This window comes from Mytilus trossulus, chromosome 11 (assembly GCF_036588685.1).
Source record: "Mytilus trossulus isolate FHL-02 chromosome 11, PNRI_Mtr1.1.1.hap1, whole genome shotgun sequence".
Classification (NCBI taxonomy): domain Eukaryota; kingdom Metazoa; phylum Mollusca; class Bivalvia; order Mytilida; family Mytilidae; genus Mytilus; species Mytilus trossulus.
The window spans coordinates 62,039,660-62,111,748 of record NC_086383.1 but is presented as its reverse complement, the minus strand read 5'-3'; the positions used below and the strand labels follow the sequence as shown (position 1 = coordinate 62,111,748).

At 32.2% G+C, this 72,089-nt stretch overlaps 1 protein-coding gene across 1 annotated transcript; it reads left to right on the top strand.

Annotated features, from left to right (window-relative positions):
- Positions 1-36,667: 36,667 nt before the first annotated feature.
- On the top strand, positions 36,668-69,589 carry LOC134690222 (C-type lectin domain family 12 member B-like). Its single transcript, XM_063550197.1, has 7 exons — positions 36,668-36,952; positions 37,732-37,805; positions 55,884-56,229; positions 58,967-59,040; positions 59,859-59,943; positions 60,542-60,751; positions 69,573-69,589. Exons 1-7 carry the CDS (start codon positions 36,676-36,678, stop codon positions 69,587-69,589), a joined length of 1,083 nt encoding a protein of 360 aa, XP_063406267.1. The 5' UTR covers positions 36,668-36,675.
- Positions 69,590-72,089: the final 2,500 nt, after the last annotated feature.

Genomic DNA, 72,089 nt, shown 5'->3' with positions numbered 1-72,089 from the left:
CGAGCTCGGAAAATCTTGTTGTTAGTGAGGTAGATCTAGGATAAGGGAAATAACTCTTAAAATCATCAGTATGTTTGTGTCAACCATTTTCATCAATATATTCTAAACTTCTAACTTACATAGATTATTTTCAATCTGTTTCAGGAAAGGGCTTAAGTAAAATGCATTGACGAAACTTGACTTTCATAAACGCATTAATGGTTTAAAAAGTTATCTCCCTGAACCAAGGTCTACTTACTAGTCCCGATTCTGATCAAATGATGACATATTATAATAAATTTAAATCCAGCGTATACATGCAGATGTAAGATTAATACAAATTTCTTTTCACAATCAAAAGTCAAAACCATATTGAATATATTGCCTTTAAATTGGTGTATTTGAAATGAGGTCATATTTATATAGGCGATAATGAAGTAAACAAATTATTATATATTCGGTTGTAAATAATAAACTATAATTTGTCTCTTGATTGATTGAAATGTACAAATTAATTCAATACAGAGTCGTATAATTTTTGAATTAAGCCTATTTTAGTTCGTAATTTACAATTTGCTTTCGACTATTTTATTGACTTTGGTAATATGATACATTACCGTTTAAGGGAGCTACCATTTGATTATTATGGGGGGGGGGGGGGCTAGGATGAAATTTGAAAAATATAGGCAGGACAGGAGTTTTGAGTAAAAAAAAAAGGCAGGATGAGACACTTGCAAAAAAAAAAGTCAGGATGACAATTATTATAAAAAAAAGTCAGGATAAACTAAAAAAAAAAAAAAGCAGGACCGGATAGAGTGAAAAATAAAAAGGCAGGACAGAGATTACAACTAAAAAAAATGCAGGACAAAATTTGTCATCCTAGCCCCCCCATAAAAATCAAATGGTAGCTCCCTAAGTCAAGCTTTAGGAATGATGTAAACGTTTGTTATTCACTTAGCTTAACCCCGCATTGCCCGATGACTTCTCGAATGTGGAACGTCAAAAGACTTCAAATGCTATGCACTTAATAATCACAATTATTTTGCACTTTTTCTATGATATGATTTAATTTTCAATATTTCGATAATTATTAAAACAACGTGCAAAAAAAAATTAAAAATAAATAAAATCAAAAAAAAAATCAAAAAAAAAAATCCAAGAGGTGTGTTATATATGGCAATGTCATCGTGACCCAAGGAAAAGTAACCAAGTGACCATTAGAGGGCATCATAGAGTTTTCAATAAATCTGCTAAAATAGCAGTTTCTAGTTGTCTTCGTATTCTTATAAAGAAAAATGAAAAAAAGGTGAAAAAGGTCTACAACAATAAAAGAAAATAGAACAGATTGTAGACACAACGTTATATTTAGGGAACGTCGATTTAACTTCAAGAAAGGGGGGGGACCGAGGGGTATCAGGGTTTATGTTGGTTTTTTTCAACAAATATTCTGATCCCTAATTTGATGGAAACAAATATTCTGTTCAAGCAAAGACAAAAAAAACCAAACATTCTGAATCCATAGTTTCCTTTCCTTATAGTGGTTAATATTGAAAAAATAATTTGAAAGATAGCGTTGAAAAATTAAATAAGAATGTCCGCAATATTTTTTGATTCAGACATAAAAAAGTTCCCCTCCCCTTGAAGTAAAACGGTTGCTCCCGTAAAATTTTAGCACTGTTTATTCTGTTTGAACATAGAATAAAGATCTATAGTCAAAGCCAAGAAAGAACTATAATGTTCTCTTTAATTTAATACAATTATTTTATGACGTCATAAAGAATTGAACTAGTTTTAATTTAAAATGGCTGCAGGTATTTTCTTTCAAGACTAATGAAAGACAGAAATCCAAAAGAAGTACCTATAACAAAATCTTAGATTTTATTTGAAAATGATAATTTTGTTTAACTTCAAAAGGTAAACTTTAACCTTTTGAAATTATAATGTATTTCTGAAACTGACTTTATCCTTCAATGCGTTATTTTTAATCATGCTTTGTAATTAAAAGCTTTATTTAATTATTCTAAGCAATTTTCATTTCATCAGGCACATTACACTCATTCTATTTACATTTGTTTACTTGTGCACTTGTCTTTATGAGTTATACTTATTGTTGGTTTAATTACTTTTCTTTTTTCGGTGTGTCTCGGTCATTTCCTACTAGCCGAGTGACCTTATTGTTTTAGCCTCTTCTTGACGTTCCATCGTACTACAATAAAAAAGGTGTTTTTTGTACTACTTTTCACATTCTGTACGTCTCGGTCATGTTCTGGTTCGATACTCTTCTTGACGTTTATTCTGACTGTACGCTAGGAAAAATTACTTTTTCTAAAACAAATGCAGTAATGACGTCCTTTAAATAAGATACACGGCGACCCGTCAAAATGTTTTTCCGAAGTTGTTTTCTAATAGCGAGCGGCGTTCTTTACACACGAGGTGGTGTAACTTACGACCTTTTTCAAGGAAGAGAAGACTGCATAAGTTAGATAAACTTGTGTCTCATCCCTTAATGTTGCCTATTTCGAACAGACGTTACCGTGTATTTATACATACTACATCGACAAACGAACGTGTACTCAGCATAAATGTATTTATACATTCTGCATCGACAAACGAACGTTTACTCAGCATAAATGTATTTATACATTCTGCATCGACAAACGAACGTTTACTCAGCATAAATGTATTTATACATTCTGCATCGACAAACGAACGTTTACTCAGCATAAATGTATTTATACATTCTGCATCGACAAACGAACGTTTACTCAGCATAAATGTATTAATACATACTCAATCGACAAACGAACGTTTACTCAGCAGAGATGTATTAATACATACTCAATCGACAAACGAACGTTTACTCAGCAGAGATGTATTTATACATCATACATCGACAAACGAACGTTTACTCAGCATAAATGTATTAATACATACTCAATCGACAAACGAACGTTTACTCAGCAGAGATGTATTTATACATCATACATCGACAAACGAACGTTTACTCAGCATAAATGTATTAATACATACTCAATCGACAAACGAACGTTTACTCAGCATAAATGTATTTATACATCCTACATCGACAAACGAACGTTTACTCAGCATAAATGTATTTATACATCCTACATCGACAAACGAACGTTTACTCAGCATAAATGTATTTATACATACTCAATCGACAAACGAACGTTTACTCAGCAGAGATGTATTTATACATTCTACATCGACAAACGAACGTTTACTCAGCATAAATGTATTAATACATTCTACATCGACAAACGAACGTGTACTCAGCATAAATGTATTTATACATCCTACATCGACAAACGAACGTTTACTCAGCATAAATGTATTTATACATCCTACATCGACAAACGAACGTTTACTCAGCATAAATGTATTAATACATCCTACATCAACAAACGAACGTTTACTCAGCATAAATGTATTTATACATCCTACATCGACAAACGAACGTGTACTCAGCATAAATGTATTTATACATCCTACATCGACAAACGAACGTTTACTCAGCATAAATGTATTTATACATCCTACATCGACAAACGAACGTTTACTCAGCATAAATGTATTTATACATCCTACATCGACAAACGAACGTGTACTCAGCATAAATGTATTTATACATCCTACATCGACAAACGAACGTGCACTCAGCATAAATGTATTTATACATCCTACATCAACAAACGAACGTTTACTCAGCATAAATGTATTTATACATCCTACATCGACAAACGAACGTTTACTCAGCATAAATGTATTTATACATCCTACATCGACAAACGAACGTGTACTCAGCATAAATGTATTTATACATCCTACATCGACAAACGAACGTTTACTCAGCATAAATGTATTTATACATCCTACATCGACAAACGAACGTGCACTCAGCATAAATGTATTTATACATCCTACATCAACAAACGAACGTTTACTCAGCATAAATGTATTTATACATCCTACATCGACAAACGAACGTTTACTCAGCATAAATGTATTTATACATCCTACATCAACAAACGAACGTTTACTCAGCATAAATGTATTTGTACATCCTAAATCGACAAACGAACGTGTACTCAGCATAAATGTATTTGTACATCCTAAATCGACAAACGAACGTTTACTCAGCATAAATGTATTTATACATTCTACATCGACAAACGAACGTTTACTCAGCATAAATGTATTTATACATCCTACATCGACAAACAAACGTTAACTTTACTCAGCATAAATGTATTTATACATTCTACATCGACAAACGAAGGTTTACTCAGCATAAATGTATTTATACATCCTACATCGACAAACGAACGATTACTCAGCATAAATGTATTTATACATCCTACATCGACAAACGAACGTTTACTCAGCATAAAGGTATTTATACATACTCAATCGACAAGCGAACGTTTACTCAGCATAAATGTATTTATACAATCTACATCGACAAACGAACGTTTACTCAGCATAAATGTATTTATACATACTCAATCGACAAGCGAACGTTTACTCAGCATAAATGTATTTATACATACTCAATCGACAAACGAACGTTTACTCAGCATAAAATGTATTTATACATCCTACATCGACAAACGAACGTTTACTCAGCATAAATGTATTTATACATCCTACATCGACAAACGAACGTTTACTCAGCATAAATGTATTTGTACATACTCAATCGACAAGCGAACGTTTACTCAGCATAAATGTATTTATACATCCTACATCGACAAACGAACGTTTACTCAGCATAAATGTATTTATACATCCTACATCAACAAACGAACGTTTACTCAGCATAAATGTATTTATACATTCTACATCGACAAACGAACGTTTACTCAGCATAAATGTATTTATACATCCTACATCGACAAACGAACGTTTACTCAGCATAAATGTATTTATACATCCTACATCAACAAACGAACGTTTACTCAGCATAAATGTATTTATACATCCTACATCGACAAACGAACGTTTACTCAGCATAAATGTATTTATACATCCTACATCGACAAACGAACGTGTACTCAGCATAAATGTATTCATACATCCTACATCGACAGGCGAACGTTAACTCAGCATAAATGTATTTATACATCCTACATCGACAAACGAACGTTTACTCAGCATAAATGTATTTATACATCCTACATCGACAAACGAACGTTTACTCAGCATAAATGTATTTATACATCCTACATCGACAAACGAACGTGTACTCAGCATAAATGTATTCATACATCCTACATCGACAGGCGAACGTTAACTCAGCATAAATGTATTTATACATCCTACATCGACAAACGAACGTTTACTCAGCATAAATGTATTTATACATCCTACATCGACAAACGAACGTTTACTCAGCATAAATGTATTTATACATCCTACATCGACAAACGAACGTTTACTCAGCATAAATGTATTTATACATACTCAATCGACAAGCGAACGTTTACTCAGCATAAATGTATTTATACATCCTACATCGACAAACGAACGTTTACTCAGCATAAATGTATTTATACATCCTACATCAACAAACGAACGTTTACTCAGCATAAATGTATTTATACATCCTACATCGACAAACGAACGTGCACTCAGCATAAATGTATTTATACATCCTACATCGACAAATGAACGTTTACTCAGCATAAATGTATTTATACATACTCAATCGACAAGCGAACGTTTACTCAGCATAAATGTATTTATACATCCTACATCGACAAACGAACGTTTACTCAGCATAAATGTATTTATACATCCTACATCGACAAACGAACGTGCACTCAGCATTAATGTATTTATACATCCTACATCGACAAACGAACGTTTACTCAGTATAAATGTATTTATACATCCTACATCGACAAACGAACGTTTACTCAGCATAAATGTATTTATACATCCTACATCGACAAACGAACGTGTACTCAGCATAAATGTATTTATACATCCTACATCGACAAACGAACGTGTACTCAGCATAAATGTATTTATACATCCTACATCGACAAACGAACGTTTACTCAGCATAAATGCATTTATACATCCTACATTGACAAACGAACGTTTACTCAGCATAAATGTATTTATACATCCTAAATCGACAAACGAACGTTTACTCAGCATAAATGTATTTATACATTCTACATCGACAAACGAACGTGTACTCAGCATAAATGTATTTATACATCCTACATCGACAAACGCACGTTTACTCAGCATAAATGCATTTATACATCCTACATCGACAAACGAACGTGTACTCAGCATAAATGTATTTATACATCCTACATCGACAAACGAACGTTTACTCAGCATAAATGTATTTATACATCCTACATCGACAAACGAACGTGCACTCAGCATAAATGTATTTATACATCCTACATCGACAAACGAACGTTTACTCAGTATAAATGTATTTATACATCCTACATCGACAAACGAACGTTTACTCAGCATAAATGTATTTATACATCCTACATCGACAAACGAACGTGTACTCAGCATAAATGTATTTATACATCCTACATCGACAAACGAACGTTTACTCAGCATAAATGTATTTATACATCCTACATCGACAAACGAACGTGTACTCAGCATAAATGTATTCATACATCCTACATCGACAGGCGAACGTTAACTCAGCATAAATGTATTTATACATCCTACATCGACAAACGAACGTTTACTCAGCATAAATGTATTTATACATCCTACATCGACAAACGAACGTTTACTCAGCATAAATGTATTTATACATCCTACATCGACAAACGAACGTGTACTCAGCATAAATGTATTCATACATCCTACATCGACAGGCGAACGTTAACTCAGCATAAATGTATTTATACATCCTACATCGACAAACGAACGTTTACTCAGCATAAATGTATTTATACATCCTACATCGACAAACGAACGTTTACTCAGCATAAATGTATTTATACATCCTACATCGACAAACGAACGTTTACTCAGCATAAATGTATTTATACATACTCAATCGACAAGCGAACGTTTACTCAGCATAAATGTATTTATACATCCTACATCGACAAACGAACGTTTACTCAGCATAAATGTATTTATACATCCTACATCAACAAACGAACGTTTACTCAGCATAAATGTATTTATACATCCTACATCGACAAACGAACGTGCACTCAGCATAAATGTATTTATACATCCTACATCGACAAATGAACGTTTACTCAGCATAAATGTATTTATACATACTCAATCGACAAGCGAACGTTTACTCAGCATAAATGTATTTATACATCCTACATCGACAAACGAACGTTTACTCAGCATAAATGTATTTATACATCCTACATCGACAAACGAACGTGCACTCAGCATTAATGTATTTATACATCCTACATCGACAAACGAACGTTTACTCAGTATAAATGTATTTATACATCCTACATCGACAAACGAACGTTTACTCAGCATAAATGTATTTATACATCCTACATCGACAAACGAACGTGTACTCAGCATAAATGTATTTATACATCCTACATCGACAAACGAACGTTTACTCAGCATAAATGTATTTATACATCCTACATCGACAAACGAACGTGTACTCAGCATAAATGTATTTATACATCCTACATCGACAAACGAACGTTTACTCAGCATAAATGCATTTATACATCCTACATTGACAAACGAACGTTTACTCAGCATAAATGTATTTATACATCCTAAATCGACAAACGAACGTTTACTCAGCATAAATGTATTTATACATTCTACATCGACAAACGAACGTGTACTCAGCATAAATGTATTTATACATCCTACATCGACAAACGCACGTTTACTCAGCATAAATGCATTTATACATCCTACATCGACAAACGAACGTGTACTCAGCATAAATGTATTTATACATCCTACATCGACAAACGAACGTTTACTCAGCATAAATGTATTTATACATCCTACATCGACAAACGAACGTGCACTCAGCATAAATGTATTTATACATCCTACATCGACAAACGAACGTTTACTCAGTATAAATGTATTTATACATCCTACATCGACAAACGAACGTTTACTCAGCATAAATGTATTTATACATCCTACATCGACAAACGAACGTGTACTCAGCATAAATGTATTTATACATCCTACATCGACAAACGAACGTTTACTCAGCATAAATGCATTTATACATCCTACATTGACAAACGAACGTTTACTCAGCATAAATGTATTTATACATCCTAAATCGACAAACGAACGTTTACTCAGCATAAATGTATTTATACATTCTACATCGACAAACGCACGTGTACTCAGCATAAATGTATTTATACATCCTACATCGACAAACGCACGTTTACTCAGCATAAATGCATTTATACATCCTACATCGACAAACGAACGTGTACTCAGCATACATGTATTTATACATCCTACATCGACAAACGAACGTTTACTCAGCATACATGTATTTATACATCCTACATCGACAGGCGAACGTTAACTCAGCATAAATGTATTTATACATCCTACATCGACAAACGAACGTTTACTCAGCTTAAATGTATTTATACATCCTACATCGACAAACGAACGTGTACTCAGCATAAATGCATTTATACATCCTACATTGACAAACGAACGTTTACTCAGCATACATGTATTTATACATCCTACATCGACAGGCGAACGTTAACTCAGCATAAATGTATTTATACATCCTACATCGACAAACGAACGTTTACTCAGCATAAATGTATTTATACATTCTACATCGACAAACGAACGTTAACTCAGCATAAATGTATTTATACATCCTACATCGACAAACGAACGTTTACTCAGCATAAATGTATTTATACATTCTACATCGACAAACGAACGTTTACTCAGCATAAATGTATTTATACATCCTACATCGACAAACGAACGTTTACTCAGCTTAAATGTATTTATACATCCTACATCGACAAACGAACGTGTACTCAGCATAAATGCATTTATACATCCTACATTGACAAACGAACGTTTACTCAGCATACATGTATTTATACATCCTACATCGACAGGCGAACGTTAACTCAGCATAATTGTATTTATACATCCTACATCGACAAACGAACGTTTACTCAGCATAAATGTATTTATACATCCTACATCGACAAACGAACGTTTACTCAGCATAAATGTATTCATACATCCTACATCGACAAACGAACGTTTACTCAGCATAAATGTATTCATACATCCTACATCGACAAACGTACGTTAACTCAGCATAAATGTATTTATACATCCTACATCGACAAACGAACGTTTACTCAGCATAAATGTATTTATACCTCCTACATCGACAAACGAACGTTTACTCAGCATAAATGTATTCATACATCCTACATCGACAAACGAACGTTTACTCAGCATAAATGTATTTATACATCCTACATCGACAAACGAACGTTTACTCAGCATAAATGTATTCATACATCCTACATCGACAAACGAACGTTTACTCAGCATAAATGTATTTATACATCCTACATCGACAAACGAACGTTTACTCAGCATAAATGTATTTATACATCCTACATCGACAAACGAACGTTTACTCAGCATAAATGTATTTATACATCCTACATCGACAAACGAACGTTTACTCAGCATAAATGTATTTATACATCCTACATCGACAAACGAACATTTGCTCAGCATAAATGTATTCATACATCCTACATCGACAAACGAACGTTTACTCAGCATAAATGTATTTATACATTCTACATCGAGAAACGAACGTTTACTCAACATAAATGTATTTATACATCCTACATCGACAAACGAACGTTTACTCAGCATAAATGTATTTATACATCCTACATCGACAAACGAACGTTTACTCAGCATAAATGTATTTACACATCCTTCATCGACAAACGAACGTTTACTCAGCATAAATGTATTTATACATCCTACATCGACAAACGTACGTTTACTCAGCATAAATGTATTCATACATCCTACATCGACAAACGAACGTTTACTCAGCATAATTGTATTTATACATTCTACATCGACAAACGAACGTTTACTCAGCATAAATGTATTTATACATCCTACATCGACAAACGAACGTTTACTCAGCATAAATGTATTTATACATCCTACATCAACAAACGAACGTTTACTCAGCATAATTGTATTTATACATCCTACATCGACAAACGAACGTTTACTCAGCATAATTGTATTTATACATCCTACATCGACAAACGAACGTTTACTCAGCATAATTGTATTTATACATCCTACATCGACAAACGAACATTTACTCAGCATAAATGTATTCATACATCCTACATCGACAAACGTACGTTTACTCAGCATAAATGTATTTACACATCCTTCATCGACAAACGAACGTTTACTCAGCATAAATGTATTCATACATCCTACATCGACAAGCGAACGTTTACTCAGCATAAATGTATTCATACATCCTACATCGACAAACGAACGTTTACTCAGCATAAATGTATTTATACATCCTACATCAACAAACGAACGTTTACTCTGCATAAATGTATTTATACATCCTACATCGACAAGCGAACGTTTACTCAGCATAAATGTATTTACACATCCTACATCGACAAACGAACGTTTACTTGAAGCATAAATGTATTTATACAACAACAAATGGACGTATTTAACGACCTTGACTGGCTATATAGCCATAAATGAAAAATCACTGAACGAATTAAATTAGCATTGTTTAACAACTTATTAAGATTAGTTTTTATTATAAACAATAGACAATACCATCAGCCAGCGGCCTAACAGTAAACTGGTCCGCCATTCGATCTTTATCTCCGCACTGTTAGTGGTTAAAAGTGAACAGGGTGCAGTTTAAAGCCAACAGCCAACACTATATAAACGCTACAAATACCCGAACAGCAATTTCTATGTAAATAAAATTTGCATTAAAATTATTATCGCTTTCAAAATTGCAAAAAATCAATTTTAGGTAAGTATTCAAGTTTTAATTGTTTTTCTGTAATGTAAACAGATTTTTAAGAATCTGCAATGTTTTCACATGGTTAACACACACAATGAAAGCTGTTCGTCATGTTAACTAAAAAAGACCCGATTAATCTTGGAACCCACACAATAGGTAATAGGCATCAATAGTCCGTCATTTAGAGGACTTGTTTGGATTTGGGGATTTTGTAATAGGTATCTTGAGAAGAGTTTAAAAGGAACCGCAAATCAAATTATTAAAAAAGGACACAGTTAGTCTAAGAAAGGCAGTCAAAGAACGAAGAAACAAACAACGTATGCAAACACAACTCATACAGGTATAAATGTTGTGCTCTTCGAACAACCCCAAAACGGGAAACACATACAGGTATAAATGTTGTGCTCTTCGAACAACCCCAAAACGGGGAGCACATACAGGTATAAATGATGTGCTCTTCGAACAACCCCAAAACGGGGAGCACATACAGGTATAAATGTTGTGCTCTTCGAACAACCCCAAAACGGGGAGCACATACAGGTATAAATGTTGTGCTCTTCGAACAACTCCAAAACGGGGAGCACATACAGGTATAAATGTTGTGCTCTTCGAACAACCCCAAAACGGGGAGCACATACAGGTATAAATGTTGTGCTCTTCGAACAACCCCAAAACGGGGAGCACCTACAGGTATAAATGTTGTGCTCTTCGAACAACCTCAAAACGAGAGCACATACAGGTATAAATGTTGTGCTCTTCGAAAAACCTCAAAACGGGGAGCACCTACAGGTATAAATGTTGTGCTCTTCGAACAACCCCAAAACGGGGAGCACATACAGGTATAAATGTTGTGCTCTTCGAACAACCTCAAAACGAGAGCACATACAGGTATAAATGTTGTGCTCTTCGAACAACCCCAAAACGGGGAGCACATACAGGTATAAATGTTGTGCTCTTCGAACAACCTCAAAACGGGGAGCACATACAGGTATAAATGTTGTGCTCTTCGAACAACCTCAAAACGGGGAGCACATACAGGTATAAATGTTGTGCTCTTCGAACAACCCCAAAACGGGGAGCAGATACAGGTATAAATGTTGTGCTCTTCGAACAACCTCAAAACGGGGAGCACATACAGGTATAAATGTTGTGCTCTTCGAACAACCCCAAAACGGGGAGCAGATACAGGTATAAATGTTGTGCTCTTCGAACAACCCCAAAACGAAGAGCATATACAGGTATAAATGTTGTGCTCTTCGAACAACCCCAAAACGGGGAGCACATACAGGTATAATTGTTGTGCTCTTCGAACAACCTCAAAACGGGGAGCACATACAGGTATAAATGTTGTGCTCTTCGAACAACCTCAAAACGGGGAGCATGCACATACCGGTATAAATGTTTTGCTCTTCGAACAACCTCAAAACGGGGAGCACATAAAGGTATAAATGTTGTGCTCTTCGAACAACCCCAAAACGGGAAGCACATACAGGTATAAATGTTGTGCTCTTCGGACAACCTCAAAACGGGGAGCACATACAGGTATAAATGATGTGCTCTTCGAACAAGCTCAAAACGGGGAACACCTACAGGTATAAATGTTATGCTCTTCGAACAACCCCAAAACGGGGAGCACATACATGTATAAATGTTGTGCTCTTCGAACAATCCCAAAACGGGGAGCAGATACAGGTATAAATGTTGTGCTCTTCGAACAACCCCAAAACGGGGAGCACACACAGTTTCTGTTTGCACCATTTTTGTTATTTGTGTCGTGAACAAACTCAATGATAATACGCAATCAGTGATGTCATAAATGAGAAAAAGAGGACTAGAAAGTGGATACAACAAGAAAAAATATCTAGGGGGCGTCTTGTACTTTCAGTGAGATGAGAGGTTTTTTTGCTCCATGTTGAGGTCTCATTGTGACTTTGAGATTAGGAACAGCAATACAAGCGTTGTTCCTTTGCATTGTGTATGGTTTTTTTATTGTGCATTAACTGATTTTGTGTTATCGATGGATACACCATATCCATATAATGATTTCATCCGTAAACGTACTATAATATGACTTTGTTTATTGTGATAAACAGACAAACAGACTAACAATAGTACACATGACACAACATAGAAAACTAAAGAATAAGCAACACGAACCCCACCAATAACTAGGGGTGATCGCAGGTGCTCCGGAAGGGTAAACAGATCCTGCTCCACATGTGGCACCCGTCGTGTTGCTCATGTTATAACAAATAGGTAGTCTAATCATGAAATGGAAGGGAATTGAAGTAACGACGTAAGGATTTTGTAGCTTTGTAGGTTTGTATGGTTTAATTCTTACTACTGAAAAAGCTTGAAGATTTGGTAACAATTTTGCAATCAAACCCCATATATAAACTGCACAATGGCTGAAATGAAAAATGATTTAATAACCAGTACCTTGCTATAAAACGTTGCTCAGATCAATACGAACCACCTCAAACACTAGGAGTGAGGTTAGTTGTACTCAAATAACAGTAGCTTAATTCAAAGATACCTTTTCATTAATTCCATACCACTTTTTATAATAAAAAAAAAAGTATCCTAATGTGCAAACTACGGCAAAAAGAACGCACTTTGAATGTTTAATTTATCTACAATCTATTTTTATATCTATTAATTTATTTGATTAAATAAATCTTAAACGAAAGAATTTTGGCCAACTGTAGAGATATTTAAGAAGGTTTTGTATAATAAATACCATTTGCTGTTTTTTTAGTCTTTGTTGATTAATTTTTCACGCCATTTGTAAATCCAAAATTTATATTTCTTCTCAAGTTCCGCATTACCTTAATGTTATTGTATTTTAAATAATTATTCCCCAGCTAAACTCGTCAAAAACTTTCTTTCATCAGTAAAATGTAAAAAAATATTAATTATCTTCTTTAATTAAAGACTTCTGTTAGTTTAAATACCTATAATATTTAACGCGCTTGTGGGAAGTAAAGTTCATTTCTTCTTTAGAAAATTTATTTTCTTTGTGGAATACACAGAATTCCAACTTTGTTGAAGATTATGAAAAATAATATTTTGATTGCTAGTGGATTTTAGTCTAGTTACATTGTTTACTGTGAATCTTTGCCGTTTTTAATTAAATTTTCGGTTATAATTGGGCTTACGATGCTTGGTTGTTTATTTTGTATATGACTGCTTTAATTGAAACACTTTTCCAATCTGCTACTTCAGAGTTCGTGTTATATATAAACTTATTACTAATTATATCATGCGCACAAAAGAAAACAAATAGTTTACGGTGCAATCACATCACGTCAAAGAACGAGATTTTCAAACCTTTTTTTTCTGAATTTTCTCATCTATTTAGTAAGTTTTGCTATCATCCAAGTTTAAATGCTTAGTGACTTTCAATTAATAAAATAATTATATTTACAAATATAAATCGTTTAAAGGTTCGTTTCGTGAGGCTCGGTATTGTACTTGAAAACCTAGCACTTTATCTGAGTGTTGGCGTATTAATTTGGCGTACTAATTTGGCGGATAACTTCGATATTCTTCTCCATGCGTAAATGTAGACAAGATAGTCTGTCAATCACTATTCCATAAAGGTACAGCGATGATGCCATGGAATTTAACACCAGCAGTTAATATATTTTACTCCTTCACAATGTACTTTACTTTATCATAGATATGTCAAGTTGTTGGCGTTTTTTTTTGTGTGTGTATAAATACTTTGTTTATATAAAAAGGAATAACGAATACTACATTAAATTTAATCATATGCATCGTTTCAGTCTAGGAAGCCGAGTGGTGTAGAGCGATGGACACAGTGCAGGCGCAAACTCCGAAACAGCGGTTACGTCCTCTTTACTACGCTACGTTTAACGAAGCAACGTCACCGCTGTTTCGGAGTTTGAGTGCAGGCGGTGTTGTCTCGATGTCCCAATAGTATGAGTTCGAATCCCGCCACAGAAGAACAAACGTTTGCAAAAATTTGCGGAAGCAAAATTGCAGATTTAACATTGTCATGCTGATAGTATAAAAAATCTAACTCGTTTGAAATTGTATCAGCATACATTAATTAGGTCATTTGTTTTCTCATTTGGTTTGTTTCATTTAATCTAATAGATCAGATTGCCGTTTGTTTTTAGTCGAGTAGCATATATTTCGTGCTTGTTTAGAGCAAACGGCAATCTTATCTATTGGACTATTCAAAGTGTAAAAAAAAAAAAATGAGTAGCGCTTCAAGAAGTTAGACTAAAAATATGAAAGGCACGGGTATGTCAGTTTCGAAACTAATCAAAAGAGAAAACAAATGGTTTGATTTAAAGCTGAATCCAATTAAAACGAGTTCAGTTTGTAAAAAGTTTAAAATTATCAGCCTTGTTCTACTTACACTGGTGAACCGATGGTACGCATAGCTTCCTATAAAGGAAATAACCAGAGACTATTAATAATAGAATGTATTTTTAAGCAACTTTCTTTTGTTGTTGATGAGTTTTTGTTTCTCTTCAAGCTTTCTCATTTTTCAACACTGGTAAAACCGATGGTACGCATAGCTTTCTATAAAGATTAGAAATAACCAGAGACTATAAGGACGAAAATGTTTATATTCATGTAAGCAACTGTCTTTTGTTTTTGACGAGTTTTTGGTTTTCTTCAAGCTTTCTCATTTTTCATGACCCATTTACCAGAGTTATAAAAAGTAAAGAAATGAGATACAAGTACATCGAAAGAAGCATAGATAATACACTATTTCTGAAATAAGCATTTGGCTTATAATATCTCCCAACGTACAAAAAATCCGAAATAAAAAATAATTATTACATATAGAAATCAATTTCAAGCGAAAATTTAAAAGAGCTTCTTTAAAACAAATATAAAAACAAAATGTGGTATGATTGCCAATGAAACAACTATCCACAAGGGACAAGATGACACATAAATTAACAACTATAGGTCACCGGACGACCTTCAACACTAAGCAAAACACATACGGCATAGTCAGCTATAAAAGGACTCGAAACTGACAAAATTTTTAATGTTTAACTATTCAAACGAGAAAACCAACGGCTTAACATATTTACAAACTATACCTGACTTGCACCACATCTATATGACCAACAATTATTGAAAGATTTCAAGGTCTATATAAAACAGAAGCAACTAATCGTCGGTTGCAGTCTTTTGGGGCAAATTGATATTTTATTGAATAAGATAATTGCTGAAACATAATTATTGTAACGTTACGTGTCATATAAGCGTCCGTTCCGCAATTGGACCATAAACAATTAGTGTCAATGTTAAACAAATGCTTCAACTGCAAGATCACTTTCTTAGATTTCAGTGTTATCTCAAAGCCATTTTCCCTGATAGGGTTCGGATGAAATATTTTGTCGTTTTCAATTATACTAGGGGTCTCGAAGTAGTTCATATCCTGTCAACACTGAGATTTTAAGTTTGAACCACTCCAGGCACGATATAAAAGGCGCGTTCGACTTCAATTTTAATATATTCAGTTGGCAGTTTTCACGTCGAAGGTCGGTTGTTCTCTCATGGTACTCAAAGCTTATTTCTCTCCGGGTACTCAAAGCTTATTTCTCTCCAGGTACTCCAAGCTTATTTCTCTCCTGGTACTTAAAGCTTATTTCTCTCCGGATACTCAAAGCTTATTTCTCTCCAGGTACTCAAAGCTTATTTCTCTCCGGGTACTCAAAGCTTATTTCTCTCCGGGTACTCAAAAGCTTATTTCACATGAACTAAAACTGGCTTGAAAAAATCTAATCAATCAATCATAAATTATATCACATCTACTTATTTTTATGTAACAGGAAGAGAGATGAAAGCGTTTCAACCCATTACCATTGGCCTCTTTGATTTCTTGACAAAGGAGGCAAGCAACTACGGATTACTTTCTATTGACTTTAGGGAGCTACCATTTGATTTTTATGGGAGGGCTAGGATGAAAAATTGTGTCTTGCCTTTTTTTTTATTTGTAATCTCTGTCCTGCCTTTTTATTTTTCAGTCTATTCGGTCTTGCCTTTTTTTTTTCTTAGCTTATCCTGACTTTTTTACAACAATTGTCATCCTGCCTTTTTTTTTGCCAAGTTACTCATCCTGCCTTTTTTTAACTCAAAATTCTGCCCCCCCCCCCCCCCCCCCCCCCCCTTAAAAATCAAATGGTAGCTCCCTTATACACATACAGGAAAAAGTGTCAAGTCTGCAGCTTAAGACGAAAAAAGAACTGATTGCATTAGCCAATAAAAAGCTTCAAATACAAAATAAGTATTTTCAATTCTTGCCATTCTTCGTTTTATTACATTACTTAAACAAGCATTAACACTTTAACTTAATGAACACGCTCTGAATGAAAAAGTAAGGTTAAAGATAAGTAAAGGCGTTCATAGACCTCCATGCAACCTTATAATTCACATTTATACAATGAAACTCAATGATAACCAGATTTCTTATGATAAAGTCAATACCCAAGTCAGCTGTTTGTCATTTTCCCAATAAATATAATTACTGATGAAATCTAAATGATAGAAAAAATGAAAAATAACAATATATCAATTAGTTCAACAACAGAAAAATGTCTGTTTGGGAATTCTTTAATTTTCCTGAAACTAATTTTGTTGCCATTCATTGTTGCTGTTTGAATCGTAAAACAACACTTTTACCTCATCAAAATGCTGATTTGTGATTTTTAGTTTTAAGGTGAAAATTCATAATTAAAGAAGTAATTGTTGTGTCTAACAAATCTTACATATTTATTATAATGTCAGACAAACCACCAGGACCAAAGTACGCTTGAAATAGGCGTTGATTTTTTAGCGACAAAAGGGAGGCTACTCTATTCAAGTATTCTGTCACCAGATTCCGAACCCGTTCGATAACCGACATATGACAGGGTAGGAGTCTAGTAATATATGACCTCAGGGCCATTATTCACTTAGTTTATTTAGTATTTCTGATTTTCCTTTTACTATCTATGTGCATTCAACAAAAATAATAGTGCAAAATATTAGTATAAAAACGTTGAAAATTGAATAAGACTGCGAAGTCATGTTATGGGACTAAATGGGAGTCATTCGTTTCTTTGGACAACCTTTCTCCCTTGTATATCTTCTTTGTCAATTTTCTCTATTTTTTTAGCACCTCAAAATTATCTTTTCTTATCCCTCTCGCTTTATTCTGCACTTTTTGTCCATTAACTCTATTCTGCTCATCCAGACCCTCATATAAAATTTATAACGATCTATAAGATCAGATTTTGAAATAAAAAAAATACACTTCAGTAGCATATTCCAGCATATATCAAATAAAAAAAGACCGTCTTACACCTCTACGTATGCCGGAGAGTTCCGATTTTACTATTTATATTCTTTTTTTGAAAATACGTCAATTTTCAAAGGGCGTGAGAAGATTGATGAACAACGTTGTAGGTTTATTGTTTTTTAAATAATTTTGAGCTTTTTATTATGGTTTTGTCTTTTATTCTACTCGTAGATAAACTCGGCCGATTCCGTTCCTCTTCCTCTAAATAGACAGAGAGTAACAGATATACTCGAGGATTGTCGAACGCTTTTATTTATGAGAGAATTTTAATAACTTTCATGCATTCAATTAGTCTATAACCTTCATATGCTAATTGATACCCACGTATAACATGTATAAAGATCGTACAAAGTTCAAAATATTGTACTTTTACTAAAAATTAAATGAAAAGATCTAAAATACTCAAAACTGTCAGAATGTAACAATTTACGTAGGTTCATATCACAACGAGAATTGAATCAATTTCAAAAGTATGTTATAATTTTCCTTTGTAATTTAAAATATTATATATCATTCATTCGTTCTAATATCTTTGAGTATTATCAATAATATTGGCGTCTGTGTTAGACATTCTTTTCATGCATTATTTGAACACGTGTCAGATGTAACAATAAGTTACAGAACTCTTCTGAAAAAGAAAGTAACAATTAAATGAAAATATTTTGTATAATTGAGATTAAAAAACGTGTAAAATTGCTCTCATACTAAATTTAATTGATTTTAATTTAGTAATACGGCCTTCGTTGGTGAAATATACATGCAAAATTATTACTTATGACACGACATGAGTACATATTTATAGACATTGCTTCAGAATTATATAGATTTGAGGAATGGTTTGACAATTTGATAACAATATGTAGACAAAAAAGGGAATATATATTAAAAAACTAGACTGGATCTCTCTTTTACAAAATATGAATGGTTGTCTCCTTTGCAACTTAGGGGTATATGAGTCACCTACACCAAAAAATAAAAGACAGGGAATCACCCTCTCAAAGAGCTAGCCCGGTTCTCAACTTTCCAACATAGGGGTATATGAGTCACCCAGGCCAAAACAGAAAAGACAGGGAATCACTCTCTCAAAGAGCTAGCCCGGTTCTCTACTTTCCAAAAATAGGGGTATATGAGTCACCTAGACCAAACAAAAAGAAAGGCAGGGAATCAGTCTACCAAAGAGCTTGGCTGGTTCTCTCCTTTGCAACATAGGGGTATACGAGTCACCTAGACCAAACAAAAAGAAAGACAGGGAATCAGTCTACCAAAGAGCTTGGCTGGTTCTCTCCTTTGCATCATAGGGGTATATGAGTCACCTAGACCAAAACATAAAGGACAAGGAATCAGTCTATCATTTTTTTCTCTCGCAACATACGGGTATCTGAGTTTTTCTTGTATCTGCCAGACTCATACAAATAAGGGACAGGGAATCAGCCTACCAACTTAACAATGAGAGCAAAATAAAACTATGCATATGTCATAGAATTTTTTTCGCGCAAATCCATCTGGAAGATAAGTGGTGGGTTACTTACATTAAAACTTTAAGGGATACATTGGTAGCTTGTTGTAAGGGAGAATTTCTACAATTTTAGTTGTAGACTATATATTTTCCGACCCCGAATTTTATATATTTGATTACTTATCAAATTATAATTGTTCTGGATATGCATCATATATTTGCTACTGAATGCTATTAAAACATCAGTCTTAGTATGGATAAATCAACGAATTTAATAAATGATTATAAAAATGAGAATGGAAATGGGGAATATATCGAAGAGACAACAACCTGACCATAGAACAGACAACAGGTGAAGGCCACCAATGGGTCTTCAACGCAGAGAGAAAATCACACATCCGGAGGTGGACATCAGCTGGCTTTTAATAAATTTGTGTACTAGTGCCGTAAAAATGGGCGTCACATTACACTCCATAAGTTGCTATATTTAAGAGGAATTGAAACTGAGGACAGACATACGTTGAAATGAAGAACAGCAATACAAGCGCTATACCTTTGCTTTTCTGTACATAAATTGATGTGCTTTTGTGCTTATCCCATATTTTTTCTATCATACAAAGTGAATCTTACGAAAGCCTTTTAGGGTCACAAATTTTTTAAATTTATCTCGAAATTACGAGATAAAAAAAAATTGTGACTCTAATAGGCTTTCGTAGAATCTTGAATAATGCAGTACATACATTTGAAATTTCTATTTGTCATTTGTCATATAATGTATGCTTACATGTTTCAAAATGCCACAATTTGATGACAATGAAAACGTTGAAATTGAGTTGAAATCAAATAAAACCATATATATCTATATATCTTCAAATTAACACTTTATCAAATATCCTTCAAGACGTATATATTGTATCCTCGTATCTACTTACATATTACTTTCGTTTAAAATAATAAAATTAATGCACTTTTTTAGGAAACAAAGATTAATACGTATAATTTGAATATGCCATATACATGTACATAAGAATACCAGGAAAACAGCCAATGTTACCAAGTATTTACATACGATATATTACAATAATCAAGGTCTCTCCATGGGTTCTAGGGTGTATATCATGTTTAACAAATAGAAATTTGGTAATTGGACACATTCACAAAACAAAACATAGCCTTTGGGTCAAATAATTATAAATTCTAAAATATGTTAGATTTGAATGCTTCCTCTAAGTAAATACGCGTCTGTGATATGGCATTTTTAAGACCTTTAGATGTAGGTCTTCCCAGAAAACGATGAAAAGTAAATATATCAATATAGTGCATTTTAGATAACGCTTTACAATTTCATAATTTAAGAACTCAAAAACATTTAATTTTGTTTAAATGGCTCGAAATAGATTTGATTTGATCTTATGTCAATATCAACCGCCCAGTACACGTTCTTTGTAATACTTTGAGTGTAACATTCTTTACAAATACTTGAGGCATCGCACAAGATCGAGTATTTCTACCATATTTTTGACTTATCTGAAATATACTCATCAGGATCTGCTTACCATTCCGGAGCACCTGAGATCACCCCCAGTGTTTCTTTGGGTTCGTGTTGCTAAGTCTTTAGTTGTCTATGTTGTATGTTGTGTACTATTGTCTGTTTGTCTGTTTATTTTCGATCTACGACTTTGACTGTCCCTCTAGTATATTTCACCCTCTTCTTCTCCGCCTTACAGTTACATATATTACAATTTTGCATAGTTTTATTTCATACCAACAGGTTAGGAAGCACTTTGATCTTGCGTAGAGTAATTACAAGCACTTATGCACATTATTATTCATGATTCGTTGCAATGTATCGGAGAGTAAACTTCATTTGATTTTGTTGCTCAGACATATTATAAAGATATCATTCACATATAACGGAATTTGATGAGACTGTCATTAAAGTGAGATGGTTAGCGCTATAGAACCAGGTTTAACCCACCATTTTTTACATTTGAAAATGCCTGTACCAAGTTAGGAATATGACAGTTCTTGACCATTCGTTTTTGATGCGTTTTGTTATTTAATTTTGCCCTGTGATTATGAACTTTCCGAATTGATTTTCCTCTAAGTTCAGTATTTTTGTGATTTTACTTTTCAGTTGATAATTATGTCAAGTACAGGACTTAAGGCAGCATTCTTTATGGCAAGTACTGAGGGAAACATACTTCATGTCAAGTACTGAGGGCAACATACACTATGTCAAGTACTGAGGGCAACATACACCATGCCAAGTACTGAGGGCAACATACACCATGGCAATTACTGAGGGCAACATACTTCATGTCAAGTACTGAGGGCAACATACTTCATGCCAAGTACTGAGGGCAACATACACCATGCCAAGTACTGAGGGCAACATACATCATGGCAAGTACTGAGGGCAACATACTTCATGTCAAGTACTGAGGGCAACATACTTCAAGCCAATTACTGAGGGCAACATACACCATGGCAAGTACTGAGGGCAACATACTTCATGTCAAGTACTGAGGGCAACATACACTATGTCAAGTACTAAGAGCAACATACACTATGTCAATACTAAGGGCAACATTCACTATGTTAAGTACGTAGGGCGACATACACTATGTCAAGTACTATAAGAGCAACATTCACTATGTTAAGTACTGAGGACAACATTCACTATGTCAAGTACTGAGGGTAACATGCACTATGGCAAGTACTGAGGGCCACATACACTATGTTAAGTACGTAGGGCAACATACACTATTCCAAGTACTACGAGCAACATACACTTTGTCAATACTAAGGGCAACATTCACTATGTTAAGTACGTAGGGCGACATACACCAAGTCAAGTACTAAGAGCAACATACACTATGTCAATACTAAGGGCAACATTCACTATGTTATGTACGTAGGGCGACATACACTATGTCAAGTACTATAAGAGTAACATTCATTATGTTAAGTACGTAGCGCGACATACAGTATGTCAAGTACTGAGAGCAACATACACTATGTCAAGTACTGAGGGCAACATTCACTATGTCAAGTACTGAAAGCAACATACACTATGTCAAGTACTGAGGGCAACATACACTATGTCAAGTACTATAAAAGCAACATTCACTATGCCAAGTACTGAGGGCAACATACACTATATTAAGTACGTAGGGCGACATACACTATGTCAAGTACTATAAGAGCAACATTCACTATGTCAAGTACTGAGTAGAACATACACTATGTCAAGTACTATAAGAGCAACAAACACTATGCCAAGTACTGAGGGCAACATTCACTATTTCAAGTACTGAGGGTAACATACACTATGGCAAGTACTGAGGGCAACATACACTATATCAAGTACTGAGGGCAACATACACTATGTCAAGAACTGAGTACAACATACACTATGTCAAGTACTGAGTACAACAAACACAATGTCAAGTACTGAGTACAACATACACAATGTCAAGTCCTGAGTACAACATACACTATGTCAAGTCCTGAGGGCAACATACACTATGTCAAGTACTGAGTACAACATACACAATGTCAAGTACTGAGTACAACATACACTATGTCAAGTCCTGAGGGCAACATACACTATGTCAAGTACTGAGAGCAACATACACTATGTCAAGTCCTGAGGGCAACATACACTATGTCAAGTCCTGAGGGCAACATTCACTATGTCAAGTACTGAGGGTAACATACACTATGTCAAGTACTGAGTACAACATACACTATATCAAGTATTTAGGGCAACACACACACTGTCAAGTCCTAAGGGCAACATTCACTATGTTAAGTACGTAGGGTTACATACACGTCAAGTGCTGAGGTCACTATTTAAACCTCTAATTGGTTCGATTCTTAATAAGTTGTGAATACATGACACAGAAATCATCAAAGATATGCAACCAAGTTTGCAGTAAAATCTGTAGTAGTAAAGTAAACTGCTTTGTGCAATAAATCTTATTATTGACTGTTAGAAAAAGATGTTCCATCAACTCTTAGATTTGGATTAAATATAACCACTTATTTAGGAATTCACATGGATACTTTAAGTTATTTATCCTTAGATTGAGATGTTAAGTGGACAAAAGAAAGTTATGTAAAGGGCAACATGGAGGCCGTACTTTAACCTATAATGGTTTACTTTTTAAATTGTTATTTGGATGGAGAGTTGTTTCATTGGCACTCACACCACATCTTCCTATATCTATATGATGTGTGATATTTTTTCCTTCTGACTACACAGTTGCAATATTAATAAGGCGGAAGATTCGAAAACGCATAACACTTAAGTTAAGATCTGTGTAATAGATAATAAACTGTTGGGTGTTTTTTATGTTAACAAAATGTTTGATAATATATAAATCTGCGTTTAAAAGAAGTTCAATATCGTTTTTAAATAACCAATTAGCAGATGATATAATATTACGCGTTTTAAATTTTCCATTGAGATTTTCCATTTCCATTAATTCATTTCGACAGCTTACCAATAAAATATACAAATTAAGAATCGAATACATTTCAGTCGCCATTTGTTCATACACCAAAGGGAGGCCTCCGACATGGGGTTAGAGAGTACAAGACGGTTTCGCTAATTACCGAATAAATTATGATATTATCATAAAACAGAAAGAGAAAATGTTAAAGTGCTAATAAATTGCATTACATTTCAAGGTTGCTTGAGTTTTGATGAAAAGTGCAATTATGTAATCAGGTTATACGAGATTATACGAGACTATACCTTGGGGAGAAATATTTTTACGTAGATCTTCTTTCAGATAGCTCATAAAGAAAAATCTTGAACACTCTTTAGTCGCTTATACCAAATCAGGAAAAGGGTGAATAAACTCCATTGAACTTTTACTTTCCTTGACCTTTTGTTTCAAGGATTTCTGAATTTATAATATTGAACCTTTTATAAATTATGTATATATCTTTTTAAAATAAGAATTTACGGACGAAGATTCGAATCAAAAGCTATTCAAAAGAAGTATGTGTTAAAAGAAAAGTACATAAATTATATAACTATTAAAACGTTTACTACATAATTTTACATCCGGCACTTTTTTTCGTACAATTAAACATTCACAAGTGGAGATAACTTCGCAGTTAACTATAGAGCTAAACGTTGGGCGATCGAAAGCCCATTTGGAGTGTGAAAATGTAGTCTTGAAATCTGTTAAAACGATTTTAATACTCAACTGCTGAATGATTATTTTTTTGTAAATGGTTTCCAAGTATTTAATATTCATTTTTTGTTTGTCCTTCATTTGTGGTTTGCTGTGTTATAATCATCATTGATTTCATTTGAGGATGATTTTGGCTGTCGTCTCGTTTTGACCGACTTGTTCATATCACGGTAATTAGTTTTTCCTTTTCTAACTTTAATAATAATAATACATGTTCACAGAAGTGTCAGGTATGGTGGCCCGTCAGGTGCAAGAAACTGGTAGACACATTCAACTACGAATCTAACCTCGACCAATTCGGGAATTACGTCACAAACGAGATTTTATGTACTCCCATCAGAATTTTATACCTAAATATTGAAACAATTTCATTGATTGTTGTAAATCCCTTATAAACACCGTCAAGTTATCAGACTGTCTTGACTTTATGAAACACCCCCGCATGTATATATACGTAATGATCTGTTTCTCTGGGTCAAGGTTAAGGATTTCTGAATTTACAATATTGAACCTTTTATATAATATGCATATATCTTTTTAAAAAAGTATTTAAGAGCGAAGATTCGATTTATAAGCTATTCACAAGAAGTATGTGTTAAAAGAAAAGTACAAAAAGTATACAACTATTAAAACGTTTACTTCATATCTTTAGATTCGCACTTTTTTCGTACAATTAAACATGGACAAGCCGTGAAAACTCCGCAGGTAACTAAGAGCTGAACGTTGGACGATCGTAAGCACATTTGGAGCTTGAAAATTCAGTCTTACAATCCAGAATTGTTTAAAACTCAAATACTGAGGAATTTATTTTCTAATATGTTTTCGGTGTATTTTTCAATCTTCATGTTTGTTCGTCTTTCATTTGTGGATTGCTGTGGCTGCTCTGTCAATTATGATCGTCATTTGTTTCATCGGAGGATAATTTTTGGCGGTTGTCTCGTTTTGACCGACTTTGTCATATCACGGTAATTAAGTTTTAGTTTTCTTATAATACATATCCACAGCAGTGTCAAGTGCAATAAACTGGTAGAATCATTCGACTCGAGTCTAATCTCGACCAATTCGGGAATAACGTCACAAACGAGATTTTATGTAATCCCTTTGGAATTCTATACATAAATATTGAAACAATTTCAGTGATTGTTGTGAATCTCTTATAAACACCGTCGAGCTATCAGACTATCTTGACTTTATGAAACACCCCCGCATGTATACGTAATGATTCTCTTTCTTTGGGTCAAAGCCAGGAACTTTTAACAGATGTTTCAGAAATGTGCTGTCTGATATTACAGATTTTGATTAAATTAATATACGTAATAGCGACGTTTGTTTTGAAAGTGTAACTTATCTTTTTCTTTTTCATTTATTTATTTATACTGAATTAAATTCGCACTTTAATGTTTTTTGTATTTATAGAAACCTGATTTCACCACTTGAGATATTTTTTACAAATTCATTTTTAATGGATAAATGTTATTTGATATATTAAGTGTTTTTGTTTTCAAATTCGAAATATAATGTAATAATTCATAAGAAACTTTGCCGTCAAATGACAAACAAAAGAATCGAAACATGCAATTTCATGACTATTTGACTAGTGGATCATTCAGATATGTAACAATCACAAGAAGAGGCATTGATAAAAAGTGTTGAATTATTTTTTGTCTATCTGATGAGTAAATCTTTTTTCAACTGTTTTTTATAGTTCGTTCTTATGTTGTACTGTTATACCACTGTCCCAGGTTAGGGGAGGGTTGGGATCCCGCTAACATGTTTAACCCCGCCACATTATTTATGTATGTGCCTGTCCCAAGTCAGGAGCCTGTAGTTCAGTGGTTGTCGTTTGTTTATGTGTTACATATTTGTTTTTTGTTCATTTTTTTTTTACATAAATAAGGCCGTTAGTTTTCTCGTTTGAACTGTTTTACATTGTCTTACGGGGCCTTTTAAAGCTGACTTTGCGGTATGGGCTTTGCTCATTGTTGAAGGCCGTACCTTGACCTATAGTTGTTAATGTTTGTGTCATCTTGTTCTTTTGTGGATAGTTGTCTCATTGGCATTCATACCACATCTTCTTTTTTATATTGCATAAAGCCTCACATATGTCTGTTTTCACGTACATGTTACATTGTAAGACTGATTGAATGTTGAATATGGTATGTGATTTTGCTCTGTCGATTACACATCTCTAGATACCATGCAAAAGTACATGTATTTTTTGAAGAATTTTATAATTTCAAGTAGATCATGTTATATTAGTAGTATTTGTCTATTTTTTTCTGTAGTATTATTTCATTATTCTGAAGTATTGGTCCATTTTTCTGTAATAGGTCCATTTTTTCTGTAGTATTGGTCCATTTTTCTGTAGTATTGGTCCATCTTTCTGTAGTATTTGTCCATTTTTCTGTAGTATTGGGCCATTTTTCTATAGTATTGGTCCATGTTTCTGTAGTATTGGTCCATTTTTCTGTAGTATTGGTCCATTTTTCTGTAGTATTGGTCCATTTTTCTATAGTATTGGTCCATTTTTCTGTAGTATTGGTCCATTTTTCTGTAATAGGTCCATTTTTCTGTAGTATTGGTCCATGTTTCTGTAGTATTGGTCCATTTTTCTGTAATATGTCAATTTTTCTGTAGTATTGTTCCATTATTCTGAAGTATTGGTCCTTTTTTCTGTAATAGCTCCATTTTTCTGTAGTATTGGTCCATGTTTCATTTTTCTGTAGTATTGGTCCATATTTTCTAATTTAGAAACCACAATCCAGACCCTTCTTAAAAAACTAATAACATAAAAACTTTCATAATATCCCCCTACTTTAGATACAAATTAAATATTTTCTGCTGTTAAATCGTTTATTTTATGTATTTAGTTTAAAGAAAAACTTTAACAATTAGACACATTTGCCAAAACAAATCTCACTATCTGAAATTGATGAATTAGCGCACAACGACATGCAACCCTCCTATCATTAATTCTCGTTCGAACGAGATTTGTTTTAAAACATCCCAAACGATTGTTTTGAAACAAGATGTCTACATTTTTATAGCACTAGTTTCGTATACATCATGAAAATATTTTGAAAATTACAACAATAATAGGTATTCTTTGCTTTAATTACGAAAATATGTCAGACTTTACAACAAATAAAAGTTAAAGTCAGCTGTCTACAAGAAAAAAAGAATGCTTTAATGTTTTGGAATTGAAGAATGTAAATAAAGTCTTGCTCAAATTGCCTGTTATTTACGAGTTCGTTAAGGTTAGATGTAGATCATTTTTCTACATTAATTAAAAAAACTATGTTGCAAACAGAAAAAGAAAAGATTGACATTACATAAAACCGAGACAGGATTATAAACGTAATATTCATGGTGTGTCAGGGTACTATCTAAGGCGAGTCCATGAGTTCTTGACTCGTGAAATCTGTATGGATTCACTATTTTCAAAACTGATGAGCCCAAAGATGCATCAAGATTGAAAAATATTTTATATGCAATACACACATATCATCATTTGATAGCGCATGTTAAAAGTAATCTGATTTTAATCTCATATCATCGCTTTATTAGGTGATAGAGACTAAAATAGTAAATCATATTGCAATGAAATATCCTCTTACAGTTGGACTCGCCATGACCAAAAATGACGAGTCCCTGTACTCGCCTTCAAAAATACTTAGTAAGAACCCTGGTGTGTGTTTAGGCTAATTTGTAACAGGAAAAGTACACCAACAAATTCATCAACTTTACTGCACAAATTATGATGACGAAGAATTTAATCCATCAGTAACGTCAGAATAAGATTTATTTAGTCTTTAAAACAATGATGATGAAAATTTTAGGGGCTTTGAAGAGTTATGTTTACTATTATTCAAATTAAACTTTTTCGTAACCTTTAGAAAAGTACATATTTTGTTCTCCAAGTGCACGTGCATCTCAAATATTTATCGATATTCAAAATGCTTCATCTATTATATATATATATATATACTAGTAGGTTCTGTTTTCAAATGGCATGTATAAAAGAAATATAATGTCAAATGAGACAGCAAGCCAGCGACCTTAAAACCAAAAGACATCGAGTGGCCAATATCTTATAAAAGGAGATGATGCGTGTATGTCAATGAGAACGCAAGCAAGTGACCTAAAACCCAAACAACATCGAGTGGCCAAAAGACCATATACATGTATAAAAGGGGATGATATGTGTATGTCAATGAGAAAGCAAGTAAGCGACATAAAAACCAAAAGACATCGAGAGGTCAATAGACCATAAAAAGAGATGATGTTTCTATTTCAATGACACAGAAAGCAAGCCACATAAAAACCAAAAGACATCGAGAGGCCAATAAATCATAAAAGGAGATGATGCGCGTATGTCAACGAAGCAGCAAGCAAGCGACATAAAAACCAAAAGACTTCGAGTGGCCAATAGACCATATAAAAGGAGATGATACGTATATGTCAATGAGGGAGCAAGCAAGCGACCTAAAAACCAAAAGACATCGAGTGGCCAATAGACCATATAAAAGGAGATGATACGTATATGTCAATGGGGGAGCAAGCAAGCGACCTAAAAACCAAAAGACATCGAGTGGCCAATAAACCATAAAAGGAGATGATGCGCGTATGTCAACGAAACAGCAAGCAGGCCACATAAACACCAAAAGACTTCGAGTGGCCAATATACCATATAAAAGGAGATGATACGTATATGTCAACGAAGCAGCAAGCAAGCGACCTAAAAAACAAAAGACATCGAGAGGTCAATCAACCATAAAAGAGATGATGTGTGTATGTCAATGAGACAGAAAGCAAGCAACCTTCAAACCAAAAGACATTGGCGGATCCAGAAATTTTCATAAGTGGGGGCCCACTGACTGACCTAAGAGGGGGCCCGCTCCAGTAACGCTTCAGTGATTCCCTATATAAGCAACCAATTTTTTCCCCAAAAAGGGGGGGGGCGGCGTCCCCCCTTAAATCCGCCTCTGCTTAATAACAAGTTATTATGAAAAAGGCTTAACTCGTCATAATTGTGAGTCTGTCATATTTCTGTCGATTGTCGGTGGTTCACTCCGGTTTCAAACTGCCCGCCTCGAAATGTCCAATATTGCTGAAAGTGCCGTTAAACATCAATTATTGAATCAATCCGTCTCTCTTCATTTATTTTTTTATTTTATTCATTTTGTGCTGAAAAGTTCTCATTTGTTTTAATGAACTTGATAGATTATTTTGGAACATCCCCTCAATGATAGATTTAGAATTATTTAACTATTAAACGATTGACATGCTGAAGTTTTGAAAACTCTCCAAAAATGGCCGCACTGAAAATAGTGTACTCTTAATTCTAAAGTGTAGGTGGACATAATAAGCTGTGTTATATAAATGTACGGACAAGTAATGGTCTTAATAAAACCTCTGATAAACGTTTAGAAATTAAAATATTAAAAATATCGTCTGGAAGAAAAATGAAAAGTAGTCGTGGGTTTGTTTTGTCCAATATATCAAACAAATCAACCCATAGTGAGGTGTAAAATACACCTGTTACAAGAAGATGAAATTTTCCAAAAAGGGCTTCACTGAAAATATCGTACTCTGGAGTGTAGGCGGACATAATATTGAAAAGCTGTGTTACGTGTACGGACAAATAATGGTCTCAATGAAAAGTCTGATAAACGTTTAGAAATTAAAATATTAAAAATATCGTCTGGAAGAAAAACGCAAAGTAATCGTGAACGATGTTTTGTCTAATATATCAAAGAATTCATGTAATATACACCTGTTAAAAGTAGAGAAAATAAAACCTATTGAAAATAAATATAAATTATCAAATTCAATGTTAATACCATAAAAAAGGAGGATTGATGTATATTTCATTATTCTATAAAAAAAAACTACTCAATTTGATAAGTTTTACAAATAGAAACATATAAATGTTATCTGGTTTAGCTTTCGTTTCGAAGAGCTCAATAAGATTTTGGTTGTATGTTTCAACGAGATTATGTAATTGAATTTTAATTGGAATTTATTACTTCCGAAATGAAATCGCAATCAAATACAGTCGTAATTTATTTTTTACATCTTAAATCTGTCATTTTCAATTATGTAAGCAATAATTGTATCTGATATTAATTGTTGTTGAATTATACACCGTTTATTCTTAAACAGACACACCTTTTTGTGTACAAATATATTTCAAAATTCTAAACCCTGTTTAATTGAAAACAGAATATCGGAATAGTTTAAAAAAGATCGAGATACATTGTACTTTAGATTATGTGAAAATCATATGATAATAATATAAATTGTTATATATGATTGACACTTGTACGTACGGTGACCTATAGTTGTTAATGTCTGTGTCATTTTGGTCTCTTGTGGACAGTTGTCTCATTGGCAATCATACTACATCTTCTTGTTTATACTTAGACACATCAACACCGTAGACCAATTAATGTAAATGTAAGCTACTATCATTGGTCATCGTACGGCCTTCGAATTATAAGAAGAACCCATACCACATTGCAAGCTTTATTGTCCCTTTAAAGGAAAATATGATCGAACCTTCTAACGGTTAACTATATGACATAAAGCAACAAACGACAACTACTGAATTACAAGCTCTCGACTTAGAATGGGCATAATTATATATAGAACATAGCGGAGTTAATAAACAATATTTTTTTAAATATACTTGGAAATATGAAAAATAAGTCATGTTCACACAACCACAAGTTGTACATGTATTTTAAAATTTGTAAGATTGCTACACTGTGATGAAAGGAGATCTTAAAAATTCACAAAGACCTGCTATTAATTTGCATTCTACTCTTGTTTGTTAAAGATGCACATCAACATGATTATAGTTGAGATATACTTTACTTCGTTCGGTATTCTCTGGCTATATAACTAACATTATCCGCAAATAGACTAAATGTTTAGATGTTCAATGAACTTTTCACAAGAGACCAACAATAATTTCAACAAATGAAATATTTGCCACTGGACATTAATTAACCTACAATCAATCTATTGCTTTTAAATTAAATTAGTCGATTAGTTTAGTTTAGTTTAAACATATTTATTTATAGTGGATTGGGAAACAAGTTTTGCAACTTATATTAATGCCTTTCCACTTTGCGGGTGCGAGTGCTGCCTTGTAGCGGCATTAGCCTACTCTTTTTCGAAATATACAAGGGTGTCTTTAACGTGCAAGAGATGTGGCGATACTTTAGTTAACGTCCAGTTGCAAATATTTCTATATTTATGACGACAGCAAATTTAATCACAATATGCAGAAAAGTCGTTCTGTAAAAGAGGTCGACCTGGATAAATCTGAATACCACTAATAAAAGTATTGCGTATCCGACTCCGCTAAAAATGATTCATCTTTACTAGTTCGAATGTCAATGCCTCAAGGGAGAAGTCAAAGATACCATATTTACATTAACCCTATATAGCGACTGCGATAGGCTGATGATATCTTAGAAGGAGGGAGAGGGGTGTTTTTTAATGATTCACTAGAAGAGCCGTATTCATCATTTAGATTTATTTCCGGTCAGTGTTATTTCTGTAAGACCGAATTCTTCTGTCCCTATAATGCATATATTTACTAATTTACATTTGCTTTAATTGATTTTTCTAATTTCTAATGTTTTTCTTTTTTTTTGTGCAATGTTAAATGTGTTCACAACGTTTTTTTATCAAGTCTGGACGATTTAAAACTTAACAAATTGTATAGATATCTGTTTATTGCCGAAAAATGTAAGATACACTTCGTTTATTATTTATTTAGAGAGAAACTGTGACACGACAAGCAATGCTCGGTTATGAAATACTTTTAGCTGATAATAGTGGCAATTTTCAATCAATGGTAAATCTGTCTTTGGTTTGTTTACGCAATTCTAATTTTAGTGTTAGGATGCAAGCACCAGTTTGTTACGACATGTATAACCATGTGATAACCGACATCGTTCCTATTAGACGTCGGAGTTATCTACCTTTGCACGTAATAAAAAATAATTTGTGGTAGTGTTGTCAATCCGTGTAAGGATCCGAACCCCAGGGAGCAGTCATTGAAAGTCTGTAACGGTGGGTAGGTAAAATCTGGATCTGTTTACCACAGAACATTATTTCTCCGTGGAAATCAGATTAACAGTTTACCTCCACCGTTACAAACTCTTCATTGATTGCTGCTCTCGATTCGGATCTCTCCGCGGGTTTGGATCGGGATATTCCGTGTGATTACTCCTACCGAGAGCAAATGACGTATAAGAAAGACTGTTTTGAGAAAAAAAAGAATAAGAAAAAATAAATACATCCAGGGGGAAATATCGTTATATTTTCCTATAAAATGATTTATGACATAAGAAATATACAGAAAAATAACACCCAAACAAACAAAAACTACAAGCAGAATTAAAACCATAACAAAATAGATAATATTAAATTTCGTTATACATGTACATGTATAACAAAAGCCGACTGTTTGCATGCAACACGAAACATCCATACTCTAGAAGGTAAAGTTACATTTTAATGAGTTTCATAGAATGGATTTTTGCCAAACTTTCGCCAAGTAAAGCAGAAGTTGAAACCGTTGTGAAATAGGATTGCACAGAATCTTCAGCTATTTAAAATAAACAACTACCTGACTTTGGTGAGTATTAATTATTCAGATTTATTCATAGTTTTGTGAGTAAAAAAATGTAGAAAAAAATACATGGCAGGAGTTTCTCGATGCCTTGCAGACCTATGATTGATGACCTTCTGTTGTTATCTGTTCTATGGTCGGGTTGTTGTCTCTTTGACACATTCTCCATTTCTATTCTCAATTTTATTGATATGTGTTTTGCACTGACAGCAACCTAAAAAAAATACAAAAGACATATAGGATGGTTTGGGTGGGGTTTACATTTTATTGAGAATATTGGACCAAATCTATTCTCGAAGAGTAGAGAAGAAATGGGCAATACAATTAAAGAATTGAGAATACTGTGATGCTAAAATATAAAGAATAGAAAACTCCAGGACAAAAAAAGTTCTTACATATTGTCTTAGAATTTAAAGAATATTGATAGAGACCTACTAATCCAGACCCTCGTTTAGAAATCTGTTAAACAATTTTTAAATTCATGCAATCTACAATCCACCCTTGAATACAGATGTTTTCCACACCTCCTGAAAAAGACAACCCCTGCCTAAGTAATAAGAATGAGAAAGGTACATTGATCTGTTGCCGGGTATCCATGGTTGGTTTATTTTCAGGCGCTACGGTAACCTCTTTTTTTCAAACGGACGAAATTTTGATAAGGAAATAAATTTCATATTACTTACAAGATACTACCCCTTGTCAATTTATATATCATTGTCATTTTGCATAGTTTCTTCTTTTACATACTCTGACATCGGCGTCCTTAAAACTGAGTTTTACTACGCGTTTAGCTTTGTGTTTGTTTATTCTACATTGGCTAAAGGTGTTGAGATATCTCAAAACATGTTTATACTTTTTTGAGTTTGTCCCAAGTCAGGAGTGTGTCTCTTTCCTTTGTTAGTATTGTATATTGTTGGGTTTAATTTTTTTAATTTTAGTTTATGTATATTTGTCTTAGTATACTGTGATGTCCATGTTCATTGAACTACTACAAATAAGTGTTAAGGGTCAGCTGGTTTCGGTATTTTCTCGCTTTGTTGAAGACCCGTTGGTGGTATTGGACTGTTTTCTGCTCTCTGGTCGTGTTGTTGTCTCTTTGACACATTCCCTATTTCCACTCTCAATTTTTTAATGTAAGTAAAAATAGATAATAACATAAATTAAGTGAAGACTTATAGATGAAGGTCAGTATGGGGCTTACAGTATAGAGAATAATGAATCGAGAAAATAGGACAAAACAAAATATAAAATAAAGAATAATGGGTGCTAAAATATAAAGAATACAGAACAAACAAATGATTTAAAAAAAATTGTGAAAACAAAAATGAATGCCCCTCCCATTAAAAAAAATATATATGAAAACAATAAAAAAAAAATCATTCTAAAAGACATAACAATAGTTAGTTTTTATTTATCCTGTTCTTTGGTACTCGTTTGACACTTAAAATTTAAAAACTTTAGTTTTGTATTAGAGCCGCTGTAGTTTAGAATTATAGTTAGCAAGCAATACACTTTGTTTAAGATATGATTTTTCATTCAATGGTAAAGACTCTATCCCTCTTATATACTATTTGTTTTATCATCATGGGATGGAGAAGGGGAGGGGGGCTTTGAACATGTCGTTAGACACTTGTGTGGATCATCAAAAATCTTAATAGGTAGTTGTATCTGAAGTAGTCCAAAATTCCAGTATATAAGAAAGTTTTAATAGATATAGGAAGATGTGGTGTGAGTGCCAATGAGACAACTCTCCATCCAAATAACAATTTATAAAAGTAAATCATTATAGGTCAATTTACGGCCTACAACACGGAGCCTTGGCTCACACCGAACAACAAGCTATAAAGAGTCCCAAAATGATTAGTGTAAAACTATTCCAAAGGGGAAAACCAACGGTCTAATCTATCTAAAAAAGCTTGCTTGAACCTCACTCCAATATCCACTTGACAGATATTGAAACTTTTCTTACTTTTTTTTCATTCGTTTTGAGCGTTTAATTATAAAATGCTAAGATATGAATACACACATTCTAGTGAACCATCTTAAAATAAGTGTGATTTCAACAGCCGATAGTTATACCACCAACTCTGAATATTCAATGGTTGTACATTTGATATTGACTTTTTTTTTAAATACTCGCAGTTGCTGAGCGAGCTAGTTAAAAAGAAATTACATAATGTGTTTATAGACCTTATACTTACTTCTGAATTCTGTAAATAAATCCGTTGGATATGATCACTGTTGGATTACCACTGATTTTAAACACATTTAGTTTGAAAGACCAAGGTTTGTTTATAAGTTGAAATTGAGTTTTGAACTAGCTTTTTATAATTGCTAGTACTCCTAATACCAGTATACTGATCTCGTGAGTAAAGCCTTTTACAACCGAATTTAACAGTGTGTTCCTGTATGTATTGTTACACAACTGTCCAAACTTTGAAGATGACAATTCATATTAATTTCCATACTAAACAAGATTGGTATATATACATTTTAAATGTCTCACCCTTCCGGAGCACCTGAAATAAACCTCAGTTTTGGTGGGGTTGTGCTGCTCAGTGTTCACGTAAGTTTTCTGTTTTTTGTATTGTATTTATCTTTTGGTATTTTTTTTTTTCGTTATTTGCCATGGCAAGTCAGTTTGTTTACAACTTATTATCTTGAATATCCATCTGGTATATTTTCCTTCCCTTTGAAACAGTGTTTTCTTTTTAGACATTTCATTATGTTCTCTATAAGTAGAAATTTTGTATAAAACATTGCAAAAAAAAAAAAATTCTGACGGAGAATAAATTATTCAAAAGACTTAACAAATATGGCAATTAAATTTATTACTTAGAGATTAATTTGAGAAAGAAGTACTTTAAGTCAATTCTTTATTTATATTTCTGCATGTTGCGTTCATTGTAATATATTACATGTATTGTTTCTATTTGTTTAAAGTATAAGCCAGTCATGCTATTGATAACATCTGTTCTTCTCATTTGCATATGCAAATATGCAATGAGCTTACCATGTTTGACTAATGAATCAGAAAAAGACTTCGACGACTCAAGAAAAGCTCTGAGCGCTCTGGAAACATATCTGGGAAGTACAGTTAATACACTGGAGAGCGACATCCAGAAAACCCTCAATACCTTAAAGAGTCATTTAGGAACGTTAAAAAGTAATGTTGGTAGCAAAGTAAAGCGGCTTGATGGAGACCTTAAAGTGTTGGAAGAAGATTTTAGAAGTGAGTCTTCGATTGAATCGTAAGGGTTACATATGATAGTTATACTATGTTAAAGACCACGAAAAGTAATTCATAACTTATATGTCTCATTATCCTGCTTATGACAGAAAGTCTTGGTGTTTAATTAGTTGATATAAACCTAAAACGATACCTTATTAGCATATGCCCTATATATAATATCCTGCTTATGACAGAAAGTCTTGGTGTTCAATTAGTTGATATAAACCTAAAACGATACCTTATAAGCATATTCCCTATATATAATATCTTTTTATAGGTTGACCCATAATGTCATTACAGACAATTTTTGCTAAAGTTAATTTCACATGAATCTAACGTCGAATGCACACCAAACAAGCGTGGTTAAAACCCATACCTTACAAAACGAAAATGACATGTTTTTAAACAAATAAAGAAAATTATATATTATTCGCGATCAAAAAATTCCCGTGAAAAAATCGTTTGAATTTCACGAAATATTCACGCGAGTTTCATATTCGATTCACATCAAAATCATGTCAAGTCTGTTTCTTCATGCGAGTCTCACGTAAATGCTCGTTTGAGGTAAAATCTACATGAATTTCACAAGAGATTCACATGAATTTATATTCACGTAAAATTGAAATTAGTGAAATTTTCCAGTGTATCGTCTGTTGATGAGACCATGTGATGACCTTTGGATATGTTTGATGTCGTTAAGTTGCTGTCTCATTACTACTTCGCGCAATAATCCACAAAGTGATATTTAAAGAATTGTATTATTCAGGTTTTTATTTCAGAAAAGAAGTGGTTGAAACATGATAGACATTGTTATTATTATGCTCACGAAAAGCACGACTGGTTTACTGCAGAGGTAGGTAACCAGTTTACCCTTCAGTAACATTTCTTAGTATGTTCGTCTTATGATGTTAATGGTACATGCTCTTTATCTTCTTGAAATCCTTGTTAATCAAGTTATGTATATTATAAATCACTAAATAGTACATCATGTATCCGTATAACAAGTATTTTCCTTACATTTTTGTATTATTGGTGATCCCCTGGGTAATGACCTAAAGTCTTTCGGTAAACAAGGCAAATTGTGATATATGATGGGTTCAAGTAATAAACATAACATTACATGCACAAACACTGACTAGAGAAAAATTTACTTAAAAATGTTCAGTTAAAAAAACTGAACTCGGTAATAGTTAATTACTGTCTGATCGATGTGTTTCAGCATATTTTACATCGTATATTACATATATTAGGATCAAAGAAGCAGAGAAAGAACAGTCATAGCTTAAAGCAAAAGAAATTATAAAACCAACCTCTTATAAGTAACATAATACCTAGTATGCATGTAGTTGTATCACTTTACTGAAACAGTTATTTCTTACCTGGCAGCTTGTAAAGACGTGTTTTTTTTGTTTTTTTTTAGAAAAAAATATTCTTAAAGCAGCTGACAAAATGTTATATCCCACAAATATGATTATAAAACAGTGAAAAATAATAGATGAAAAAAAACTGATTAAAACCGGACAAACAAAAACAAACAAAACACCAAAAATTGCGAAGATACTTATGTATTATGTAGAGTTTTACATTATCAAGCACATAGCACATCCGTTCGTTTTCCTTGATATACAACCTGGCGCCCACAATCGATTCAATTATAAGTGCCTAACAAGATTGTGTGAGGTAGACGAAATTGACCTTAAAACGATCGTATTGTCTTTTGATGTCCAAAAAAAGGCAGATCGTACATATAAGGATTTTATCTAATGATTACATAAATTTGGGATTTATCATTATTGTAATATTCGAATGAAACTGAAAATTGTATGTTTTTGTTAGGATAAACAACAATTTTACCTGGCGTAGCCGTGCGTAAAATGTTTTTCTGCATTTATCTTTGAAAAATGGTGTTTTTAATGGAATAGAACGTAAATACAGTAAACTTTCCCCTTTTTCTCCGCAATAGGCTATCAAAAATAATTAATCTAATGTGAATGTGGAAAACTATGTGAAAATATAAAAAGTGGCAATTGTTATCTTTCATACCTTTAGTTTCATTGATAAAACGTAATATGGACGGGTCCAGTGTCCAGTTTGCAGGTCATTTAATTTACTGTACACATTCACGCACGCTCCGATTTAATCAATATACTCGTACGAAAAGCATGAACAGTTTAAAGGTAATCAAAATTAAACCCCAGCTCTATTGTTATAGTTCATAGTTTCTATTTTTGAAACACGTGTAAATTGAATAGATCTATTGTTACGAATAACAATGGATTTTGACCACAGGCTGTGACAAGCGGGGTTTCTGGAAACCCCTGCTTCTACATCCCGCAAACAAAGTCCATTGTTATTCGTAACAATAGAAATAGATTATTCTTTAAATAGCAGGAACACAAGAAATTACTTAGTGTTCACTACAAATTGTTTCAAGATATAAAAAAAAAGAAACATTTAAGGAAATTCCAATAGAGAAAAAAAATTAAGCATTTATTATAAATTAAAAAAATCCTTCAATTACTCCTTTGCTGAAAGTAATATTTTTTTTTATCCCAGTCATATGTTTCTATTATAAAAAGGGGGATTCTAACTCTCGACCCCCCCCCCCGTTATCCAGTGGCCGATCCGGGGTAGAGGTTCCGCGAGTTGGACCAGATTTAAAAGATCAATGTATTTGACTTATTTGAACCCCCGCCCCTTTCTTTTGAGTTAGGAACCCAAGCTGGATCAGCCCCTCTTCCGCAAAAGAGAGAGTTACGAAATTCTAAATCTGTATCTTTGTATGCTGAGCGTGCCTGGAAGTCGGGTTTCTTTTGCAGACACACTTATCCCTTTGTAGGTCCGAATATGAATGTTTATTCATTCTCGAGAAGAGGGGGGCTTTTTCCCCATAAAACCGTATTAAAGATAGAAAATATAGTTATGATTACCTTAGTAAACTGATACAGGTAAGTACTTTGGGTTATGATATTGCCTTTATCTTTTAAATAAGTCTCATCTACCAAATCCAACGCTTGCTAAGAAATGTCGTCCGTCTCATACCCTTCCATATTGACAACTGCATACAAGGAGCATGACGTATTTTTTGTTTTTAATATGAATACACGATACGGTCAACCTTGACCTGCTGATCCATATCAATCCAAGGATTTATTTGGAATATGCAAAACAACCTTGACATTGGTAAAACATACTCACTTGCCAAAGTGTGAACGAAGATAACCAAAAAAGGTTACTAGTGGGTTTTCATGTAATAACCAAAAAATCTTATAAATCATGGTTTGATATTGTCAATAAAATATATGCTATTGGTTTTTTTTTTCATTTGATAATCAATGTTAACAATATAGAGTTTAGAATAGGGTGTAAGTTAGTTATACACCTCGGGATGCGGCATGTCTGGATAAGAAACCCCTACGGCCTCCGGCCGACGGGGTTTCTAATCCAGACATACCTTTCCCTGGGTGTATAACTATTACAGAAACTTCAGTTTCTTTACATTAGGTATCTTGATTTAAGTAAGATAACAAAAATACCGAACTCAGTCGAAAAATTAAAACGGAAAGTCCCTTACCAAATGGCAAAATCAAAATCTCAAACACATCATACGAATGAAAAACATCCTTCATATTCCTAACTTGGTAAAAGCATTTTCAAATGTAAAAAATTGCCGATTAAACCTGGTTTTAAGCTAGATGAACATTTCACTTTGAACTTCCCCTAAGCTAATGTAAGTGATGCATAATACATCGCTGTGTATTAATATAAATATTTCCTGTAGATTTAACATAACGCCACTACCATTTACGTCACATGAGAAGTCGATTGCTAAGTAACCTTAAATATAGGGAAAGGGAGGTGGTGATAACGAGTAAAATAGCAACAAATCTTCGAGGAAATTTCTAAACGGAAAGTTCCTAAGGTAATGACAAAATTATAAGCCCAAACACATCAAACGAATGTATAACAACTGTCATATTCCTGACAGGGAAAGGAAATTGAAAGACATTCAGTTTGTTGATGTTATTGCTTTAAAAACATTTGAAATAGTAACTTCGAGCCCCGGACGTTAACTTCAAGAAACCGAAAAATAGTAGTGATGTTGCTACGTGATATAGAACATGATAAAGAACGTTTCAAATTTTGCTCAATTTGTTGAATTTATTTTCTTGATTGGTGAACAGAATTTACTCATATAATGTTACCATTTTGCCTGCCATCGGATCCCGTAAATAATTGTTATAAGGAATATATAACATGCAACGAACTTTACCGTCTCCATACACAAGGCACCGTATTTCAAAATAGCAACGTTAAAATGATACGTCAAAACCGTGCAAACAAATAAAAAAGATTGATGTGCTTGCCAATAAGAAATATTTTCTTAAAAAAACACAGCTACAAATGTATCTTTGCTTTTTTCATATAATCTAAAAGGCTAAAAATATGTCTGAAATACCAAATGTTCAAGTGTATAAATATATAAAACCAAACCAAATTACAAATCCCAAGACAAATTCTAAAAGGGAAAGCCCATACAAACTTATTAAATAAAACACCGTCAGTAAACAATACATGTGACAAACAACTGCCATATTCCTGACATTACTTGGTTGAGGCATTTACTGATAATTTCCCTTTTCAAATATTGAGAAATTTATGGCCGCAGGATGCAAAGGATTTATGCTACAGGTTAAAACAAAAAGGAAAAGTTGTAATAATGACTGATTCATATATACAACTTCGACTGAAAAGACGCATTATTAGCCATTTTAATTTGCCGACGGGTTAATTCCAACTAACGATATTCTTTACCCTCCTCACATCACGCTCTATCTGATGATTATCAAATCGATGTTATAAATAATTAAAAAAATATGACACAAGATAGAGAAAGAACAAGAAACAAAACAGCAAGGCATTATCATTGTCACATAACAAATAAATGGAGAGTTTAGGGGTTAGGATTTTTCTGCATAAGCATCCGTGCCTTTTTAAACGAATGTGACTGTTTATCTATATATATAAAATACAATATAGGACCTAACAACACATAGATAATAGGAAACACTAATAGAACATTGATTTAAGACTTATATAGCACATGATAACATTATGCCAACTTTTAATTTGTTAGTTAAAATTATAGTAGACGTAAAACAATTTATCATGCTAGAGTCAGTTACATCATATACGTCAATTAAATAAACTAATTCTCATTTTAAATGAGGCATTGAAAGATCCAAGTTTAAAGATGATGCCCATTGTCCTATTATTACAGGCACCTTATCGTCGTTAAAGGTTTAATGGCCGCAATCTCGGTACAATGTGTCTGTGTATCAACTCAGCAGCGACATGTTTTTGCGGTCTAAGATATTATATATCAGAATCTGTACAAACAGTGTCCTACTTCTGACTGACGCGTGCACACGCGGTCTCTTTCAATTTCCTTAATTTTATTTTCTCTATCGATTTAAGAGATCTGATATCGATAATCTGCTGTTTTCTAAACAAGAGTTATGTGCTCTTACTTACGAACTATATCATACACAAAAGGAAGGTTACAAAAGGAAACATCATGAGACATTTACTCTATCATCAAAAATCAATAGAACATGAAAAACGCATGCATTATAAAAAGATATATTACAAACAAATAACACTATGCAAAAAAAGAAATATTTCATGATATGAAATTATAATAAAGTATCTTCAGTGAAGACTAACGATTGCGTTTTTATAAGTTCTAAATTGAAATTACACTTTAAGCACTCCCTAAGACAATGATAGGTTGTAATCGAATCAAATGACCGATACAATGGGTCAGTGTATCAACTCAGTAGCGACATGCTCTGGTGGTCTAAGATCTTTATATATCAGAATATCTACCGACAGTGTGCTATTCCTGACTGACGTTTCCCATTGGACACACCCGTTCTCTTACGATTCCCTCAGTTTTTTGTTTGTTATGTTTTTCTTTATCGGTTTAAGAAATCTGAAATCGATAATCTGCTGTTTTCTGAACACGAGTTTTGTGCTCTTACTTACAAACTATATCATACACACATGTAAGGTTGCAAAGGGAAATACCACGAGGCATTAACTTTATCATAAAAAATTAGTACAACAGGAAAAACTATACATTATAAAAAGATATATCACAAAGAAATAAAACGAACAAAACAAATTTTAAAATGAAGAAAACTACAAAAAATTAAATATTTCATATGAAATTATAATAAAGTATCTTCGGTGGAGACTTTAGATTGCGTCTTTCTAAGTGGAAAGTAAAGTGACACGTTAATCACTTCCTAAGACAATGCTAGATTGTTAAGGACTTCCGAAGTAAACTATAAAAATAAATTCGAAGTTTTCGAAGAAAAAAAATATTTTGAAATATTAAGAAATCTGTTAATACGAACTTCCTTGAATTGATCTTTGCCCATCCTAACGTCAGTGAAGAGAGAGGAGTCCATTGTTTAAGAGAACTTAGAGACGTTCTTGTTTAACATGTTTATTTGCCATTCTTTACGTAAAAGTTCACGACATAGTATATAATATCTAAGGTTTTTATTACAATATCCATACATAAGTTTGAAAGAGGGGGAAATCTAATTGATAAAATGCGCAGAATCTCTAAGCCTAATAGACAGACACTTTAGGAAATGTCAGAGGAAATTATTGAGAAAGGTCCAGACTATCTGGTAATCAGACAATTTTAATGATAAATTATGGACAACCTCTTTTTTAGTTTTCCATTGTAGGAAAATGGTAGTTTGTCTTTACACTTTTGTTGTATACTAAGTTAGTTTTTTATGAGAATTCAAATTCTCGGTTTGACCCATCCAAAGACATAACGATAACTAAAAAAAAGAAAACATTTATAGAGCATAGATTTAAGACTTATATAGCACATGTTTTGATAACATTATGCCATTTTTTTAAAATTTTACTTGTATAAAACTTTATAAGTTTAATATCTTATGTTGCTATGGTCAGTTACATCATAACCGTCAATTTGATAAAATAATTCTCATTTTAAATGAGGAATTGAAAGGTCGAAGTTTAAAGATTATCCTTATCGTATCATTACAGGAGACTCATCGTTGTTAAAGGTGTAATGGCCGCCATCTCGAATAAAATAACCGATACAATATGTCTGTGTGTCAACTCAGTAGCGACATGTTGTGGTAGTCTAAGATCTTTATACATCAGAAATCTACAGACAGTGTCCTATTCCTGACTAATGCTTGCCCGGTCTCTTTTGATTCCCTCATTTTTTTCTTATTTTTTTCTCTCAATCGAATCAAGAGATCTCAAAAAAGATAATTTGTTGTTTTCTAAACACGAGTTATATGCTCTTATATACAAACTATATCATACAAAAGGAAATACTACTAACTCTATCATAAAAAAATCAATACAACAGAAAAAACGCATGCATTATAAAAATATGTATATCACAAACAAATTAAACAAGCTATACAAATTTAAAATATGAATAAAATATCTTCAGAGAAGACGAACGATTGCGCCTTTAAAGTGGAAAGTAAAGTGACACTTTAACCACTTCCTAAGACAATGCTAGATTGTTAAGGACTTCCGAAGTAAAAGATAAAATTAAATTTGAAGTCTTCGAAGAATTTTGTTGTTGTTCAAATATTAAGAAATCACTTAATACGAACTTCCTTGAATTGATCTTAGCCCATCCTAGCGTCAGTGAAGATAACGGAATCCATTGATCAGATGTAGGAAGATGATAGTTTGTTTTCATACTTCTGTTGTATCGTAAATTGTTTTTGAACGAGTATTAAAATTCTCGGTTTGACCCATCCAATGACCAAACGATAACTACAAAATAGAAAACATTAATAAAGCATTGATTAAAGACTAATATAGCACATGTTTTAATAACATTAGGCCAAATTTTAATTTGCTGGTTAAAATTATAGCAGACGTTACATATTTTTTTATGCTATGGTCAGTCACATCATATACATATATTAAGAATTAATGCTCTTTTAAAATGAGGCCGTGAAAACCCGATGTTAAAAGATGGACCCTATTAATATTCTATTATTACAGGAGCCTAATCGTCGTTTAAGTTGTAATGACCGGCATCTTGAATCAAATGACCGATATAATGTGTCTTTGTATCAACTCAACAACGATCTAAGATCTTTAGAATTTATACCATGCAATAGTGTCCTATTCCGGACTGATGCTTGCACTTTGAACACACGCGGTCTCTTTCAATTTCCTTAGTTTTACTTTTCTTTATCCATTTAAGGGATCTGAAGTCGATAATCGGCTGTTTTCAAAACACGAGTTATGTACTCTTACTTACGAACTATATCATACACAGATTGAAGGTTAGAAAAGGAAACATCTTAAGACATTTACTCTATCATAAAAAATCCATAAAACAGGGAAAAAATGCAAAAAATGAAATATTTCATAATATAAAATTCTAATAAAGTATCATCAGTGAAGACTACCGATTGCGTCCTTCTAAATGGCAATTACAATGAAACTTGAAGCACTTTACAATTGTAGATTTGTAAGGCTTTCTCAAGTAAACAATAGAATCAATTTTGAAGTTTTGATAGATATTATTTTTAAAAATTTTAAGAACTCTTCAAGTACAATATAAAATTACATTTTGTAAAAATCCTTGGATTGATATTTGCCAATCATAACGTCAATGAAGAGAGATGAATCCAGTGTGTAAGAGAACTGTAGAAAATAAAATATTTCTTATATGTAATAGAGGAATTCTTGTTTAACATATTGGTTGATCATTATTTTACGAGTAAGTGAACGACTTAACTTACAATGTCCAAATATTTATTTATACATATGTATTGACAGATGTGGGATTGTAGTAAAAATATTGCACAGACTGTCTAATCCTGATAGACAGACATTTTAGGAAATGTCACAAGATTTTATTAAAATTGTTATACTATGAATTAATGAATGATTTATTATAGTGCAACTTGTATTTTTACAACAGATACATATCTATACAACATTACATTACAGCCAGCCAGATATGCTCACGATGCACTGACAAATTGAAGTTCAATTTAAAAAAAAAAAATAGCACATAGTTTAGGACGAATGTCTAAATTATTAGAAACTCCAACAGTTACAGTAAAAGTTCGCTATACTTTTGTTGCTGTTAGTTTCGTTTAAGTTCATTTAAGGCAGCAGCTGGTGGAAGTTCATTTATGCGTAGAGGATAAGCAGGATCAGATGATATTGCAGTAAATAGTTTATTTCCCAAAACAGAGTAACACAGTAATAGATGAATATATATCTTCAGTAAATCCAGAATTGTACACCATACGGCCTTCAACAATGAGCAAAACCCATACCGCATATAGTCAGCTATAAAAGGCCCCAATAAGACAATGTAAAACAATTCAAGCGAGAAAACTAACGGCCTCATTTATGTAAAAAAAAAATGAACGAAAAACAAATATGTAACACATAAACAAACGACAACCACTGAATTACAGGCTATTACGTTTGCTTTTTTAATTCTTTTATTAATCCCCTTTCAATGAAATTTAGTTTATTGAAAAGGTTGTTTTTTTCAAGACTGAAAAGAAAACCTTCTTAATTGGTTTTTACCTACCCAATATATCGTACAATAATTGACAAAATACATCGGGTCCGTTGTGCTATCATGAAAATTCAAAACAAAAGAAAAAAAGCATGCATTATAAAAAGATATATCACTAAAATATAAACAAATAAAACAAATCTAAAAAAGAATAGAACAAAATGAAATTTAATTTAATTATAATTAAATATCTGAAGTGAAGTCTAACGAGGAAGTCTTTCTAAGTGAAAATTAAAATTACACTTTACGTACTTCCTTAGACAATAATAGATTATTAAGGACTTCTGAAGTAGACGATGAAATCAAATTTTGAGTCTTCAAAGAAAAATATATTTCAAAATTATAAGAACTTTAAAATCTGAATTGATATATATATATTATGCCAATCATGAAGACAGTGAAAAGAAAGGAACTCATTGTTAAAGAGAACTGAAAAAAATCTTATTTGAAATAGGAAAGTTCTTGTTTAAAAAATTGAAAACAACACGTTTAAAATTTCTTCCGTCCGACGCGCATATCTGAATTTGCCTTCATCAGAAACGCTCAAAGCCAAATATTTGATAAGTACCGAAACCATTGAAAAGCTTTATGTCAAAAATACCTAAAATAAATAGCAAAACTCATCTAAAGTCAACTTAATCTCAAGCCAACTTCAAGGGAATTATTCAATGTGAATTATTCAATGTGAAGAATCAAAAATTAGTTTTATGGTTCAATAAATCCAAAATTGATATTAGCCATTCATTAAATATGCAAACGACATAACTTACAATGATCAATTATTTATCCTTATATAAGTAAAGACTGAGTTAAACATGCGCAAAATCTCTAGCCTGATAGATAGACACTTGAGAAAATGTTAAAACTGATTCGCACTATCGGGTAATGAAGGACATTTTAATGATGCTTTGTGGGTACTTTCATTTCTATATAGTCTATAAGACATAACAAATATTAAATTCAAAGTCTTGCATTGACCCATCCAATGACTTTACGAAAAAAAGAAAATGGAAGTCTAAGATCTTTATGCATAGGAATAGGTATTTGATTTTTAATATAAAAAAAAGCAAGATGTGGAATGATTGCCATTGAGACAACTGTCCAAGATAGACCAAAATGACACAGATATTAACAAATATAAGTCAGTATGCGGCCTTCAACAATGAGCAAAGACTAGGTTCACCCATTGTTTGGAAATTACATGCATGACAGGAGACGTCATCTTGTTGTTTAATTGATTAATATCTTTTTCGATTATTTAGATTTGAAAATCGACCATCTACTGTTGCCTAGCTACATATATAGCTATTATTTTCGTTTTACTTACTCACTACATCGAACACTACTTGATTGTGATACAAGGAATAACACCTTTGGCCCTTTGCAATATCATGAAATAAACTTCAATACAACAGAAAAAAAAAAGCATGCAGCATAAAAAGTTATTTCACAAACAAATTAAACAAATTAAAAACAAATAGAATAAAAATTAAATTAAATTTGAAGTCTTCGAAGAAAAATAATATATTGACATTTTATGACCTCTTCAAAAACTATATAAACGTATGCACTGTTTTAAATTAATATATACCCGACCTTGCGTCAGTGAACAGGGAAGAATCTGTTTTATTATAAATTAATAATTTCTAACTTGTATTACGTGAGTACTCATAAGATATAGCGTTTTACGAATAAGTTAACGTCATAACTTACAATACTCAAGTATTTAATCATATATAAGTATTGGCGGAGGGGGAACTTTCAATCTATAACATATTGTTTCATTGAGAGAAATATTCTTTTTTACACAGGTAGACTCGTGTAATATATTTTTTTACGAATAAGTTCACGTCATAACTTACAATATTCGAGTATTTATTTAAATATAAGTATTGACGAAGTGGATATTATAAATCGTTTTCTAGTTTTTCTCTTGATTACCTATAATAATGATTTTACGAAGGCATAGCAAAGATCAATTTGAAAATCGGTGCGAGCCATGCAGGTGCCTAACGATCAATCCAAAATAGAATACATCAATGGGAGCAATGGTTTGTGATCGTGAATGTAATTAATTGTATTAAATTTTACTTAAAAAATAATGTCTGCCAAAATGATTCTACTTTCTTAATAATACTGTGTAATACGAAAAAAAAAGAAATATGCGATCGATTGCGCATGATGCTCAGCTTGAAGTGAAATCGCTCAATGCCATATGATCTGAATATCTTATAATACCAAACCGACTATATGCTTTATAGCAATATCAGTCTATTTGTCCGTCCTTCATAAGTTTTGATATCTTATACTAATTAAGATTGAGAATAGAACATAATCGGCTAAGTTACACATCAACAGAAGAAATCAATATTTGCTAATCCAACTCAAAATTTCAATTATTTATTATTAATAATAATTTAAACGTTTCCGTAGCATCAGATCTTTCTATTCCCTCACAATCTTGAGAAAGCAGAACGCGATATTTCACGTCCTGAAAAGTAATGTTTTGAAGAAATTTCATTTTTGCAAAACTTTTGATTATGCTTACCCAAAATAACTGTAAGAAACATCAAAAAGTCAGTCGAATTATGAAAAAAGGCTTGTTTGTTTACATATCTAATGTCATTGACATGTCGAGAGCAATCTGCCTTTTGTAGTTTTGATTTTTTTCAGAAACTGATCATAATAATGAACCATTTTTACAGACAGTTTTATATTTCCTTCATGATCCGATCTCAATTCTAAACAACCGTAAGGCATTCTTTCACCATTTTTTTCTCGATATTCCGTAAGACACCCGTCAGAGAGCTATATACAATAAATCCAAGAACAAATTATCTGAATCCTTCCAGACAACAATATAAAACTTTGCAATTATTCCTAACGCCAGTATTTATGAAATGGGAGTTTTAACCAATGAATAATGAATATGAGGTTGATGTCAAATGAACCTTGCTAGACGTGTTATTTGTTGTGACTGTACTTATTTTTTTCATTGATTGATTACCCATCTCCTTGTTTTTTCTTTATAATATTAAAAAGTTTTGCCTATTTTGCTGTGTTGAGACTGTTCACAGTTTCCATATGTTTAAGGTTTATGCTCGTCTTAATTTTGAAATTTATAGTGTATTAATTCTTCTCCTATGTATGCAAGGCCATTCCTTCAACACTAGGTCAATGTGTATACTGAAAATCGAAGAAGACGCACACCACCTATTCTTGGCCCTTATTGTTTTCTATTTTACATGGAATGGATTCTTTATATGTCTTGCTTTTTTGTTACTCTTCGTAGTTGCGCCATATATGTGATTTAAAATAAAATTCTTGGAAATTATTCTTTTTAACGAGTTTCATGTTTATTGATCGTTTTGGTTTTAATTGAATGTCTGTTGTTAGATAAATGCAACTCTAAATATTGCATTTATATTCATAACGAAAATAACCATAAATCCAATTGATAGGTTTTCCAAAGTGTGTCAAAGGGTACGAAAGACTTCAAATTGTGGCTTCTAATTTTAAAATATGGTATTTTAAACAGATCGCTTCGGACGCATGAAAAGGTGACTATAACATACTGATAGTTTGGCCGTCTCTCCACACACATCACAGGATTTCAACATAGCAACATTTTCATCAATGATTTCGTTTTCATAAATAACACAAACCTGAAACTTAAGAAAATAAATGTTGCATATGCCCGCAAATCAGAAATATTTGTTCTTAACGTACACATATTTGCGATTTGAATATTTGGTATGAAAAAGATTGCTCTGCATTTGTCATCTTTCATAAAAGGCAGAAGAATTTGAAATATTTATTCGAAATTAATTACTAAATGCTAAAAAAAATAAGGTTACATGTAAGTGTATCTGCAAAATTATGGGTTATGGCTATCTGAGACTTCTTACTGGGTTTATGCAACACGAGGGGTGCTTTAGCAAATGTAATAGTGGATTTGACCTTTTTGCATCAATAAACGTTCATATCCCTTGTTATTTTCACTACAGCATATAACAGAATTGTTTTCTAAACTATAAAACACCAGTTTATCAAATAATTTCAATAATTGTTCTTTCTTAAAAAAGGAAATTCTATCTCAGAAACAATGTTTTTAATTTTGCATTCAAAGGTATGTATATTTTGGGAAAATTAGTATCTGTGAAAGGATGAATAAATAATGTGTATTTGTAGATAAGTTATAGCTAGAAAAATATCATAGTCAACTTGATAAAAATATGTGGACAAATCATATTTTTAGGGAAATGATTGATATAAATGATACTTGCCAATGTTGTTATTTAAAATTGATCAAGACCCTAGGCCTAATATAACTTGTCTTTGAAAAGCTACATACAATAGCTCTAGTTTTCATTTAATATGGATAAGCTGTAATCAAATGGATACAATAAGACAGTGTAAACAATGATCTTAGCTGTATATATGCGTCATTTTCTTCGTCATCGTTTGCGGATTCATTACGCATGTATGTTAGCATTACCGCAAGCTTCAGGTAGCAATACACAGTTAGCAAATGAAGCTGAAATTTGGTCTTTAAGTTCAAGAACATGTGCATGCATTTTGAAATGGATATAGCCAATGCTACAAGAATACCAAAACATGTATACAGATTTAGAATCCTATTTCTCAGCAGATTTCAAATCTGTAAACAAACACTTAAAACAAAATTGTACAAGTTCAGTATCCATGGAAACATTTGGTGTTTGTTTTCTATTTTTTTCTTAAAAACTGCTGTTGGACACCCCCGTACAGGCTTAAAAATATCCATTTTATAAAATTTCAATGAATATCAGACATACATTGTTTAAACACTGAATGATAGCCCTTTTAAAAAAACCAAAAAAAAATTGGGGGTCTTCCTGCTCCTTTTCCCGCAAATTACCTTTCAAAAGATCGAGGCAAATTTTCACCTTTGAAAAACAGTCAACAAATGCTGATATAGTTTTAGAGTCATTGGTGGACCGGATATGAATTTAGACCCGAAAACTACATTTCTACTAAGCAAACCAGGGTTCAATCTCTTCTCTGGAATCATACCTTTCAATTAAAACCACTCTCAAAGCATCAAATTTTATTTTTCTTCATTTTCAGATACTTATAACTTGTCTTTCTCTTTTATCTTATAATTTCACAGGGGCCAAAATGCGAAACTAACACTTCTAACTGTGTATTGCTACCTCACTTCCCTGACATGGACAAAGTTCGGTGCAACACAGATTTTGTTCAAATCTAAAACCGCTTTTGGAGGACAAAGATATACCTTTGCAGGTAGAAAGTAATTCATATTAGTAATCTGTTGACTTTTGTCTAGAGGACACTGCTGTAGTGGCTGTGCAAAATTTAAAGAGGTCCAAATACTGGCCTAAAATGCAGAATATGTTGAAGGAAAGTTGATTCCAAAGGAGGAAGTTTGGCTGAGCTAGCATTTGTCTGTTTGTTTTACTTACACGGAGTTTATTGAAATCATTGTGCTCAAATTTGTCTTTCTATTTCTGGTCATAGAGCCTTGCAAATCATGGCCAGATGACATCAACAGTTGTGTCAATGTTATAGCTTGAAAGATAATCGTAATCAACGAAGTCTTCATGATTGTTCTTTAAAATTTTGTCAACAGTTTTCCTTCCGATTTTGAACAATCATCCATGATATGAAATTATCATATAATATCTTCGGTGAAGGATAACGTTTGCATCTTTCTAAGAAATCACAATTACACTTTACGCACTTCCTAGTCAATAATAGATTTTTAAGGACTTCTAAAGTAGACAATGTAATCAAGTGTTAAATGTCCGCAGAACACTAGAGTTTTTGAAGTATAATATAAAAGCAAATTTTATTAACTTGATTTATAAGGGACTTTCCGTTTTGAATTTTACTCGGAGCTCAGTATTTTTGTGATTTTACTTTTATTTTAAATCTGATTCAATAATTATCCATTTGATATAACAGATTTCCGATTTTGATATAAAAATTATTTTTTTTGATATGATAGATTATCTATTTTATATATTAGATTATCAATTTGATATATTAGATTATCAATTTGATATATTAGATTATCAATTTGATATATTAGATTATCAATTTGATATATTAGATTATCAATTTGATATAACAAATTATCAATTTGATATAACAAATTATCAATTTGATATAACAAATTATCAATTTGATATAACAAATTATCAATTTGATATAAAAAATTGTGAATTTATCTACAAATATTGTGATTTATAAAAATTTTTTTTTATTAAAAGTTGCATAACCCGAACTGGCGAATTGTGTGTATTAATTGATTGTTTCTCTGACGTCAGATGACCAATATGAAATGCATTATAAAATTCAATTTACAGGTTTAATATTTTTATTACCAAGCCTCCTCCTCTTTCCCTATTTCAGACAGTTTTCGGGATTATATTCTTAATTTCGTATATGGGACCTAGTGCCTTAAAACAAACAAATATAAGAGAGAAAAGGGGGTGTCTATTTGATCATTTTATATTGCATATTTCAGGTCGAAGCGAAAACAAGAGTTCTATTGTGGTGTTGATGTTTTTAGGAACAAAGGAAAATGTAAGGATAAAACAAATGTTTTCCCCTCTTTAAAACGATAATCTCCTTCCAATCCATGCATAAGTAATTTGACATATCAAATTTCCTTTTTTGCTATATCAAACTAATAAATTGTTGTATCAAATAATTATAATTTGTTAAGTTAAATTTATAATCTGTTATATTAAATATATAATTTGTTATATCGAATTAAAATTTGTAATATCAAATTAATTATTCGTTATATCAAATTGATTATTTGTTATATCAAATTAATTATTTGTTATATCAAATTAATTATTTGTTATATCAAATTAATTATTTGTTATATCAAATTAGTAATTTGTTATATAAAATTAATAATTTGTTATATACAATTAATAATTTGCTATATCAAATTAATGTTTTTTATATCGAATTAAAATTGTGTGATATCAAATAAATAATGTGTCATATAAAATTGGAAAAAGTAAATAAGTATGGCCTTATAAGGCTTCCGTAATATGTCAGGATATGAAATAAAAGTAAAATATCTTCCTTTAAGACAAGCGATTGCATCTTGCTAAGTGGAAATAAAACTACAATTTAAAAGCACTTCCTACGACAGGACTTAAAGTAAACGATAACATCAAATTTTAAGTCTTCAAAGAATTGTTCACACTACCTGGTAATTAAGGAAATTCTAAAATTGCATTATGGGCAAATTCTTGTCTAGAATTTGTTTGAAGGAAAAAATGGGGTTTGTCTTAACACCCCCGTTGTTAACCATGTTAACTAAGTTATTTACGAAGACATAGCAAATATCAAAATTGAAATCTCGGTTTTACCCATTAAAAAACCTAACGATTAATATAAAAAAGCGTCATTTGTTTCGCAGTCTAAGATCTTTATGCATAAGAATGGTTATTTGATTTTTAGTTCAATCATCCCCCCCCCCCATCCAACGACTATGACACTTTATTTTGATGGAGTGTGGATTCACATGAAAGATAGAGTGTGGATTCACATTTTGATAGAGTGCGGATTCACATGGAAGATAAAACATGCATAGCAGAAGACGCTTATCGTATGTCTTGTCGTTACGTTGATTTATATCTTCTAAAACAATTATTCAGCTTTAATAATCGATTAGTTACTGTTGTCTACATACGAGTTAGTGTATTCGCTTGTCATGTTTTGTGATTTTTGTCAGATTTTCGGTTTATCTGTTTTTTCCATTTGATTGACTTAACATATTTTGCCCATTGACCCCTATTTTTCTTTTTATAAATCTTTTACATGTATAATTATAAGTCATCTGTAAATATTTTTTAAAATCCTTGTTATTTTTTAACAGTTTTCGAGAATTTTACCTTGTCAATGATAAAGCTATGAAAAATCACTGAAAACATTTACCTCGACAAAATTTCAATGTCTAATATCTCTAAAACAAGCATATTCATCTATCTATCTATATATATATATATATATTTTTTTTATTAATCCCCTATCAATATATACTAGTGTTATGAGAATCTTGTTATTTTGAAACTGAGTAGCGAACCTCCTTACTTGTCTTTTACTTACCCACTATATCGTACACTAATTGAAGTTGACAAAAGGCTCTTTGCGGTATATCAAAATTCAATACAACAGAAAAAAATACTTTATTAAAAGATAAATCACAAACAAATTAAACAAATTAAACAAATTTAAAAAAGAAAGGAACAAAAATGAAATTAAATTATCATATAATATCTTCAGTGAAGGCTAACAATTAAGTCTCTCTAAGTGAAAACTAAATTTCACTTTACGCACTTCCTCAGATATTATCAAATTTTTAAGACTTCGAAGAAAAACAATATTTTGAATTTTTAAGAACACTTTACGTGCAATATAAAAGTATGAACTGTTTTGGTTTGATATTTAACCAACCATACGTCAGTGAAGAAGGAGGAATCCTTACGTCAAGAGAAGTGGATAACATCTATAATTTTTAACTGTTGTTACGTGAGTAATTGTTTAATATATTGTTTTACGAATAAGTCAATGTCATAACTTACAATATTCAAGTATTTATTTATACATAAGTATTGAAGGAGGGGAAACTTTCAACCTATTTTCTAGATTTTCATTGAAGGAAATATTCTCTTTACACTTGTGGCCCTATACTAAATTTTATTCGAAGACATAGCAAAAAATATAAAATTTGAAGTCTCGGTTTGACCCATTTATGGAACTAACGATAAATAGAAAAAAAATATTAGATTGATTGATGGTTGTTGTTTGCTTAACGTCCAGTGGCAAATATTGCATGCATGTCCAAGACGAGAACAAGTTAACAATGAATACAATATGATGGTCTTCTAATAGAGGCCATCTGGGATATTGGTCGGGGGAATTGGGAATCTCACTGGAAAATGAGAATATATTGGATAGGAACAGAAATTGTGCCTTGCAACAGATCACCAACGGAATTTCGCTCAAATGATACAATGCCACTTTGACCTATAATGCATTACAATCTAAAGATTTTAAATCAGACTATCAATGGTATCTCATATATTTTAAAACTGTCTTTCCATAATAAAATTAGTCTTACGTTCTTAATGTTATAGTATCAACAAAAGTGAAGAGTGGTCTTACTTTGACCAAAAGTCCCAAAATCTTTATACCATTATTTAAAAAAAATGTAACTTGATGACACGCTTATATATTAGTATTTCACGTTTTCTTAATGTTTATTTGTAGCATTCAGTAATGCATAAAATATTCGTAGTCGTCCTGATATGCACAGGCAAGTTTGCATTATCTATACGTTTTAAAGATTTACCATGTTTTACTGATGAATCACATAAGGATTTAGCAGATGCTAGAAAAGAACTTTCAACAGTAGACAATTACCTTGAAAAGACAGTAGAGACATTGGCGGATGAGTTTCAGAAAACTCTCAGTAACACGAAGAACCAATTGGCGGATGAGTTCCAGAAAACTCTCAATATCATGAAAAACCAATTGGTGACAATGAAAACCAACGTCAGTAAAATAGTCAAGAAAGTGGATACTGACCTTATTGTCATGTCAAAAGACTTGGAAGGTAAGATGTATGTATAAACATTCGAAACAACAAACACACACACACACACACACACACAATATATATATGTGTTGTGTACAAGTTATGATTTTGTACAAATTATAATTTGTACAAAAATATTGTACAAATTGTAATTTGTAGTTTGAATTTGTAAAATTTATAATTAAACGTGCCTGTTCAAATTACAATTTGTACAATATTTGACCAAAATTCATTTAGAACTTGTAGAACAATTGTAATCAACTGTCCACACACAAAACATTATAAACATAAACGCCCTTTATACACAACTTCAAAAGGCAGGTTGCTCTTCAAAAATTTTGAGAAAAAAAAAGTAAAAAAAAAGAAGGATTTTTTTCAAATTTTTAATACATAAACGTCTTTTTCTTTAGAAAAAAATATCATTCAATAGTACTGCTTGATTAGTTCTTATCGTTATTTTGAGGGTTTTTATTTAAACAGAATTTTTGCAAACGATTATATTTGTAAAATGTCATATTTTGTATCGTGAAAGATCGTGTACAACGTTTTGATGATCGTGAAAAGAATCTCAAAAGATTTGCTGCCACTTATTCGTTATTTCTAAAAGTCCATGAAAACAATAAAATCTTTCTTTAAGCAAGTGATAATTTATATTTGTAATTGGTACATCAAAAGATTGAATTTAGTTGTCTTATAAAATAAAAGTCCGTCGGTCTGGTCTGCATAAATTTTATTTTGTTTTTAAAGTTTAGATTGTCTCAACTGATTTCCGTTAAGTGTTATGCACAGTCATAATACAAAGATTTGTGTTGAAAAAAAAAATTGATAAAAAAACGGCAAAAAAAATCAACTGACATATTCCTTACTTTATCATAGTCATATTCCTAACCAAATGGGGTGTTTAATCTTCTAAGATTTTTATTTTGTCTTAACGTCTGATTGAAGCAGTTATATACACATGTTTATTCACAGCAACGGTTCATGAGCTTCAACGCTCGCTATATGAAACAGTTAAGATGCCTGTAAAACAGGTCGTTATCGATTTGAGAGTCGAAAGATGGTTTGCAATAACTGATTTTATAAATCACTAGATCACCTGCTCAAACGAATGATAAAGAACTACTTTTGAATTGTGTAACTTATGTCTACTGTCTGGTCATTTAGCACCTAGTAATTCAATAATGTGTATCAATGCCTTTTCCATCAAAATCCATATGAAAAATTATTGTATAAGTTATAAGTGAATTTTTTGAACTTTACAAATTACAATTCGTACAAAGATACAAATTATAATTTGTACAATATTTTTTGTACATATTGCAATTTGTACGAAATGAAAACTTGTACACAACATATATATAAAAGGACTGAATAAATAGTCAACGATAAATCTTAAGGGGCGATGGATCATATAAAAATGATTCAGTACACAACAAAATATAATAAATAACGAGTCTAAAAGGATACAACATCACTAAAAATCGAAATAAAACTAACAATATGTTAGATATGTCGGATAACAGATATCTTCCTCGGTAATAGCACGATGTCAAATAAATCATGTCAATATATTCAAATTAAGACACTATCAAAATCTTGAAATCTATACAATTAAAGCGATCATCATAGACGCTGGTACAATGTGAAAGTTTCAAAATACGGCGCAAAGACTACAAAGATATACCAAAATAAAAAAAAGGTATTTGTGATGTAAACTGGTACAACTCTAAATGTCCAAAGGTGGTGACAGTTGAGATGTTAAAATGCTGGATACTTTTTTGTACAGTGTTTTCGGTGCCTGCCTTGTGAAGAAAGGCACGCTCAAGCTGATTTAAAAAAAATTCCATCACCATCATAGATCACAACGAGGGTTGGTCAAAGGCCGACAGACTTGCACAGGAAAGTTTTTGGATAAGAAAGCTCAGGACAGTTTCCCCAGAGGGCATTAATGAAAAAACATAGAATAGTCACTCTATATATAAACACTAGAACCACTTTTACATGTCATTATAATAATAATTGGTTAGAACTGATATGATATTGAATCATTATTAATATACCTCTGTTTAACTAACTCACGGCATTGTTTTAAAACATGTGATATACTTATAAACATAACCCCCTTTGAAGGTAAATGGTCGTTCCCTTAAAGAAGAAAGGCCATTCTTTACCTGCGGTGTTATCAACATGTAAACTAGAAATAAAAAACAGGCACCTCTCATTTGTACGCCTTAATCATTTCATCAGGTCATCAAATTGTCTGATTGTTTAAGTTTCATCTTTTCAAATATACATTCAAACGTATAAGTATATCACATGTTTTAAAACAATGCCGTGAATTTCATAGAACATTTATTGTGAATGACAAAAAAAAACTGAATCCAAATGTTTCTTATACCTGATAGTGTTAAATTTTGAAGAAAAAAAAATATTTGATTGATAGCGTCGAAAAACTAATAAAAACATCTAACTCAGACAAAAAAAAACATACCCCCTTTTTGAAGATAAATGGTTTCTCCGTTAGAACAAAAAAACTTTTTTCAACATTACACTGTCGGGTAGATTTCACTGCATAACGACTAAGAGACTTCGAAGACGATCTTCATAAAGATCATTTCAGGAGTTTCTGGTGTTCTTTAAAAAGTCCAATGTACAATAAATGTCAATGTGAAGTGCCAAAATGTACTCGGCAAGTAAAACGTTCTCTAAACTGAAATTTGCGGTTTAAACATTTTCTGGTAAATTCACATTGTAGAAGGTCAGTGGAAGAAATATGGAGGACATTGTTACTACTTTTCTCCAAAGCAAGAAAAATGGTTTGAAGCCGAGGTAAATATTGATATTTAAGATTTTCAAATACGTCGAACGTTAATACAACTGCAATAGTTCATTTGTTTTTTTATCATACTGAAATTCATTTTTAGTTTTTCTCCGTTGTTGCTCCATTACTTATATAGGTATACAATGCATGTATTGGGGTATGGTTATGGTAATGCAACCTTAGTATATATATTTGTTAAGGGGCAGCTGAAGGACGCTTCCGGAGGTGGAAAATCCTCGTTGCATTGAAGACCGGTTGGTGACCTTCTGCTGGTTTCTGTTCTATTCATGGTCGGCTTGTTGTCTATTGACACATTCCCCATTTCCATTCTCAGTTTTATTACAACACCAATAAACGAAAAAGACATAATGTAATTATTGAATCGAAAGCCTCTCATTTGTATTATTGATAAAATTATATTTCGTTTATACCACTTTATAATTTTGTAGGGTTACTTGACCTCAGAACATCTGAGATATGTCCTTACATTACTCTTGGAATGTCTTTAAGAAAATGTACCTCCGCAGTAGATAAAATGAATTCATCTTAAAATAAATTCTGTCAACCCACATGCTTCAAGCTACATACTATTCAATGTTCAATTCCTGCAGGAATAAATTTGAAAGCATTCATTTAGACTAAAATAATAAGATAGAAATATCATATATTATTAAATACTCTATAACATTAAGACAATGATTTCTTTCATTAGATTTTGTAATCGTATGATAACTGTTAAATATTAACAATATAAAATAAAAACGTTATTAGTACCTGGTATACTATGGAAGTTGAATTGTCAGACGTATTGTACAATATCTTACAGCGACTTTGCAGGGATTTTGGTGGATATCTTGTAAAGATTGATAACTCAACTGAGAATGAATGGTTACATTCCAATAGATCAAAGAGTAAGTTTTTAATTGTTCATAACTCGCTTAAATGTTCTAAACAAATCGAACTTTTAGACATTTCTACTATCTATCCTTTGAATGGCAACTTTAGTTGATTAGAAAATAGACATCATTCGTGCATAAGTTTTCTATTATTGTAATCCTTTTCCATGTTTGCAGAATATGTCAGTTCAATGATGTAATGGGTCTCAAACTGATCAGTAAATGAAATATATTTGAAATATTTATGGATGAGACAACCATTCAATGATACAACAACCAAATCACCTCTAGGGCTTACATGTAACATGTGATTTTCAACAATCTACAAGAATCTAAACAATATGTCATACTCTCGTTATATACATTAACTTTCATTTAATAGACCTGTTGTAATAATCAAAATAACAACAACTTATATCTTTCAAATCTATTTATATGTTTTATAGAAGGTAACGGATATTGGGTTTCAACAGTCTACAAGTATCTAAACAATATATCATACTCTCGTTATATATATTTACTTTCATTTAAATCATCTGAACTTATAATCAAAGTTACAACTTTTTATTTCTTTTAAATCTTTTCAAAGAACGGTCTTATATATGTTTTATAGAAAGTGAGGGATACTGGATAGGTCTAACAGACTTAATTGAGGGAGAATGGCGATGGAGTGTAGACCAGTCACTTGCTACCTTTAAAACTTGGACTAGAAGTACTGGTTCCAGAGGTCATACTAATAATTGTGTTTCTTTCGATAGCACAAATACATGGTTTGACACTGGATGCAAAACCGGCTATTACTATATCTGTGAGAGAAACTTTTGTAAGTATTTTGTTATAATGTTTGTACTATTTAAATCATCGATTTATTTCAATGCAAGAAATGAAATATAAGTATAACAATTATCAAAGAATAACTTGACACAATATAACATTATCAAATAGCCTTGCACGACTACCATATACTCTCACGACATGGAAGAGACAATGATTGTTGTTTGCGTTCAAGTTATTTGATCTTTCAAACTTTAATATGAAACACCTTTGTATAGTTTGATATAAATAATTTATAATTTATCACGCCAGATGGGCGTTTCGTCTACATTAGACTCACAAGTAAGGCTCGGATCAAAACAGTTATGAAGCATACTTTTGTGAACAGAAAATCATAAAATGACCATATAAATGATATTCATGTCAAAACCAAAGTGTTGACTACTGGGATTGTGATACTCTCGTCGAAGAAAAGTTAATCAGCAGTGGCATTGACCCAGCAGTGTAAATGTTCAAGGCTTATAATTTAATATGCAAGACGCGCGTTTCGTCTAAATATGACTCATCATTGACACTTAGCTTAAAGTAGTTATTAAGCAAGACAAGTACAAAGTTGTAGGGCAATGAGGACCCAAAATTCCAAAAAAATGTGCCAAATACGGCTAAAGAAAGGTTATCTATTTTGGAATAAGGACGTTCTGGGTGTTTTGAAAAATGCATACTTTTGTAAACAGAGTTATAAAATGACCATATAAATGATATTCATGTCAAAACCAAAGTGTTGACTACTGGGTTTGTGATACTCTATGGGAAGAAAAGTTAATCAGCAGTGGTATTGACCCAGCGGTGTAAAGGTACAAGGCTTATAATTTAATATGCAAGACGTGCGTGTTAATAGTTATCAAATGTACCAGACTTATGATTTAATACGCCAGACGTGCGTTTCGTCTCGGTTATTGTATAGAAAAATATATAATATGAAAATTAGAGCGAGGGGCTTTGCCAAAACATATCAATAGACTAATTTCGCAATTACTCCAGTTGTAAATATGTGCTAAATTGGATATTGTATAGAAAGGTATATAATATGAAAATAAGAGCTTGGGGCAAAGCCCCTCGCTCTAATTTTCATATTATAGTGAGTAGATTTACAAAACTATGTAAATGTAGCTCATTTACATAGTTTTGTAAATCTACTCACTATAATATCATTGTCAAAATTGGATTTCAAAAGGCCCTTGACTTTAGATTGTTAAGAAGGTCGCTGCTGGTGTAAGTATGTTTATTGATATAAAACGTTGTTTTAACTATACATGTACTTATTTACATGGAGAGATGACAAAATGAATTTACCAAGAGCAGACAATTCTTAAATTGCAGTGAAAGTTTTACATTCTTGAAAACATTTTGTTAATTTCACATATAACCTAAAACTATCTTGAAAATGCTTTTGAATGAGTACAAACAGTTTGACCCCCCTCCCACATCTTTGGACGAAACACCTTTGAAAAATGGCTGGATCTGCCCTGGTATGTACCCATAGGTAGTCTAGTTAATAGTTTATATGCGTGAAATATTTGTCACTAGACATTAGGCAACCAATTATCGACCAATTTATGACTAAATATATCAAATTGCTTTATTAGTAATTTCCCTTCAAAAGATTCATGGTTGACTTTTTTTGTGTACAAAGTAATTGCAAGGAAGATAAAGGATTACAAATTTTAGATTGAGTTGTACTTTAATCAAGGTATAAAGCACCATTATGATAATTATTACTCTTTATTTTAATGAAAGAAACTTTTTTAATTGTCAAAACAAAATTAAGATCAAAAGATTGATTTGTAGGATGTTAAAAATCTGTTTGAAAACTAATTACAAATTTAAAACTATTTAGTTAATTTGGAACACAGAATTTATTTAAAAATAGCCAGTAGCAATTTTTGCTCTAATATCTTGATTACAATGCAATGAAATCTTACCCATGTGGTCATTCATGCGTAGTTACTTAGTACACGGAAATAGTATGTACTATGAAAATTAGAAGGCAAATTCAAGCATTGTGATTGGACGAGAAGTTGTAAAAAGTAAAATCACAAAAATACTGAACTCAGAGGAAAATCAATTTGGAAAGTCCATAATCACATGGCAAAATCAAAAAACAAAACGCATCAAAAACGAATGGACAAGAACTGTCATATTCCTGACTTGGTACAGGCATTTTCAAATGTAGAAAATGGTGGATTAAACCTGGTTTTATAGCGCTAACCCTCTCACTTTAAAAAGTAAAAACACAAAAATACCGAACTCCGAGGAAAATTCAAAAAGGAAAATCAAAAATCAAAAGGCAAAATCAAAAGTCCAAACACATCAAACGAATGGGTAACAACTGTCATATTCCTGACTTGGTACAGGCATTTTCTAATGTAGAAAATGGTGGATTGAACCTGGTTTTATAGCTAGCTAAACCTCTCACTTATATGACAGTCGCATCAAATTCCATTAAATTGTCAACGATGCATGAACAAAACAAACATACTCAAAGAGTAAAAATGTCAAAATTGGGGTACAACAGTCAATATTGTGTTATCATCTTAATATCTCAACATAAACAACAATTGTAACAAAGAAGCACAAAAAGGCATACATAAATTTAACATTCTCATTTTGCTTTTCTTATACGGCTGAATTTATCTATGTAAAGTCTACCCATAATGATAGAAGGTTTCATTACTGGTTTAAAAATGCGCGTTTGAAATTCCCACAGGTAGACATAAAAATAATTTTGTCGTATGACGGCATTGTAAAACAGTCTCATCAAATTCCGTTACATTAGTATGTGCTAATGTATGTTTAGTACATGATATCGTATTGATTATACGCTTTTGAGGAATAAAGCCAAACACTATTGTTGTGTTTCTTTTATGTCGTTTGTTTCCTCTTCTATTTGATTGTGAATTCACATTATTATATGACATGTCACGGTACTTTTCTCTCCCAAATTCATGTATTTAGTTTTGATGTTATATTTGTTATTCTCATCGGATTTTGTCTAAAGCTTAGTTCGTTTCTGTGTGTGTTACATTTTAATGTTGTGTCGTCATTCTCCTCTTATATTTAATGCGTTTTCCCTCGGTTTTGGTTTGTGACCCGGATTTGTTTATTTCTATCGATTCATGAGTTTTGAACATCGGTATACTTCTGTTGCCTTTTTTGGATACAAACCCTTTGTGCTTGGTCCGCTTTCGTAACAGAGTTCATTCCAAAAATACAGATTTCCATGGTGGAACATCTCCTTCGTAAACTAAAAAGACCCGACAAACTGATTTGTGTACACCCTTATAAGATTTGATGAATTATGGTAAATCTAATGCACGTAGTCAGAAATTTCATCCATCGTTCTGTCCGTATATCGAAATTCCTGACAAAACTGAAATAGACTTTGACAAATTCTCCTTAAATTTTAACTCGTAGTCAAATTTTTGTCAAAATTGAGACAAAGAGCTTAACTAAGGGAAAATTGGAAATTGTTTGATTTTTTTCGCACTATCTCTAGTATGCTACACTTCATTTCATTTGTGACGCATGGTGATACAGTTTTTGTAGATTTCATTTACATTGCATCGCTTTATCATTTGTGTGAAGAATAATCGTGTTCGTGCATATTCTGTTTTCAAATAAAATTTATAACAAACAAAAAATATCGTTTATTGATGAATATACATATTTCATATTGAAATCTATTTTTTTGTTGACAGGTCATTGAACAGATTTGGTGTCGGTTCCGATAAGAGAGATATACGTTGCTGATCAAAGATGATTTTTTTAATTTTAATTTCAAATAAAGAATGTATATCAAATATTGTTTCATGTTAAGATCATAAACAAGTGAAGAACATATTATATAGCGAAAGGTTGAATAACAAAATATCAAAGTACCAATACCTTGTGGATAAATATTCAATATTTACCTCACAAATAATACACGATGATCTAAGTATAGATTCTGTGTTATAGTATCCTTTATATTGTCGCTATAAGTATCACTTTTACTGTTTATACTATTCTTGGTGATATCCATATGACGTGGATGTGTACTTATACATCCCGTCATTGTGTTAGTGTACTATCGTTTATTTTCGTATTCCTGGCGTTCATGTTAAATAATGTGCTTTGCATTTGTCTATATAACTTTTTGTGTTTCTTTGTTACATATTTATATGTTTTATAGTTATCAAAATCATTATACAATATTGACTGCTGTACCCCAAATTTTGACATTATTTCCTATTATTTCTGTATATTTTGTTCCCAATTCGCTGTCAATATAATGGAATTTTATACAAGTGAGAGGTTTAGCAAACGATAAAACAAGGTTTAATCCACCATGTTCCATATAATATGCCTGTATTAAGTCAGAAACATAACAGTTGTTATCCATTCGTTTGATGTGTTTGAGGTTTTGATTTTGCTATTTGATTAGGGACTTTCTCTGTTGAATTTTCCTTGGCGTTCGGTATTTTTGTGACTTGATTTATTCTTATCTTTACAGTTGTTTTGATTGATAGAAGCTATCGAATTTCCTTTTATTTAAACGTACATCTTATAATTTCAAGGTGTCAACATTTCATCAGATTTACAGGACACTGAGACGAAAACACTGAAATTGTCAAATATGAGCCATTTATTACCTTCCAGTTTACTTCACTTTTATTTAATATCACTATGTAAATGTCATTGAAAAAATACCTATCACGTATTGATTTTGAGTTTTCTTAGTTTGATTTGAAAGTTATTACCTAATGATCTTTCAAAAGGCAAACTGATCATCTCAAATACCGTTAGAATGTGCACACTTTATATGGTCTAGCAAGTATTACCTTTGAAATCCATCAACACCAATGCAAGCGTTGGTCGTTTGTATAAATAAAAGGACATTTGGGATATATGCTAAAATACAGCAACCCAACATACATTTAGAGATATCCAACTGTTGCACAGCGATAGAAAGGTGATTTTAAATAGATAAAGCTGAACATCGCGGAGAGTGTAAAATTCATCAAAAGAGGGACGAAAGATACCAGAGGGACAGTCAAACTCATAAATCGAAATAAACTTACAACGCCATAAAAATACAATCATTCGTCAACAACACCACATTCAAATATATGGCTAATGCTATATATTTTTTCTGGTAGAAAATGAATTCAACAATACTATACCGCTGTTTAAAACTCGTAGATCGATGGGAAAAACCCGGTGTAACAAACTAAAACTGAGGGTAACGCATTAAATATAAGAGGAGAACAACGACACAACATGAAAATGTAACACACATAGAAACTGACTAAGCATTAGACAAAATCCGATGAGAATAACAAATATAACATTATATTAGGAAAGTATGGAACTCGAAACAACGGTTGCTTTTATGAAATATAAAAAAGAAGATGTGGAATGCTTGCCAATGGGAGCACAAGATACCAAAATGACACAGACATTAACAACTATAGGTCACCGTACGTCCTTCAACAATGAACACAGCCCATACCGTATAGTCATCTATAAAAGACCCCGATAGGACAATGTAAAACAATTCGAACGAGAAAACTAACCGTCTTATTAATGAAAAAAAATCGAAAAACAAATATGTAACACCTAAATAAACTGAATTACAGGGTCCTGACTTGGGACAGACACATACATGAATAATGTGGCGGGGTAATGCATGATAGCGGGATCCCAACCTGTATGTACACCTGCAGAGCCCCATTAAAACAAGAATGGTTAGGATCGGTTCTCAGTTGATTTTATTTTTAGATATGAGGTTGTTCTGAAAGTGTTTCTTCAGATTTCATCTCAAATTGACGGCAAAATATATTGTACGGACGAATTTGAATCATATGTTATTCATTAGGATATAAATAGAAGTGTGCAAACAGGCAAGGTCTATAAAGGTTTCCCCACATCACATTTTCAGTGTCCAAATCACAAATATGTCACAGTATTTTGAATAGTAGAACTAATAATAACAGTGGATCAATTCAAGCTACTTATGAAAACACATAAACAATAATAAGAATATGTTATATTTAAGTGTGTAATTATCAATTACTCAAGTACATTAGGAAATGTACATATCAACACTATTTATCAGAAATATATAAACAATAAATAAAAACATGGAATATTTCATGTTATGAAATTATAATATAATATCTTCAGTATTAAGGCTTTCATTTGCATCTTTGTATGCGAAAATTAAAATTACACTTTAAAAACTTCCTAAGACATTTATAGATGTTTAAGGACTTTTGAAGTCGACGATAAAATCAAATCTTGAGTGTTCGAAGAAAAAAATCATTTTGAAGTTTTAAAAACTCTTCAAGATTAATATGAAATCATATGATATGAACTTCCTTGAATTTATCTTTGGACATCATAATGTCAGTGAAGAATCAGGAATCCATTGTTTAAGAGAACTGGAAAAATCAATTATTTCTAATTTGTATTAGAAAAAAGTAAAACAACAAAAATACTGAACTCTGAGGAAAATACAATTATATGGCAGTTGCATCAAAATCCATTATATTGTCAACGATGTGTGAAAAAACCGACACAAAAGGTACAAATGTCAAAAAAATGAGCACAATGGCAATACGTAACCCAAACGAAAAAACCTCGGGTGATGAGGTTAGTTCTTGTTTAACATGATATTGATTGTCCATTCTTTAACGTTCGTGAAAGATCACAAAATAACAGACAGTGTCAAAGATTATTTTTTTATGTTCAAATGTACATGATTGTATTAGTAAAACAGGGTGAAAATGTAATTGAAAAGCGTACAGAACTGTCAAACCCGCAACACTTTGGGTATTGTCAAAATATTAAATTTTATAAAATGGTAGTGTCAAATTATGGACTATCTTTTTGACTTGATGAAATATATTGGTATTTGCAGAAAATGTTCTACCTACCACAAACACACACGAAACGAGCACACTCTATTTATGTAGATAGATTTTTTATTTATCAACACTTCTATTGAAATCTTTTTTACAATTTAAATTGAATTGGATATTTCTTTTTTTGAGAACTGTGTGTCAAAAACTTCAGGACCCTCAAATATGATTTGAATTCTAAAACCTCGTAATCAGAGATTAAAACATGTCCTTTATTCGTGTTATTAGATTAACTTGGTTATTAGAAATTGAACAAAACATGATGCTAGATTTGGAAAACTATATACAAATAATGATATATGGTATTGTTGCAAATAAAACTTCAAAATGGTCGCCGTTCTACCAATACACTGCGGAAAACCGCCGTTTTAACCCTTAAAAGTTTTTGTAAGTAATATATGACATACCCAGATTTTGACCGTCTCCATACACACGGCATCGGATTTCAAAATAACAACATTTTAATGATACTTCAAAACAGATGGATGTGCTTGCCAATCAAAACTATTTCCTGAAAGTACAAGATTGCTTTGCATTTTGCATATGACATAAAAGGCGAAAGGGTATCTAAAATACACATTTACTGTATGTGTAAATGTAAAACAAAAAGAACGAACTCCATGACAAATTTAAAAAAGTACGGTCAATAAAAACGTATTAAATTAAATACTATCAATCAATGGAAGATGTGAAAATCAAACTGCCTTTTTCCTTGACACGACTTTGATTGAGGCATTTACCAATAATTTGCTTTTTCTAAACATTGAGATATTCATGACCGTAGGATACGAATGTTTGATGCTGAGGGTTAAAACATGAAAAGGAAATAGACATCTTTAAAGTCGCTTTTATAACGAATGTGAATGTTTATTTTGATTAACACATAAACTAAAAGGACGCATTATTAGCCATTTTCATTGACCGACGGTTTAATTGTAAATAACCATATATTTACCTTTATCAACGCTTGTGGTTGCTCTATTTGATGATTATAGAATGGATTTTATAAATAAAAAATAAAGACACAATGTAGAGTAAGAACAAGAAACAAAACGAGAAGGCATTATCATTGTCACATTAAAACATATATGAGACGTTTATGGGGTTGGGACTATTCTGCTTAAGCAGCCCTGCCGGAAGAAGACATTCAACATTTAGCTTGAAAGATTTTGTTGTTTGTTGGAACGTAGGGAACTAAAAAACTAAACAGTTCCTTATTTGATACATGTACAAACGCGGACTCTCATTGCTAACAAGGATAAGGTCAGGGTCGTTATTCTTAGTCGAATAAAATGCTTCCAATACTATAATCTGAGGTTATCTGATGGGCGAATGGTTTGAAATGTGTTTCCTGATATTTGTCAAATGGACAGATAAATATTGAACGAATGAATTTGATTTGAACCTTTTATATTACTTGTTAGGAATTGAAAAGGACTGAGAAACAGACACAGCCTATAAAATATTTCCCAACATTACATGTCCATGGTTTGGATAACACATTATTCAATTGGAATAGTATACCTACGGTGGATAGATTTGTGTTACTTGGTGGCACATACGAAACAAGTACACGTTAAGTGTTAAGTTTAAAATGAATGATCTTCTAAGTGTGACAGCAATTAATCGTCAGTTTCTCAAGTACCCTGGTACTTGTATATACCGTTTATAAGTCATTGAAAATATATAAACAATAAGGAAGTAACTGATCACACTGATTGGAATATATAAAATAATGTTGGAAACATAAGAAAAATTTTGAATTTAAACGATTTTTTTTTTAACAAATGAGAGTCACTTATATAAAATGTTCTTCTTCATAGATTAAATAATAGCTAAGTATTTATCATCTGTTTTCAACCAGTAATAAGTTAATATTTATGTTAACATTATTATTTTGTTTTTTAGATTGTGAACGACATTAATGATTAGATCCTTATAACGCCACAGTACTTGGGGCAAAGAGGAAAACAGAAATAAACGATTGTTTTGCTTTGAAACAGGGTGAACATTTAGAACAAATAACACCCTCTGACAAATAAATAATACGAATTGATATTGTTAATGTTAAATTTCATAAAGACGACGTTGAAATGTAAACAAGTTTGGCTATAGAAGTTCATTTTCTGTTTATATATCCAACAATTGAATACAATTTTGATATTTATTCATGACTTGATAAAAATTTAATTTGGAATTTGTGTTAAAACCAAATAAAGAAGATGAAACACAAAATTCAATACATATTGAAATGTCTTATGCAAAATAAATTAAGAACTGAAAAATATGATTTGAAATCGAAACAGACAAGAAACGTTCATAAGATGCCAGTAGTTCCATAGTTTTGTTATTTATAAAATAATTCCTTGAAACTAGAATCTATTAATAACGTGATGTGTTCAATTTTCATTTGTTCACGTCAATTTCGCAGCATCAACATACCTACCGTCGCATCGTATGACGATTACATATCTATACTATTAAACGAGAAGACCTCATTTTGGGTGTCGCTTCTCTTATTTCCATAATTAATTGATCAACACGCCTCTGTGTCCTATAGGTACAGTGCATTGTGCCATTTGTCATCCATTCATATGATTATTCAGATTGAGTTATTTTTGTAGAAAAACGAGAAAAAAGGCATCCGGATATTTTCCCGTCATTGGACGAATTTTTAAGTCAGATTAGACTTCCGGTTTACGTTTGTCTGTATACGTTGAACATACATTTACAAAGAATAAAATGTATTTTCATAATTCTATCTGCTATCATTTTCAAGTTTACTATCCACGGCAGTCACAGAGTTGATTAAATAGAGAGGGTCTGTAAACTATATCAATGACCAGTATGGATCGATTTATAGTAAACTTAGAATTGAGAGTAAATACACTATATTTATATAGAAATGAATGTTCATAATATACAGATAAGCGCTAAAATGTGTATGTGAATTTTTTATACCTTTTCTGAAATTCTCCAGTCATTAAATCTTTTACAAAATTCATTGATTACAAAAAAAAAGAAGATGTGGTATGATTGCCATGTTGCGACAACTCTCCACAAGAGACCAATATGACACAGATATTAACAATTCTAGGTTACCGTACGACCTTCAACAATAAACAAAGCCCATACCGCATACTCAGCTTTAAAAGGCCGCGAACTGACAATGTAAAACAATTCAAACCAGAAAACTAGCGACCTTATTTATGTACCAAAAAATGAACGAAAAACAAATATGTAACACATAAACAAACAACAACCACTGAATTACAGGCTCCTTTCTTGAATGATCATAACATACTAAATGTATGTTCATATTGAAATTGATAGAAAACCAAAAAATGAAAATATTGGAAATAAAGGAGGAGGGATAAAACAAAAAGCATTATTCTGTCCCCAATAACCTATGACTTATGATACTTTTGCTGAAATTCTCCAGTTATTCAATTTTTTTTCAAAATTCATCCAACAACACTTTACATACTTTAAACTACGCTCTGAATGCCCTCGATTTCGCGGGTGTGTTCTAGTATTTATTGATATGTTACGCTCATGCACTTTCACTCTATAAGTATATCAAAACAGGACGTGCTCCTGGCACAAAATCTGATTTAAAGGATCTAGAGTTATGAGGGAAACCAACTGAAATTATCACTACATAAGTTCAATTGTCTTCATCTCGAATTTATTGATCAAAACGATGTGTATGTGTATCAATTCAATAGCGACATTTTTGCACGGCCTAAGATATTTTAAAGTATCAACTCCCTCAGGGCAAATTTGACCTAAGATGAATTTGGCTACTACAATGTAGTTCTAGGTATTATTGTTATATAGCTCTTCATTTGTTTCAGTACTTATACATCCCCGGATTTCAAATGTTTGGCTTTGAGCGTTCCTGATGAAGGAAAATTCAGAAAAAGCCCTTCATACGCATAGCATAATTAAACGTGCTGTTTCAATTTTTGACCCTGTGGACGCTTGTGATTCCCTCAGTTTTTTGTATCCCTTTGAACCCAGACATAGATTACCCAAGGATTATTATGCAGAACCTTTTCAGATTTTGGTTTCTCAATGCTTTTTCATTTTGTGCTTGTTTGGCTTTTTAACTGTTTTGATCTGGGTGTAACTGGTGAGTCTTATGTAGACGAAGCGCTCGTCTGGCGTATTAAGTATGGGCCTGGAACCTTTGATAACATTTTGATTTGTTTCTTCTCTGAGATTTGAAAATCTAGTATCTGCTGATTCCTAATACGAGTTAATATGTGTTTGTAACCGGAATTTTGTGACAAAAATGTCGGTTATTGATTTAGGGATGCTCGGCGGGCGGTCGGCCGGTAATCAAATGTTGTCCGTGCATTAACACATCAACCGTTCAACCAAAGCTTTTAAAATTTTAATATGTTGTTACTGACAACTAAA

Coding starts and splice junctions, on each gene's coding strand:
- LOC134690222 (XM_063550197.1), top strand. CDS start 36,676: ATGCTATTGATAACATCTGTTCTTCTCATTTGCATATGCAAATATGCA. Junction 36,953..37,731: donor GTTGGAAGAAGATTTTAGAA/GTGAGTCTTCGA, acceptor TTTTTATTTCAG/AAAAGAAGTGGTTGAAACAT. Junction 59,041..59,858: donor AAAAATGGTTTGAAGCCGAG/GTAAATATTGAT, acceptor AATATCTTACAG/CGACTTTGCAGGGATTTTGG.